Here is a 60,948-nt window from a genome sequence, read left to right on the forward strand (position 1 = left end):
TCCGCAGTGTTACCCAAATTAGTCTGGGAGGCTTTCGAGCGTGACGTAGGTCAAGGTTTATTAATGGCTACGGTTATGTATAAAACTATTATTGCCTCGCAGTTTTTGTGTCAGTTGGTTGTCTCGATGGGACGGCTTTAAGCTCTCCCATACTAGAGTACCTATAGTACTCCAAATCGTTACCCACTTTTTCAATGCCATCCCTGTAAGTCTTTGAGCAGCCGTTCTGGTGGTGAAACATATAACTATTAAATTATTACAGCGACGTGATTGGGTTGGGGCCTTATTGGCTTCCTTCTCTCACAGCACTAGGTGGAACCCCTATTCCGGAGCTCCATTGGCAAGCAAGGCCAGCCGCGCCCGTTGAACCTGGGCCTTTTGGGCCTTCAGGTCCTGACAGCCGAGATCTGCAGGGTCGCCTCCCAGTTCTTTCTCGTGGGGTTGGAAGAGACAGATGAATTTCACTGGCACGCCCAGACTATGTGGAAGGTGTCACCCACCTCTCCACAGAACTGGCACGCATCATAAGCACTGTGTGTCGTTTGTAGGCCATGTACTCCTTCACCGCGAAATTTTAAATGCGAAGCATTTCTTAGCGAACTTCGGGGACTTTGAGCGTATCAATCAATCAATCAATCAATCTATCTATCTATCTATCTATCTATCTATCTATCTATCTATCTATCTATCTATCAATCAAGCCACCTACGACTTTTAGCTCTCCGGGCCGTTTCGATAATGGTATCAATACCAACCTTGGTATGACATAACATGACTGTATGAAAAACATATTTAACAAGTCATAACATGAAAATCTTGACATGAATGTTGATTTGTGGTGTTTAACGTCCCAAAACCACCATATGATTATGAGAGATGCCGTAGTGGAGGGCTCCGGAAATTTCGACCACCTGGGGTTCTTTAACGTGCACCCAAATCTGAGCACACGGGCCTACAACATTTCCGCCTCCATCGAAAATGCAGCCGCCGCAGCCGGGGACATGAATGTCATGAATGTCGTGATTTACATTTCATAGTCCTGCAGCTCCTGTGGTGGTTTCGTTCCCATGGCATGTTGCAAAACTGGTATGGTATGGCATGATTTCGTGGAAAACACAAGCGAAAGACTCTATCATGAAAATCATGACATGTGTGTCATGTAACAACATGACTACATGCCACGCTGAGGATGCGCTCGCGGCCATTTCTCAACCGCCAGATATACCAAATTTGGCATTAAAGTACGTGAATGGGTGACGAAGGTATGTGATTGGTACAAACATGATAATCACGAGATGCGTGTCATGTAACAACATGACTACATGCTACACTCATGATGCGCTCGCTGCCGTTTCGCTAGTTTCACATGTACCAAACTCGACATTACGCGAAGTGCACAGACTACATAGGTAAATGACACATCTAAACATGATAATCGTGACATGCGTGTCCTGAAACATGATTACATGCCCCACTGATGATACAATCGCGGCCATTTCGCTAGCCTCAGATATGCAAATATTGGTATGACGTGGCGCCAATGGGTGACGAAGGTATGTGACTGGTGCAGACATGATGATCATGATATGCGTGTCATGTGAGAACATGACTCCATGCCAAAGTCAAGGCACTAATACATTTCGACGTGATGTGGTGCGCGTGCTCACCGGCGTTCATTGGTCGCGTCCCGCCGGCGTTGCCCCGCCAGGCGCCTGTCCTGCCATATACTCGCAGGCGCACAGCGTTGCATTGAGGCATGTGCGTTTCAGCGCATCCAGCGTCCCTTCGTCACCAAAAGAGGGAGACGCAGCGCTGTGTGGGTAACGCATCGGCGCGAAATGCTGAAATGCAGCATGTCGCATTTGACGCCGGTTGCCGTCGGGCCGCGCCGACGGACGCTGGTCGCACCTTGCGTAAAAGAGTGCTGGCGTTTTGCTAACGTAGCGTCGCTGTGCCCAGCGTGCGCGCGCATCAACGCTACATTCGAGTATATTGGGCTCTTCATGATGCGCTCGCGGCCGTTTCGCGGGCTCCATATACGCCAAATTTGGTGTTACGTGACGTCAATAGATGACGAAGTATATGATTTTAGACTACAGAGTGCCGGCATTTTGCTAACGTAGCGTCGCTGTGCCCAGCGTGCGCGCGCGTCAACGCTACATTCGAGTATATTGGGCTCTTTCTTCATGATGCGCTCGCGGCCGTTTCGCGGGCTCCACATACGCCAAATTTGGTGTTACGTGACGTCAATGGATGTCGAAGTATATGAATGATGCAAACATGATAATCCTGACACGCGTGTCATGTAAGAACATGACAACATACCGCGCTCATAGCGGGCTCGTGGCCGTTTCGCTAGCTCCATATGTGCTGTGGATGGTATCATGTGACGTGAATAGATGACGAAGGTAAATGGCACATCCAAACATGATAATCAAGACACGGATGTCATGTACGGCATCACTTACCTCCACCTCGTAACGTTGTGTTGATTTTAAAGTGACATATCAACATCTCTCATTCGTTGCTTCGCATATCATCGATTCCCACTATACGTTGGATCTGCCTTTTTTTTTGTGTCGTCGAGGCTTCATAAAATGTGAGGCCTACGGGACGCCTTTTTGTTCTCTTATAGTAGAGCACCTAGTACTCTAAATCATGAACAACTTTTTTCCGAACACACGCTTCAGATTATAGGCGGTCGCGGCGTGTGCGATGTTTACCGCACGTCACCTGCCTACTGTTGCACGGCGCGCACCGTGGTCAGGGTCTCCGTTACGCTTGCTTCACAATTCAAGTTACAACAGTTGTCCGTCAAGGCAACTGAAAACAATAACACGAGACCTACATTATCACATTTTCTCACGTGACCGGCTACACAGAACGCGAGTAATAGTTGGCTTACCCAACACGATCGCAACGGCCCATATACAGCGCTCTCGCCGTTCTGCTTCGCGGAAGCTACGGAAATCAGTAAAATTGAAGTCCTTTACGCTGGTGGCCATTCACAACGCAAGAGTATTGGGTCGAGTGGGGTCTTTTTTTTTTTTTCTAGAGCACGGAGCTGTTGCATCTGCTCTTGATTTCGCCGTAGTTCCAGCGAGTGAACCAGCAAACACTTCATGGCGGTTCAGTAACGCTTCCGACTAGTGGAAGAGAGAAAGAAAGAAACAACTTTCGTATTTTTTTTTTTCGAGTAATGAATGCGTAAACACACCTAATATTTCGCTCAACTGTTGCTTCGCACGCACTAGTGGCACCTGGTTGCAAAGCATAATGTGCAAGAGAGTCGGGCTTTGCACCACTCAAAACTGCAGCGTCGACAGGTGGCGCTGCTTGTCTGCAAAACTCCTTTTTTTGTTGTTGTTGTTTTCTTTTTCTTTTGCAACCCCGTGGGGGAGGTGCACTTACAATGAACACGCAAATTTTCGTAGTAGAGCTTAGACATTCTCTTTTTCGTAGGACAGGGCTCGAGTTTTGTAATTATTGCGTGAGACAATTCATAGGGACAATTGGTGTCGGAAAGACATGGTTAAAAAGACTGTAAAGAGTTCATGATGTGGGGTTGGTATGAAAGTGGACCCAAGTGTAGGAGCAGAAAGAGAAGATGTTGACGCGAAGTGTAGGCAATATGAGGCCGAGGAAAAAATGGAGAAAATGATGGTTACCCAGAGTGACTTGCTGATGAGAATCACCTAGCTCGCGACTGCGTTGGAGACAGATCAAAAGAAATGAGGGCTATGTGAGAAAAGCTGAAGTCCGCCGAGGAAGCACTAGCCAAGGTAAACAGAGGAGCGGCCTACGGAGAGAACAGTAGGGAACCGGAAACCAGAATTGCGGAGAAGAAAGAGCAAGCAAGTTTGGAAAAAACAGGTTCAGCCTGTTCATTTGTCGCAAGGCCCAGCTTCAGCGAAGTAGTGGTGGGGCTGGGAGTAAAAAGCAGCTGGCGTCACAGGTGCAAGTAACCTCCAGGTGCAGAACGCTCCAGCTGAAAAGTCACCGCATGTGATAATCGCCGGGGACTCAAATTTAAATCGATGCACAGAAGCCATCAAAGAGAGGGTAAGAAGTGACAGGAGGGTTGCCGTAGGGGCGTTCCCAGGACGCAAGCCGGAAGCAGTCACGAGGCAAGCGAGCGGAAAACTCAAAACTACAGCTGATAGGCGAAACCTCGTGATAATACCAGGCGGTTTAAACGATGTCTTAAATGAAGATACAGCAGGACTAGCAACCACACTGGCGAAAGGCGTCGACGACATGCGCGCCACTTCTCCTCAGGTACAGGTAGCGATATTCATGATACCTAAGGTGCCGGTGCGTGATAGCAACCTGTAAAGAGCGGTTGTCAACGCAAACCAGGAGATATGGCGGATGAGTAGAGAGAAAGGCTTTGAGGTGGTGGAAATAAACAGAGAGGTGCATGGGTGGGGTATTTTTCAACGAGACAGCATTCACTTCGATGTGCGGCTAGGTCATGAGGTGGGGTGGCGACTTGCAAGACGCGCAGTAGCTTCTTTGGGGGGAAAGCAGGCCCTTCAGGGTGCAGGATAGCTAGTAACGAGGAAAACAACCAGGGAGACTCTTTGACAGGTGGTATGGACAGATACGATTCCAAAGTGGCACCAGTATTTAAGATAGGTAGAGTCGGGGGCAGAAATAGACGTAGCCACGAGCACCGAGCCAATTCAGACATAGGGTATATTAACATGCAGGGTGGTAGGAACAGGCTGAAGTGGGAAAAGATTGAAGAACAGCTAAGGGAGGAGAGGCCGATGGTATACGGTTTTGTAGAAACACATCTCAGGGACATGGAACAACCTCCTAACAATGCAGACTACACGTGGGAATATTGTAGTAGAACAGAAGGCAGCAGAAAGGGGAGGGGGGGGGGTATTGGGGCATTCATTCATAAAAGTACAGACTGGCAAAGGGTCAAGCAGGAGTGCAAGGAAAATTTACGGCTAAAAGGGAAAGTGGCAGGGCAAATGACACACCTTGGATTTGTGTACTTGTGGACGGGAACAAAGACCAGAGAGGAAAACCAGACAATGGTAGAGTGTATATCAAAGGACATTCAGGAGTTAGAATGAGAGTGCGAGATAATTATACAAGGAGATATTAATGCACATATAGAAGATATAGATGGGTATACCGACCCGACAGGCGAAATAATCATGGATATGTGTGAAAGGCTTGATTTGATCATTTTCAACAGTACCGAGAAGTGTGAAGGGCAAATAACATGGGAGGTAGGAAGGCTGCAGTCGACGATAGATTACGCACTGATGTCACATAGGATATATGATAAGCTCAGACGAATGCACATAGATGAAGGTGGCTCCAGAAGTCTGGGTAGTGATCACAAACGTATCAAGCTAAGTTTTGAAAGAACAGTGAAAGTGGGAAGGAGACAAGATGAGGAACTAGTGGAAAATTTTTATTCACAAAGGCAAATTGAAAAAGCCACTAAACAAATTGAGAAAGTAATCACTGAGGATAATAAAACAGTGTGGACATACACGAATCTAATTAGACTGTTTGGGCTAGAGCTTGCCACGGCGCGTAACAAGTCGCCCCAAAAAAGAACACACAAACCCAAAAGTTGGTGCGATGGGGAAGTCAAGAGAGCCACAGCAAAACATCAGGAAGCTTCTAGGGAACACAGGCATGCTAAGCGGCGGGGTGAACCGACAGATGATGTTGAAAGGAAATGGGAAATCTTTCTAAGCTGTTGAAGGGACGCATCCCTTCTGATCAATGAAAAGATTAGAAGAAAGGGAGCCCAGTGGCTGGCAGAAGTACATAAAAAAGATAGAAAGGCAGCTGCGAAATTTCGGAACCATCTAAACTCCCTAAGAAATCAGACGAGCCTAGAGCAGAGGTTTATAACTGCAGCTCAAGGTGCTAGGCTAGAAGGGAACGAAGCTATTGAATATATAAGAACAAAAGTGACAGAAAAATTTCAACAAATGAGTGCTTTAAGCACCACAAATGACAAGGATGAATCAAGTGGCGCAATGGCTCCATTTTCACAACAAGAGTGGGAAAGGGATGACAAAAGAGTTCCAAGTAGTACATCAACAGGCCCAGATGGCATTCCAATTATGCTGATAAAAATATTAGGTCCGAAGTCTAAGCAGGCTTTGAGAGAGGCAGTGAGCAAAATAATAATCGATGGAGAAGTTCCCGATGGATGGAAACTTAGCAGGATGAGCATGATCTATAAAGGAAAGGAGGACAAAGCTTACATAAACAACTACCGTCCTATAACAGTGACATCAGTGGTCTACAGGCTGTCGATGCAGATTATAAAGGAAAGACTGCAGGCATGGATAGAGGATGAGGGTTTGCTGGGGGAACTGCAGAACTGATTTCGGAAACACAGGAGGTTGGAAGACAATCTGTTCTCACTGACGCAGTGCATCGCAATAGCAGAAAAGGAAAACAGGCCCCTGTGGCTAGCATTTTTGGATATCAAGAGAGCGTACGATAGCGAGGTTCAAGAAGAATTGTGGGGAATACTGGACACACTAGGCGTGGAAGATGTAGTCACTAATCTTTTAAAGGATATCTATAAAGGTAAGAAGGTAATTATAAAGTGGGAACTACAGGTATCCAAGCACGCAGAGGTAAAACGGGGGCTTAGGCAGGAGTGTCCCCTGTCACCCTTATTATTCATGATGTACCTACAAGGATTAGAGGCCAAATTAGAGGGAAGTGGACTGGGTTTCAACCTCTCTTTCGTCAAACAAGGAAAACTCATTGAACAGGCACTACCAGCATTTATGTACGCAGATGATATAGTGCTAATGGCCGTCAACAAGGAAGATTTGCAGAGATTGGTGGACTACTGCGGTAATGAGGAAGATAGGTTAGATTTCAGATTCAGTAAGAAAAAATCAGCAGTCATGATTTTTAATGACAATGAAGGTAGTGAGCTTAGAATACAGGAGGTCATGCTAGAGATAACAGATAGATACAAAAATCTGGGCGTATGGATAAGCAATGGGGCCGAGTACCTAAGGGAACACGAAATATACGTGTCGATTAAAGGTAATAGGAATGCAGCGGTAATGAAAAACAGGGCACTGTGGAATTACAATAGATATGATGTACTGAGAGGAATATGGAAAGGGGTCATGGCTCCTGGTCTGACGTTTGGCAATGCGGCCTTGTGCATGAGATCAGAAGTTCAAGCAAGATTAGAATTTAAGCAACGTGGAATAGGTAGGCTTGCCTTAGGAGCTCACGGGAATACACCAAATCAGGGAGTACAAGGTGATATGGGATAGGCATCATTTGAGGACAGGGAATCTAGCAGCAAGATAAAATTTGAGAAGCGATTGAGAGAAATGGGGGAAGAGCGTTGGGCTAGGAAGGTATTCAGCGACTTGTACATGAATAATGTCGATACAAAATGGCGGAAGCGAACCAGAAAATTGACTGGTAAATACTTGGAAAACAGCAGGTGGCCAAACCAAAAAGAATTATCGGTTAAGAAGAAGGTGAAGGAAGCTGAGACCGATATGTGGAGAATTGCCATGATTAAGAAGTCCGCACTAGAGATCTATCGAACTTTTAAGCAGGAAATTGTCAAGGAAAGGATCTATGAAACTGTTTGATGCCAAGACGGGAGTATTGCGAACCAAGACATATCGGGCCAAATACGAAGGGGTACACACGGTATGCAGTGCGTGTGGAGAGGAAGAAGAAACTGCCAAACACTTGATAATATTCTGTAAAGCGCCTGACCCTATAGTTCAGGATGATGGCGCAGAGTTTTTCAAAGCACTGGGGTTTAGGGACAGTGAGGGCAAAATAGACTTTAAGCGGGTAGAATTAACTAGAAGGAGGTTATTTGATTGGTAGCTAAAGTCCAAGCACGAGTGAAAATTAAACCGTTCACTGCAAAGTACGAATCTTCAACCTCACTATTTGAGGGAAAGAAAAATCTAGTTTTTGGTTCATTAAGTATTACGGCATGGTGGCGCTAGCCACCGCCCAATCTAAAGGGTACAGCCATATCGATCCATCCATTCACTCCATAGTCAGACGTCTATACCACATATACTCGCATATTTTGTGCAACTTTTTTCGTGATTTTGAGGCCCCGAGAAGGGGGTGCGCAGATGAAGCGGGGATATCGCGATCGCATACGAAATATTGTGTCAGTCCTAACGCCCGCAGTATATAGATTTCAAAAAGAAAACACGAAGAAATAAACTGTTGCACAAACGAAGTGTACTTGTTAATTTTGAAATAATTAGAGCGTATTTTAACCAGTCAGATCCGGCCACGCGTTCTCTAGCGGGAATCATTGATCGCGAAGTCCGATTGGGAATCATTGTCGTGGCCGCTGCCACCGTGCTCCCGAAGCGCATCGCCCTCGGATTCATCGAGCGCGTTCGTTTTCTTGAAGCTCTTTCTATAATCCTGGATCAGAAACTATGTCCCACGACATGGCGATACCAAAAGAACTAAGCATCCGCTTATAATTAAAAAGGCATCCTTCAATGGCACGAAACTTGCCTTAGCAAGCACGCACTCTTCTGCTTTCTCGCTTACCGATTGTGCCGGTCGTCACGTTGAAGTACGTCGCCTTGAAGTGCTTTGTAGCGGCACGCTTCTCGTGTTTTTGGGGAAATTTACAACAGCTTCAATTTAGCGTATATATAATTACTGTAGCACATCGCAAGGAAACCGTCAAAACACGTCGGCCGGATCGAGAAAAAACTAAACTTCCGAAATTGGCCAAACGTGTGTTGCAGTGCGGATGCAGAGAACGAGGACATTTTGCGCGACAGGCCTTCACACACCTCCAATGCAGAAATTCGTCTGAGCCTTGCCGCGAGCGTGCATTCTCGCCATTATCGCGGTGGCAGAGATTGGGAAATAGGGTAAGGCAAACGTTCGAGCAGTTCCGGCGTCCCGTTAACAGGTTTGTGTTCGTTTGCGGTATTCTAGGGACCCTAGTTCGGAGGAAGTCCTCGGAAGACGGGACTTCGCACTGGCAGCCTGTTTGACTGCGCTCATCTGCTCGACGCGAAGCGCACCCGACCGAAGCATCGAAATGTCCAAAGGTGCGCGTGACGGCGAGCTGGCTAGGACGAATCAAGGAGCGCGAAATATGCGAGTAAATATTTTTTTTTTCGAAAAGCTAGCAAAATATTAAGGGTGCGCAAATTATGCGCTTAAATACGGGTAAATGGTTACCGAGAGGTGATTGGGTTGGGGCCTTATTGGCCTCTTTCCCTCACAGAACTAAGTCACCCGCGTCCGTTTGGGCCTTTTGGATGTGCAGGTCATGCTTCAGGTTCTAACAGCTATGTTCTGGGGCGTTCAACACTCGGATCATTAGGCTCGTTAATTCTACCGCGTCCGAGTAAACGTTAATGCCTCAATGACTCTTGGTACCGAAACTCTCGTGCCAGTGAAATGTCGCCGTTTTCGTGCTCGGTAATAGCTTGCAAGCCCGATGATCGGCGAGGTAGTGGATCACAAAATACCGCTGGTCAGCAAAACAACGCCGCCCGCTTGCTTGAAGTTTCTACTCGAGGGCTTACAGTGGCCTGGGCTTGCTCGGGCCCGTCACGATGAGGTTTCTCTCGCTCGGATGCCGGTTGGCGAAGGCAATGCGCGCGTGCCGAGCAGCAAGGCGAGCTTGTCTCCTCGCTTAATTGTTTCAAGCCGCTTCAAAATGCTGGTGTTCTCTGTTCGTACTGAACCGATTGAAAGAATCCTTGCATAATGTTCTTCAGTGGACACGCAACTGCCGCGGTCCGATTAGAATTTTTATGCCCCTCTTTTTTTCGAGATTTCCTGTATGCGCCAGTGATAGAGCAAGCGCCCCCTCACCTACCACCACTTTCCTTGTTTAATTCACTATTCCGCAAACAGAGAATGCATACGTACTCATTAAAACATTTCATTACCAGCACAAGTGTGTTTTTTAATTATCAGTGGCTCTTCCTCCGCCGCCTTGAATTTTGCTCCATGACCAAGCAATTGATCAAGCCCCCATATTTCAAATCTTTTCAGTTACCTTTCACCATAGAAGGTGGGAGGCACTTCCTCGAGATCTTGCGGTGATATATGGTTTGCACCGATTCTATCAGAGATATCTGCAGGAAACGTCCTCACGAAGAGCGTTCTCACCAATGCTGATTGTGCGACATAATAGCGTACCCGGTGCCGCTGCAGAAAGAGAATGCACTTTACTTCGACGGTTTGTCACTGGGTCTGGAGAAAATAGTCGTAGCATCGCTTTAACACGCCCACCATGCACTCACCACAGCATCATAGTTGCGGCCTTTCCTCATAATTAACGCAAGACTTCGCAATCTTCGTTACTGTAATTGGGTTAATGGGGAAAAGTCGGATTTAGTAAAGATGCACATTGGTGATGAGTCATTGCCCAGCGGGACGACTTTCATTAATTAATCGAAAACCTGGGATCCTCGTGCATTTTCCTCAAACTATTTCAAGGGCTGTTTACTTCTTATTCTTTTCAGTCAATGTAGAGGTCTTCCCACGGCCCCTTACAAATAGCTTTCTGTACTCGACGTGGTGTCGCAGTCGCCCCCAGAATTAAGTGCGGAGAGCTGCACTTGTTGGTTGCGCATGCTTAGAAATCAGCACGAAAAATGCAAAGAAAAAGAGAAAGCACAGAACACTGGATGAACAATTTTTTTAAAGACGATAGTTTTTTTTGGGGACCTTCGACGGAAAAATTGTTGTCTGTCTGTCTATGCATTTGTCTGTTTGTCCGCTTTTGACGATACCTCAAACGGCCAACCCTGTCCGCAGCGCCCACCAATAATCCTCAAGATTTAGTGTGCATACTTGTGTGATTGTCCAATAAAAAGCAATCGTTGCACATATCCGAGGTACGCATTCTGATGTACGTTGCGCATTCTAAGGATCGTATAGCATTAAACACACTACGCTGGCAGTGCGACGTGATGCTCAAAAAGGCAAGTGTTACCAACGCATACCTTTTTGTTACCAATGCTTGCCAACGCAAAACGAGACGGTGGTGGCACCTGTCCGTCGCTTTGCGTCGTACACCTTATCGCCTCCAAGAATGGCACGCATCTTTCTCCACAGGCGCGCATGCCCACGGCCGGACTCGACGCTCCTTCCGCACGCTCCTTACGGCCTTCTCAATACCGGCGCCGCGCATATATTTTTTTCTGACGCGTAGTGCGGCAGCTAACCGCGCGAGGGCAGCACCACCTCACTGTAAGCTCCGCCGGCTCCCCGCGCGTCCCCGCGCTTCGTTCTCCACGGTGTCACCAATTCCTACAAGGTTCCTTCTGCCTACTACTTCACGAAGCACTTAAGCGGTAGGGACTTATTTGCATGGACCAAAGAGGTAATCGCTGCAGTGGAATCGTGTGGATTCCTTATTGTCAGAATCGTGACGGACAACTACTCTGCAAACGTAACTATGTTTATGCACATGGGTAATGGAAATTTGTCAACTGTTGTCACTCACCCACACGATCCAAATAGAGTCATATTTCTGAGTTTTGACCCTTGTCATGTGCTCAAGAACGTGCGCAGCCAATTCTTGGAACGTGAGCTGCATGATTGCATTGGGGTCATCTCTGGTACGTTTGTCCAAAAGCTGTACGACTTTCAGAAGGACAAAACTGTAAAACTGGCTCGAAACTTGACCAGAAAACACGTTTTTCCATCAAACTTGGAAAAGATGAACGTGCTTCGGGCAGTTCAAGTATTTTCTCCGCAGGTAACTGCTGCGTTGTGTCATCTCAAAGAGAACCGTGGTGGGGACCCCAGTCTCTACGGTTACAGGGAAGCCAGCCAAACCATTTTCTCCATGAACATGACGAGGCAGTGGTTTGACGTTCATGACACAACGTACAAAGGGAGTGACCACAAGAGGCCAATATCTAACGAGGATGACCATAGACTCGCGTGGCTTGAGAAGGAGTTCACCGACTACATAAAAGAGGTACAAGAGGCTTCACTTGCATCGGGAGAAGGTTCATTCACAAAGCAAACGTTTCATGCTTTGTTGTTCACGTCGAGGGCCACAGTGGACGCAACACGCTTTCTTTTAAGAAGGGGTGTCAAGTACGTCTCTACCAAGAACTTTAACAGTGATCCTGTGGAGGCACTCTTTGGCCGGCTAAGGTCCATGTGTGGGGGCAACGTTTGAGTGTGATGCTTGTGTTACGATGCTGACGACTACGAACAAAGCTGATCCTTTGTATGTTCTGTTGCACAGCCAGGACAAAAGTGCACTCCACTACCCAAACCGTATGTTTTTGACACTGTTGGACAACATTGTTACTTTATTTGAAAAAGCTGCTAGCAAACTTCCGCGTACAAAAGTGCGTGAAGTGCTGCAACTTCTGGTTACCCCACACCTCGAACAATCACCCGTCCTCCTCTGCCCAGAGGGTGTAGACAGCAGCCACGCAAGGCGCACAGCTCGTTTAATTGCGGACAAAGTAATCAGACTTCTTCTCGTTAACTACACCAAGATGTCGAGCGATAGAAATGAAAAAACCACTTGCGTATGTGCACAAGCCGTCTAGAAAATATTTCAGACTGTGATGAGTATGTCATGGAGGTTCGCTTTATTTGTACCATGCATTTGTCTTTGTGTTAATTTGTATTGCTAGCGTGGGTTTGAAAGAAAAAGGTATTTGTGCTCACCTCGCACAAAAATTGTTTTTTTATTTAAGTTCTAGTCCACCTTACGACAAAATAAATATTGCTTTTTCTCTCTGAATTTTGTGCGCTGAAATGGATTACTGTTGCTTGTGACAACACGCGTGTGCGAAAATCCGGGAAAGCTGCCGGAATGGTTGCGACTGGGTAAGCGGTGCTCTCAGAGGTCGACTATACCATTTTAACCTTATCACAAGCAACGACCGAGCTGTATTGTCTGGATAAAACGTTCATCTTCAAGAATTCAGGTGCCGCAGTTGGTTCTGTTCCTCGTACTCAGCGCTGTTATGATGGCCATAGCCCTGTGGCGCGCACACTGCGCCCGTGAACGCACTTGGAGGCGGTGGAGCAACAGTAGTCTAGCAGCGCCACCCCGAACTTGCGGCGGCAGGCAGCAAAACGCCCCAATGCGAAGGCCGTAAGGGGAGCGCCGGAGAAGGAGTCGAGTCCAGCCGTGGAATGCCTTCCTTCATTTTAGATGAATTTCAGATGGCGCTCGTATATAACGTGCTTTAGAGTTACTGTGTATGCTACCTTTATATACAGTAACCCTAACGTGCCTCGATGCGCCCGTTAGCCTCTGCTGCATGCTCGAGGCACTCCAACGCAGCGCCTCCAGAATACCAACCACCGATTTTTTTGCGCAGAACATCAAATAAATGTTTTGTTCACTCTCTCCGTACGCAAGACTATTGTATTTAGACGACATTTGCAGTGTAACACGCAGATCCGAGGCCAATTTTTTTATTGTGAAAACAATGGAAGTACAGAAGTTATTATCCAAGACTATATACGCCTTTGGGTGACAAAGCGTGTAAATAGCTGATACACAATTGCCAAAGCAAGAGAATTAACTATATTGTTCAAGGAACTGGGATATCTATGCAAGGGGTTTTTGTAATCTGTCTTAGTTTTGCAGTAGGCGGCCGATCTGTGCTATTTCCTGTCACGTGATATAGGCGGTTCATTGTTTTCGCAATAAAAACTTGTTCAGAGTAAGCTCTGTGTGCATTACCTTACTCTGCGCCTTTTTTCGCCTTGCGTTCTAAGCATGCCTCAGTGCTCGTCTCGCCTGAAACCAAGTGACAGTGATGACAAAATAATTTGTTGTCATCGCATTGCCACCATGGTGAAGTCAAGATGACGTCACAAATTTTGGCGCTGGACATCACGTGACAATGATTTTCGGCATTACTCCTGTCAAAACCGACGCAGTAAAAGCTAGGTAATTCGAACTCAAAGGGGAGTATAAAATTGTTCTAATTAGGAGGAGTTTGAATTACAGTGGGTGCACGCTGGAATGAACGACCGAACGCAGGCAGAACACGAAGTAATATACCTCACCCTTCGTTATCACGAACTACCTATAGGCGCTATTACACGTGTGTTACAGGTGCTTTATTTAGTACATCAAGTTCAAGCAGCTCTAACAGCGAACAGAATTGATTGATGAGTTAAGCAGTGTGCCTCAGTGTGAGAAAAATGCCACTACTCGTGCTCTAAAACAAATTTATATACATACATGGCAGGGATAACGCAATAAAAATACATTTAATCAGTTTTTTGGATTAGTGTGCGTTTTTTCTGTGGCGACTCTATGAGCCTCGTTTGCAGATTGTTCAAGAGCTCCAACGCAGCGTCCAAATTCTCACCACCTAAGAAAAGCTGCTGTTTCATTATTTTGCATCTGTAGCAAATTTGGTTCTCTTTGGTTGTGCAACCCATTGGTCTCACCATGGGCCAACTTCTGCAGGGAGTAATGAAGGCCTGAGGTTCCAACTTCGAATTAACCGTCACGGATACTGACGCGTTTGAATTATTTGGAGTGCTCACTCGCAGATGTAGACTGGGCTGTGGCGGTACCAGGGAGTCGGTTCGCATTAACTGTATGTACAAATTGGTTAGTTGGGTTAACAAGCTTTTAATGCAGTCAATTTTCTGTTTTACGAAATACCGAAGGCTTTGAACTCAATACTTGATTGATATCGCCGTCCCTAGGCCCTAAATATGCCATGCCAGTTCGTAGCTCTCAATATTTTGCCGACCTCATCTATCCCAGAACGAGACTCGACATCGGCGTGCTGCCCTATCTACGACGTCTTACAAGTCGTTACTTCTCAGGTCACATAACTCTTCTTGTTGTGATGCCGACCGATACTGTTATGCCCTCCAGGATATGAAAACATGCTGCATTGTTAGCTGAGTGAATTTTTCTCGACAGCATAAGATTGCATCTTCCAGTTTTTAAACAATTTAACTAAAGGCCCCTTTCCTGCAAGTCTTGATCGTGAACTTTCAGTTTGATTACACTTCCTGAGAACAAATCTGGCTGCAATAGACTGAATCTGCTCAATTGCACCAATACATAAACAGTGAAATATATTACACACAAGTATGGCATTCTATTCTAGTATTGCTCCAGGATAGCTTGAGTCACGTTCACTCTACAAGGGTTACAGGAACACAGAGCATTTGTATTATTCTTTTATTTCATTCACAAAATCAGTGCACACCAAGGCCACCACAACATTCAGCTACTCATCAAGGGGTGCTGAAACATGCGCCGAACAAAGTAAGGCATCACCTTGAGAACATTCTGCTGGCTCAAACAAAGCACTTATAATGTCGTATAGCAGATCAGTAGCTACGAACTTTTAGCAAACTTCGAAGCTTCTCAAATAGTACTTCACCACATGCTATGTCAGCACATGTCACAGCCTACCGATTCGAGCAATTATGAAATCAGAAACTTACACGCACAAACTCTTCTACGAGTCAAAAAGGAGCAAGCACCGATTTACAATTGTCTTGCTCATTTTTTCACCATTCCTTATGCTATTTGTGGACACTTTCCTCTTGCGCAAAGCTCAATATACAACCGCCAGTGAACCATACAATTTATTCAGAATACGCTCATAGAAATCACTGCATTCGTTCCAGCGTGCCACAAAAACTTAAGCAAAACATGTTTCAGGACCCCTTAAAACCAATCAAAGCCACTTTCACAATCTACAATGAAGTAGCAATCCTAGCATAAAAAAAATGGCACAGATAAAACTGCTTCATGAACTACTATTTTGCTTTATGGCACTGCAAACGTTTGGCCTGCCCGAGCAGCCTGCCCGAGCTCGTCTGACTTTGTCACATAACCAGTCTTAAGTGGGTTTCTTACTGCAGAATACATTAAAAAGCAGGTACTGGACGTGAAGTTCTTATAAAAGGAATTTAAGCTCACCGAGGCTGAAAAGTGTGGCAGATCAATGCAAGACACGAAAGGAAAAAAATTCTCTCTAGTCACTGACAACAGTTTGATGCATTCTTTACTGAAAGTAGCCAATGTCTTTCTGGGAGTGCGGATGCCTTCGTTGGGGCTAAAAAAGTTATTATATTGCCGCTAGAGCGAATATTCTGACAGCCAACTAGTGTTCTTCAGGCCAGAAGATAGACACAACGTTAATGTTCATACACAACCGTATTAAGCCAACAGATAATGCAGCTAAGGAAAACGTAGTGGTTGTAATTTGTAGCTTTCAACTGAAATGTACTAGTAGTCATAAGATACAACTATGACTAGTAAAAACTTGAAGAACCTATCATTTATCAAGAGGATGTAGCTCAGTTACGTTACTGCAGCGGCGCATGAATCTACAACAAGCGCGTAGCCGTAGGAATTTTTTTTATTGGTGCCACAATGGCCACATTATATGCATTTCATTATTTAAATTTGGCCCTTGCTTGTTCAGCTCTTTTCTTTGCCATGATTCATTTGTCGTCTAGTGTCTACTCCCGGCCGAGTGTGAATAGCAAATGCAGAAAGCTTGCATACTTACAGGAAGACCAACAGGTTCTTTCTGCTACTGACATGACCAGATTATTCTGGTGACATCATGAACAATGGTGGTGATACTGAAAGGACAGCGCATGCAGGTTTTTTTTTTTTTTTTGTCATGAGGTGTGCCCGCAGCACACGTGCTGCTGCATTTGCCACTCTTGGTTGTGACAGCACTCTGAACTCAAAGTGAGTGTTTTCTTAAAATCTTGAAATAAATAGGTATACCCGAGGTAGTTCAGGGCCCTTTAAACGACGTAATGATGTCAAAAGTGCTCAGAAAACAGGTGCTTTTCGGTATGACATCCATTTTTCATAGTTTAGAATCATGGAGTACTAAACAGTCTCAAACACAATGCTTATAAGTAACAATTCATATAAAAAAATTATGAACCATCTCCTTGAAAGGAACCATAATTTGATGCGAAGGAGTAGCTATGCGCACGCTGTTGACCTGGATCAAACAGGCGTCGATTTAGGTTTGAACGGTTTGGAAGAACGGTTACGAAGAACTGTTTGAAGCGAAAGACGGTGTAGCTTTTACTTGAGTAAACGCTTCTTTGAAACGAAAAGACATGAAAGGCAGGTTGGGTTTCATGTAAGTTTTACGACAGATAGACGAGCAGAAAGAGTGTTTCTGCTCAATGTGCAGCCAAGCCTTGCGGGCCATGGAGAGAGTGAAGCGAGAGAGAAGTGTGTTGTGCGCGGGTGTAGAAGTAACAGCACCTAGGTGTGTTAGGGGGAGCCGCAAGCGGCTGTGGGTGAGGGAGAGAGTGACGTCAGCCTGCAGCTGCGACTTGACCTACTTGGCATCCTTCCAACAACTGCGACGGAAAAAACGCGGTGCAGAACGTTGGCACGAAGACATAGATGGACAGCATTACGCAGGCTACTAAAGGAGCTACTTCGCATCTAAAAACCTTTCACGGCTGGCTTACCGCACGGTCACTTATTGCACGTGTGAACCAAGCATGTGAAACAAAACTAGGGAGGCATAACGCATGTAGAAGAAGGTGTTAGAGCTCCACTAACAGGAACCTGGGAAGGGGTGAAGGATGCAGTCTGGTTTTGGTTAACATGCACACTGCAAATTTATATTTCTCAACTACACGCAAAGCGAACCTCCCACTGGCACCACCTTTGTAGGTCAATCAATTTCTAGTGCATGCGCATATATATATATATATATATATATATATATATATATATATATATATATATATATATATATATGGTGGGGTGATATTCCATGAATCCGGTGGAAAATGCAGTATAAAAAGAGGTCGACAAACGTGCGAAAAAACTCGAAAAATAATCTTGTTTCCTATACTACTGATAATGACTTAGCCGTTTGATACGCAAAGAAGCGGCTTATATATGTGCCCTGTGTGCCATGTGTAACCATTCATTCCGACGAAGGCAGGCCCACCTGCCGAAACGTTAGTAAAACTAGTGTTTTTTCGCACGTTTGTCGACCTCTTTTTATACTATATATATATATATATATATGTATATATATATATAAATGGCGTGGCTGGTGAACGTTTGTGCAAAGTGTTGTCTCTCGTGGGCGAGGAAGCATTTCCACAATCAATGAGCACCGCTCTCTCTCTCTCTTGCGACGCAGTGGGTGCGAGGTGATGGTGAAAGAAGACAACTTTTTCTTGCACTAAAGCAAATCGGCCGTCACGACAACGAACAATGTCCGACATGCTGGTACACTAAAGGTATTCCAGAGCCCTTGTCCTATTGTGAAAATGCTGACACACTGATAGGTACTACTTTCCTTCTGATGCAATACGCAATGCTTCCAGTTTCCTGCTGGGGATTGGACACCCGTCTGCAAGCTTAGCAGCACACTTCAGCTGCTACAAGCAATAAAGACAGTCACGTGTTGACATCCAGTAAACATTGAAATGTGGCAACATAGATTGGCAAGTCACCTCAATGTAACCTCAGTAAAAATTCATCCTGCCATATCAGAAATAGCTGACAGAAGACAAGCCTACCATTGTGACTGCATCTATTAGTGAAAGACGGTGCTTGACAAATACGAACATGCCTTGTTCTCCTTCGAGGGCCACATTTCGATGTGCCGTTCGATCCTGATCACGGTAGTTGCATTGGATGGCAAGACCCGTGCACGGCATGATATCAGTGCATGTTAAAGAACACTAGACGATCAAATATTTCTACAGCCTTCCACTACGATGACCCTCATAATCATATCGTGGTTTCAGCAAGTACCGTATTTACTCGCACCTGGCACAATCCTCGCAGTATTTTCGACGGAAAACCAATGCGACGTAGGGGGGTACGAGAATTACGCGGAAAAAACTTTCCACGAAAACATACAGGGCGAAAACGAAAACGAAGTGGCCACAAATCGGGATTCTCACACCAGCAACTAACAGCAAGCTTTGAAAAACATTAATTAAATTTTTCTCCACAATAGAAGCAGAGGTTCAAAGAAAAGGCAAGATTTATTGAGGCTCTAAAAGTGCAAGCAAACAGACGAGAATTAGAATACCATACGCAAACCTTGTGAACCTTGCGGGCCTAGCGGTAGTGTTTGTCACTCAACGAGATACCTCAAAAGGTAAGCGTAGGATGTCAGTACTGAGCTGATGGCTATTTAACAGAATCATCGGCAGTTTCCTTCTCGTCGACTCCAAAGGGCCTACTGGGGGCCCTGTTGCCGTTATTTAGTGCATGATTCATCACTTCCAACTTGAAAACAGCCATGTGGATTCAGTATCGCCCCATAACGTGACAAGATTACCGACACAACATACAACACACGTCGCAACGCCCACTTGCCGCTTCGGCTTGGCCTGGATTGGATTGGATCTTCGTGCAATAATAGTACGCTTGATGCTTAAGAGATGCCATCAGATGGCACGCGCTATCATCATCAATGGTTGGAACAAGCAAACAACATTATTACGGCAATTATCAGGGGTGCAATAATTACTCGCAGAAAAAAAATCGTATTTTTGTTGGGCCATGTGGGGGGTGCGGGAATTATGCGAGTGCGAGGATTACGCGAGTGCATACGGTAATACCCCAGATACTCTCATTGTTAATTATACGTGCTTGCGGATGCGATTAATTATTTATTATTTTTAGCAGTCACATGCATACTGCCAATGGTCATGCCAATGCCACATGTACTATGCCACTGACACTTGTGAAGCCATACAAGTTTCACTTGAATACGAATGACTTGCCTCCACCCTTTCCTAGGCTTTGTTATCTGTTGACTTGACATGATAACACAGCAACTAGAAGAATTCCCTCGTTTTGTTGTCCCGTCACAAAGTTGTGGCAATGAGTGCAGTTGGTGCTTCAAAACTTTGACACTCCAGTCAAAAGGATCGGTGAGATGAGGCATTGCTCAGCAAAACTTTGACACTCCAGTCAAAAGGATCGGTAAGATGAGGCATTGCTCGGCTAAACTTTGACACTCTAGTCGAAAGAATCAGTGAGACGAGGCACTGCTCAGCCCGTGCCGTGCCAGAGGGTCTCGACGATGCCGGAAGAAATGTGGCGACGCTTTTCCTCCTCCGACTGCGTCACCTTTGTCAGCTTCATGAAATCACCTGAACAGAAAAACAAACACACAAGAAAAAGACCTCTCACACTGCTAAACGGTTCATTAAACAAATGAGCTTGAAGTGTCTATAGTACAGAATAACTATGCACCATGTAGCAGTCGTGGTGTGCTGTACTGTCTTCCAGTAAGCAGTCGTTTAATTTTGCACTAAGATGACCTCTCCAAGTATTGAAAACCAACTAATTCAGGGACGACTTATCGTAAATAGTAAGCCTATAAATGAAACTGGTTTATTTAAAGTCATTTTAAAGTGAAGCTCTCGAATCAGGCAGGTCTGATTTGTCATAACTTCTCCTTGGCCCTTCCACCGAGGAAGGTATTGTACCTTACAAACACGAGATATCCCATAACTCGAAGAAGATTGCCCAGACGGCAAACATAAAGGTTGTGTTCTCAGCTCCCAACAAGCTCGGGAAGCCATGCAAGTAGATTGATACAAATGCCATCCAACCAGAGAAGTTAAGTAAGTAAGCGGCACAGAAACAGTGTGTGTTGAAACATGTGGGATACAATCGCCCACTTTTATATGGGACCCTATACATAAGACAAAGCAGGTGGTGTGTGCCTCAATGATAGGCTATGCGAGCACCACAACAATCTAAAAAATGGCACCAGTGCTTTTTTTTTTTGGCCATTCATTGTCGATGCTTTTTACCTTCATTTAACCTTTGCACATCTGTATTGCACGGCACAACGCAGCTCATTCGCAAGGTCACTTGGGGCTGAGGCAGTTATGAAGCTGGGCAATAAGCATGCAAGTCCACCGCTGCTTCAGCACCTGTTCGTGCTCCTCCTTTTTTATGTCCTCGTTCCATGCAACCTGCTTCAAGGTGAACACCTACCAACTCACTCAAATTTCTAATCTTTTGCCTTCACTGGCCCACAACAGCCAACAACTTGTCTTTTTGGCAGCGGTATCTTCAACTCGCGACTGTTGTTTCATTCAATTTAGACACTCGTTAAATCAACTTAATTTTTTTTTTGTAGTTGTGAACTGCGACAAAAAGTCAGCCATGTTGTCGTTACCCTAGTGATAATCGTAACTGCCACCAGTTCTTTGTGCTTAATAAATATGCAAATTTTAGTATCAGGTGCACATACCGTCTGTCTTGTGTATCGAACATACAAAACTGAAGTTAAACGATGCATTTGTAAGTCGACTAGTCATTCGACAGACAACAAAGCGTATCGCAGCAAGGTACAGTGGCTACAGTGTTAGGTTGGAGATCCAAAAGCAGCACCTTCGAATTCTGGTTGGCGCATGTTCTTTTTTTTACGGATGCTTTTTTCATCGCCTTATATGCAATTATTTTCTATAGTAGCTTGCCACAGTGTAGAGCCATTTGGCTGCAGAGCCATTTTGCGCTCGAGCATTGCCAGCATCACCAGAATCCGCCATAAGCTAGCATGCACCGTGTGCCACCAATATTCCATCGCCATAATACACCATAGTGGTGGATAGATGAATTCACCATTCACATGGTCAGAGGTGCAACAGCCAAGAAAATATTTGCAGCAATTTTGGGAGCGGCAAAACGTTACTTTTGGAGCACTAAAATCCATATTTAGAGCAGCTTACAAAAAAAAAGTTTTTTTTATTATGAAAGATCGAGTTTGAAGCAGTAAAAAAAATAGGCTTAAATTCGGAATAACAATATATACACAAAATATTCAACTCACCTAAATTGTGCAGAGTGAACATGAGCACTGCTATCTCAATAAATAGTAGTATTCTGAATTACCCCACTGAGCAAACAATGAAGTTCACATTAGCATTTGCCATGCCTGTCGAGTTAATTGACAGACTGCGAATTCAAATGTGGCTCTGCCTTGCTGGGAGTCTTAAAACCCAAGAGTAAAGGTGGCAAAAAAAAGTGGCACACAAGATTTCTAAAATTTTTTCAGGGCAACAGAAATGTCATTCGCTGCTCCAAATGAGCAGCAATAACTTTTTGAGATGTCAGCGATCATACTTGTACTCAAAATTACGCAGCCCATACACACATGAGCAATTGAACAAAATGTGCTCTCCCTTGACTAGCACTAACAGCCCCCTCCCAAATAATATTACACTTTTCTGCGGGACATTAGTGTACTGCGGCGAAGATGGCTTAGGCAGCGATCTGCTTGCATCAGAACAAGGCCAAGCAATTTTCAAACCCCTACACCTGCTTCCACTCTTTCTTTTTTCCTTTCACAATGGGGTTAGGTTTAGGGCACAACTTTTCGGATCACTTGCAAGGCGTGTTCAAGCAGATAAAGTAACGGCGCAGGCCGTTGACCCAGCGACGCTGTCGGGTCGGCGCAACTTGAAGATAGAAAAATGATTAATGTGTCATTGCTATGGCAACCAACGTGGTGGCTGGCAACAATAGCATTAGCAGCATGTCGACCTTGTTCGTGCGCGGGAAATGCCGCATACGTTCTTAGCATGCCGTAATCGCGTTTGCCGACTCGAAAATTCATATTTCCTGCGAAGCGTTGATGGCTACGGCCACGCATTTGTTTTTGGCTTGAAGTTCCACCGTCCAGCCAACAGGTATCCGCTGTGGTCAACGGATCAATAAGCGTGTGGCATTGTTTCTTCATCTTATATTTTATCTGGTCGATCAAGTCTCGCAAGGGTCCTCACATAACGAGTATATAGATTGCACCATGGTTTAGGGTTATGGTCTGCCAGCTTGGTTTCATTGGTGTCACAAAGTGCAGGTGGCTAATGTGGTGTCCTTTTCTCGCTCACATTAGCAAAACTCAGAAAATTTTGAAGCTGGTCGGGCATTGGCTGCAGCGCGACGCGATTCGAGCAAATTTCATGGTTTTTGCGCAGCTCGGCACAAAAATGGGGAATTGTATCAATTTAATGCAATCGGCACAGCTGTTGCACCCCTACAAGTATCTAAACTGCCTTAATGAGCAGGAACTCCAAATGCATCAAAATGCAGTGCAGTCATTCCACACCGAGTTCACGAACTCCCCCAACAAGATTGAACTTCTGCTGAAGAAACTACATGCTTACTCCAAACATTAACACCACCTCCAGTTTAGTAAATGCAGCAGTGGGAACCCCACATATAGGAATAAATGTGCAACCGTGCTATAGGCACTTCCTTGGATTTCACAGTAGTAAAGCATCATTTTTTTCAAATGTAAGCACAGAAGTAAAACTCTGTGCCATTAAATACTTGTTTTCGATTTCTCTGTTTCTCAACTGTTGCATTTCTTGCCTGCTACGTTTATTTCCTACGGTCGCTTCGAAAAAGACTAGGCCTGCACCAACAGTGCAGCGCAATCACTGGAAAAGCTGAAAGAGCAGCATTTCTACAAGTCTTTATTTATTTATTTATTATTGCCAGCTTGCTTTGCAAGCCATAAGCAGGAATGGGTTTTACAAAAGGTACATGTTGCACAAAATAGACAAAAGAGACGAACTGTGAATACACCTTGAGAAGAAAAAAATTATGGGATCTGTTTTTAATAGTGTGTCACAGCATGTGAAACATCAGGAACAATTGAATGAACAGACACACGAAATATTGCAGGTGAAAATGCCGGCAAAAAAAAGGGTATGGGTCACAAAAAAAAAGGTGTCGCTTTAGAAGTAGAAGTAGTGACGACAAAGAAATAATAAAAATGAAAAAAAATAAAAAGGAAGAATTAGCATATTCTGACAATGAGCTAATACATGTCTTGTATGCCAACCACCTTGAAAACGCTTTTGTGGTTACTAGGACAAGTACAGTATACTGCAGGGCGCCCAATACATCATAAATCACAAACTTTTGTCACATTCAGAAGCACCCACTAGGCCCGGTGAAGAATTATGGCTGTGCCTTTTGTAATGAGTTGGAACTATCCAATGACTCACAAGTTGAGCAATTTACAGTGTGCGACGCTTGTAGCACTACATGCATTGCGTGACCCCTCATTGTTATTTCACTCTTCTACCGCACTATACTACATACATTGACATTGTTCGTTCCTGACATGAAGCCTGTGTTGGGCCTTTTTAAGAGGGAGTTTCAGGCACTGATACGGCTCTGTTGTAGAATACTGGGCTGTGTTGTGGCCAGGGCCCAGGTTCAAACAGCTCTCCACACTGAATATCTTTTCTCACTCAGTTCTTTTTTTGTTTCGCGTGATAGCCGTTATGGTCACCAGCAGCAGCAGACAACTACGGTACAAAGAGCAGCTGTACTTGTGATCTTATAACAGCTTTCAAAAAACGTATCAGCAGAGTATTAGTGCACTTTTTTGTGAAGACTATGTTTTTCATAGATGGAAATAAAGCGCTGTACGAGGCTGATGTCTTTCGACATAAGATGAGTACTGTGCACACATTGGATGTTAGAAAAACCATCAGACAGCAGGGTACACTTCTAAGGCAAGCAATGAAATGTTGACTTACCAAACAGCTTCATGACCTCGTCATCTGGCACGCTGCGAGGAAAACCTGTACAACAAACACACATTCACATGAGTCCAAACTGCAATTTAAATTAGCTTTCTACTAAGCTCATCGCAAGTAGTACAACACATTTCGTGGCGAAAAAACATGCGACTTTATTGTATACTGTATTATTTATTTATTCATTCATTTATGATAAGCAGCTATTTGGGCGAAGACAGTGTAGGTGTCCTCACTCATCATTGTTGCATGTGTTTTCGCGCTTATGAGGTTTAGCTTTCCTTCATTATTCATGCCAGGAAATGAAAATGTATTTAAATACTTTGCAGCGCATCACCTCAGTTGCTACCAGCACCAATACAGTCATCCAGGCATTATGAAATTTAAAGATCATATTGCTAAATCAAAAGCAGCTGATCACCGATGAACCTACAATCGTGATCACTACAATAGTGATCAATTGTGATGACTGCTTAAATGCCACTTCCAAAAATAAAGGCAGGTTTCCAGAAAGTGCAGAGTGGGGTCCTTGTATTTAATTTTTTTCATTCAATTTCTTTTTTTTTCCAATCTTCCTTTTTTCTTATTTCTAGGCTTGTGTAAATAGTGAATTTCAGGTTAGAAGCGAATTCAAAACGAACACTGATTCCGGTCGAATAATTTCGAAATTCGAATAGTATGTGTCAAATAGTATATGAAAAAATTGACAGATCCAACGTACAGTGGGAATTGATGATATGTGAAGCACACATGAGAAATAATGATATGTAACTTTAAAGTAAGCAAAACGTTGCGAGGTGGAGGTAAATGATGCCGAACATGACTTCCGTGTTGTGATTATCACATTTGGATGTGTCGTTTACTTTCGTCATCTATTCGCGCCACGTGATACCAAATTTAGTATCTGTGGAGCTAGCAAAATGGCCCCGAGCACGCTATCAGCATGGTATGTTGTCATGCTCTTACATGACACGCATGTCAGGATTATCAACTTTGGACCAGTAATATACTTCGTCATCTCTTGGTGTCACGTAACACCAAATTTGGTATATGTGGAGCTAGCAGAACGGCCGCGAACACATCATGAAGGGCCCAATATACTTCAATGTAGCGTCGAAGTGAGCGCACACTGGGCATAGTGATGCTACGTTACCAAAACGCGAGCAATCCATAGCATGACACCAGGCGCGACCTGCGTCCGTCAACGCGGCTCGATGGCAACCAGTGCAAAATGCAACATGCTGCATTTCACGCCGATGCGTTGCCCAGGCATCACCGCGTCTCCCTCTTTTCGAGATGGAGTGACGCCAGATGCACTGAAACGCGCATGTGTCAAAGCAACGCAGCGCGGCGCGCGCCTGTGAGTATATAGAAGGACCGGCACCTGGCGTGTCAACACCGGCGGGCACGGACACCGTGTCATATCGCAATGTATTAGCGTCTTGACTGTGGCATGTAGTCAAGTTGTCACATGACAGGCATCTCATGATTATCATGTTTGCACCGGTCACATACCTTCGTCATTCATTGGCGTCACGTAATACCAAATTTGGCATATGTGAAGCTAGCGAAACGGCCGCGAATGCCTCATGAGTGTGGCATGTAGTCATGTTGTTAAATGACACGCATGTCGTGATTATCATGTTTGGATGTGTCTTTACCTATGTCGTCCATTTGCGTCGTGTAATACTACCAAATTTGGTACATGTAGAGTTATGAAAACTGCTGCGAGCGCATCATGAGCGTAGCATGTAGTCATGTTGTTATATGACAAGCATGTCATTTATTTTCATACTAGGGTCTGTCACTTGTGTTCCCCCATGCAATCATGTCATACCATACCAGTTTTGCATTATGTCATGTGAATGAAACCACCGCAAGAGTGGCAGAACCATAAAATGTAGATCACGACATTCATGACATACATGTCATGATTTCCATGACTAGTCAAATGTGTTTTTCATACAGTCATGTTATCGATATCATTATCGAAACGGCCAGGAGAGTTAAAAGTCGTAGGCGGCTAGATAGATAGATACGCTCAAAGTCGCCGAAGTTCGATAACAAATCCTTCGCATTTAAAAAGGGGGCACATTTCTCATGTTCAAGCTAACCTGCACAATATTTTTATTGAATTGAAACAATCCAGTGGATATATCATTTTTTCAGTTCAAAGGAAGTGGAAACAACTTTTAATAGCAGCAGGACGTCACTTTTGGTAGAACCCAAGTGAAAGCCTGTAATTTCAGTTACACTTCAAAATTTACTATACTTAGAGCGCATAAGGCATTGTAAGAAGTTTTTAAATTTAAAGAATGATGAATCAATGAGAGGATATTATATCAATTTAATCCTGAAGTGAGGTCTCACAGCAGTGCGTATTTGTCCAGAATAGGTGTTTTAACAGCTTAACACCCCCTTGTTGAAGTGAAACCACCTTTACACAAGGTTTGATGCACACTAATACCGTATTTTTCGGTGTATAAGACGCGGTTTTTTTCCAAAATTTTCGGAGGTGCGTCTTATACAACGGTGCGTCTTATACGCACTTTTTTTGGTAGTTTTTTGGGAGAAACTCGTGTTGATGCTCATCAGTCTTTTTTTTTAAACCACTAGAGCAGTCCAATGCGAATTATGCATCATAATTATAATAACGAACACTCAACGTGCCGGTACTACAGTTTTAAAACAAAACCAAAGTACATAAAACGGAAAAATTTAAAAAAGTATGTCGTCGTGCGAGTTCTCAGCTCACTGAAGCTGCGCAAGTTTCGGAGGCTGTACCATAGAGAGCTGTACTCAGTGAGTGAAATCGGCGTAAGATGGCGATAGGTGCGCGACGGGTTCGGCGGTTTGGTTCGGATTCGGCCGCTACTGCGGCTACCACCGCTACGCTGTCGTTCAGCGAGTTGGACTAGTCGCCATTTGCAACTTCATTCGTTCGGTTGGTCCGCGCCTTTGTTACCTTCACCTGCAGTATGCCGGCTAAACGGAAAAGTTACACGGCGAAGTTTAAGCTTGCTGCTGTGAAGTATGCAGAGGACTACGGAAACCGGGCAGCGGGCCGTCATTTCGACGTCACGGAGAAGATGGTCCGCACATGCCGACAGTCGACTGATAAGCTTCAGGCCATGAAGAGTGACAAGAAAGCTAACCGCGGCAAGAAAGCACGATGGCCAGACCTTGAGGGACGTCTGCACTCATGGATACTGGAGCAGCGTGCCCAAGGTAGGGCGATGTCAACGGTGCAGCTGCGTCTCAAAGCGCAGGCGCTAGCTAAGGAGGTGGGCGCCGTTGATTTTGTTGGCGGGCCGTCCTGGTGCTCCAGATTTATGCGCCGCAAAGCGCTGGCGATGAGGGCCCGCACAAGCATGTGCCAGAATCTGCCAGCAGATTTCAAGGACAAGCTTGAAAGATTCCAGGCTTTCGTTAAGAAAGCCATTGAAGACGATGGCATCGGCAACAGCCATATAATAAACATGGACGAGGTGCCACTTACGTTTGACATTCCAATGGAAAGGAGTGTGGCACCGAAAGGTGACAAGTCTGTCACCATCAAAACTACCAGCCACGAAAAAGCGCACTTCACGGTTGTGCTGGCATGTTGCGCCGACGGGCAAAAACTTCCGCCAATGATTATATTCAAGCGGAAGACGATGCCGAAAGAGTCTTTCCCGCCTGGTGTCGTCATAGAAACGAACGTGAAAGGCTGGATGAACGAAGAGATGATGGGCAAGTGGCTTGAAAAATGCTTTTCTAAGCGACCGGACGGTTTCTTTCATGCGAAGAAGGGCCTCCTGGTATTGGATAGCATGCGGGCGCATATAACGGAGCTCACTTTGAAGCGCATCAAGGCAGAAAACTGCACCGCTGCGGTTATCCCAGGCTGGATGACAAAACTGCTTCAGCCGTTGGACATCTCGGTGAACCGCAGTTTCAAGGCTATTCTGCGGCGCCTGTGGGAGTCATGGATGTCCGACGGCGAGCATAGCTATACCGCAACTGGACGCATGAGGCGTGCTTCGTTTTGCGAGGTCGCAAAGTGGGTGCGCGAAGCCTGGTGGTGTCACAGGCCACCGTAACTGCGGGGTTCCGCAAGGCAGGCCTGCTAGCATCCTCAGCCCCTGGCCTCGACGACGACGACAGCAGCAGCAGCAGAGATTCCGAAGAGGAAACAGAAGAAGTCCCAGCGTCACTGCCGCCAGAGCTCGCTGAACTATTCCAAAGCGCGTCGGAGGACGAGGACTTTGAGGGCTTTGAGGAATAAAATGTTTTCCTGCAGTCGTGCGGAACGTTTCAGTGGGTGCGCATTATTTTTTTCTCACAAATTCGGTGTAGTATAAGTTTTCTTACGGACTGGCGCTCAGAAACGTAAGTACGGCATTTTACAATGCTCGCTCAACTGCACGTTATGAAGTTTCCTTGCGGAAAGTGAGTGAATGTAGGTGCGTCTTATACACCGGTGCGTCTTATATATTAATTTTTGCATGAAAACTTGCGAAAACTGGGGGGTGCGTCTTATACAAAGGTGCGCCTTATACACCGGAAAATACGGTATACACTTGAGTGCTTTCGCAGTTTAGCACAACTGCACTGCAGAGAAAGCACCTTTGCAAAAAAAAATACATGCGGACTAATGTACTCGTTCCTCTCAAATACTTCTAAAATGTTCAAACCCTTAAATTCACATAGAAGCGAATTTGAATACTGCATTATTCATTCGAATATTCTAAGCATTCAAACATTTGCACAAGCCTTTTCTATTGATTCCTTCCTCTATCTATTTGTTTCTCTTTTCCATTTTCCTTCATACTTTTTTTCCATTGCTTTCTCTGTCTCGCCATTTGTCACTTGCTTAGTCTTTTTTTTTCTGTGCAAGAATTTTTATATGGTGTTTTGCCTATGTTATGTTAAGTGACAGCAGCAGACTGCCCAGACCCCTAAAGTGCTCGGCACTCAATATAAGGTGCTTGAATAACGAAAGACAAACGACGTCCCCAAGGTACGTGTGTACGTGTGCTCAATATACTAAAGATGGCTGTACTAATCGTCATTTTGTCTGTGTTGCACCCCGCCACAACAGAATGCGATGACGACACACAACAGCCCGGGTCCCTAAAGCGCTCTGCACTTGAAAACACTATTATATGAGATGAAGACAGCCCTTGCAATCAACAACAGCTTGACGCAGCTTGGATGATGCGAAACAGTGGTGGCAAGATGACTGGCACAATATCGCGATTACAGTCGAGCCCAACAATGACGAAATTGATGAGAAAACTTAAAATTTCTCGCTGCTAGAATTTCATAATCGCGAAATTTTACAGTGCAGATGGGAAAGTGACCAGCCTTTTTTGTTGACCATTTCTACATAGTGGACGCACAGCTCTTCCTTAGCAACGCAGAAAACTGTATAATGCTGCACTGTCGTAGTGCATTCTGATGAAATATCACATTGAAACCAACATTCTCAATTCATACGCATCAATTATGGTCATAGCACTTACTCTTGTGCCGCTAATTGGCCGCATCTCTGTGCAGTTGCCACAAAACATCACTAAGACATAGGTATGTGCAAATATTTGACCACTGTGAATATTGGAATGAAGTGAAATCACTTCAACACGAATTGACAGTGTTCTAAACTTCAAAGTATTCAAAATGAAAAAAAAAATGCATATAAGCTGCATGTTAGCTTTATAAAGGTGGTGTCACTCCAGTGGAGAGCTGCTATAACAAGAATTGGAGCGCTGCTAGGGCCCAGGTCTGGCGCAGCCCGCGGGCACAGCAGGGCCAGGTAAGCGATTGTTGGATTGGGCTCGGGCTGGGCTCAGGCCTGATTCAGGCCCGTATCAGGCCTGGGTCTCATACATATCTGCATAATGGCATATGTACACTGTTTGACTTTATTTTTTAAACTTATTAATTATCTTATTTTGTCGACCAAAAAGCTGAGGCCATCTGTATTGAAGCCTACTTAAGCAATAGAATATGCCTGATGCACGTGAAGCGACTTTCCACAAAGGCACTAGCCCTGTGGGAAGTTGGCTTCTTTACCATCCACCTTCTCTTCCCCACCACAGTCGCCACTTTTCCCTTTCTGCCACACATCTATTTCTCCTCCATTGTCGCTAGCGTGAGCTGCAAGCATGCAACCACAACAGCGAGCCATAGACAGCCAGAATTTCGCTCCCGTGTTCACACAGAGGGCTTTGGCAATCGGTGACCAGGCAACCTGTCTTCCGCTTTTGGTCTCTGAGGCAGAACGCGCATCAGACACCCGACACGCCTACAGCTTTCAGGCCCGGAGGGGCCATATTTAAGATCCCCGGACTAGGCTTGGGTGGGCTCGAGCACGACATTTTTGGGTTGGGCGGGACCTGAAAATGCCATGTGCACTGCTCTACCATGAATATCGCTACTTAAGAAAAAAAAAAACTCGCACTGCCGCGAAGCCCTATTTCCAGGTTAGATGAAGATATGATTCACCGTTTTTTAGGTGAAAAGCCTGTAGTACCGACTTATGCAGTCTAATGAATTTTAAACAGTAGTATATTTTACTAGATATCACTTGCATCCGACAGAAATTCAATTCCTACTACTATTCAAAAATGCTTCCACTTTCTTTGAACCAAAAGCAATATTATTTGCACATGTCCTCTCTCAGTTATAAAAAATATTGTGCAGGCTAGTGGAGTAAAGACAAATATGCAATTTTTTTTTTCAGAATATGTTTTCTATGCAATCTGAATTCAATTTGTAATTATTTGACCAAATGACATTCACTTCAAACTCACTTCGCACCTAAAATTGACTATTTGCAAATTCCTACTTAGATGAGTCCCCGACCCATCCTTCGAATGGCGAGAGAAACTCTGTGCATACAAACGAAACATCTTTCACACGGCAGCCCCATAATGGTAAACAGGGAGGCGCCATGCCAGTAGCTTCAACGGCCATGCAGGTACACTCTAATGCGGCTGTGCATATACACACACAAAATCTATATAAACTAGCAACTAGGTGCTAAAAACAATGTCGGTTGCATGAGACTGCTTTTTGGCACTGCACCGATTTCCTAAGGAAAGGTGATAGTGCCCATTCAAGTTCAATATGTTGGTACCTAATGCAGTTGAAGCGATTTTAAGTACCGTAAAAACCGGAATATAGGTCGAATTTTTTTTCAAAGAGACGCGATGAAAAGTCGACCCCCGTCTTATATACCGGTCATTGGCAGAAAACTTATGGAAGTCTTGCAACAATGGGTTGACAAAAGTCGGTAGGCTCCATTGCCATCGTGAGCATCAGCAACAGCATCGTTGGGCGGCCGCGACGCCCATTTTGCGTTTTGTTTGTCCCGATTGCGAAGCAAGGGTGGCTGCGGTGGTTTTGCGCTGTTTCATTATCCCCATCTGAGGCTATCTCCTTCAATATGATTGGCAGCCGACGTCAGTTCACGATGTGCTTCAAGAAAAAAGTCATCGAATATGCGGAAGCCCACGGCAACCTGGCGGCACAACGAGAATTCGGCCCGACGGAGAAGAGCATCCGATACTGGAGGAGCCAGAAACAGCGCATCATAAGTTGCAGCAACCAGAAGAAAACGTCGTTTCGTGGACGGACTGCAGTTCACCCCGAACTGGAAACGGCACTCGTCGAGTTCGTACGGGAGCTGCGCGCAAGGTCGCTACCCGTGACAACGGAGTGCATCCGCGTGAAAGCGCTCGAGATTGCGCGCGACTCGGGGCTCACGAGGGCGCAATTCAAGGGCTCGCCATCGTGGGTGCGCCGATTCATGAAGCGGAAGGGCCTTGTTCTGCGGCGGCGTACTTCAGTGTGCCAAAAACTACCCGCAGAGTTCGAGCACAAGCTTGTGGAGTATCAGCGCTTCGTCATCGAGCTTCGTCGACAGCGTTGCTACATGATGGGCCACATGGGCAACGCTGACGAAACTCCGGTCTGGTTCGATATGCCATCGAACACGACTGTGACCGAGAAAGCAGCGAAGCAAGTGAAGCTATTGACAACGGGCAACGAGCATTCGCGGTTTACCGTGATGCTCGCGTGTACAGCAGACGGAAAGAAGCTGCCTCCTTATATTATTTTTAAAAGGAAAACGCTACCGAAGGAGGACTTCCCTCGGGATGTGATCGTGAGGGCAAGCGAGAAGGGGTTCATGAACGAATCCCTCATGCTTGAATGGATCCGGCTCGTGTGGAACCGGCGACCCGGTGCCCTTTTTCAACGACCGAGCATGCTGGTGCTCGACTCTTATCGCGGTCACCTCACGGCCGATGTGAAGCGATCGCTGTCCGATGGCAAGACGGATCTTGTTGTCATCCCCGGGGGACTGACATCTATACTCCAGCCACTGGACGTTGTGCTGAACAAGCCGTTTAAAGGTCGCGTGCGCGAGCTCTACAGTGAGTGGATGCTGGGAGACAATCCCAAGACCCCCGCTGGCCGCCTACGGCGTCCACCGCTCGCAACCGTTTGTGGCTGGGTGTCGTCAGCCTGGAAATCCCTCCCGGAAGAGATGGTTCGCAAATCCTTCCGCAAATGCTGCATCAGCAACGCGTTAGACGGCACAGAGGACGATGCACTCTGGGACATCGCTAGTGAAAAACAAACATCATCCGACTCGAGTTCGGATGAGTCCGAGTAACTTCGTGACCTCCTAGCATTGAACAGTGTCTAAATAAAAATGAATGTTACCACAGTGCAGCTAGTTGCGTTGCGTTTTTATCAAGGTAAGGGTGTGCCGCGATACTTTGCGATTTTTTTAAATTTCTTTTTTTACGATTCGAAGTTTTGGGGGGTCGTCCTATATTGCGGTCCGACCTATAGTCCGGTTTTTACGGTACGTTGACCTTGGACGAGCACAGAATGCACAGGTAAACGTCCTGTCAATTTTTATTGCTGCGGTACTGCAGGCTAGCATAATTTTGGAGTCAAGTAATACCATATTTTCTCACATATAACCTGCACCCCTAACTTTGAACTCCCTAACTTTGAAGACACCCCTAACTTTGAAAAAAAAAAAATTGCTTGCTAGTAAACCGCATGCTTAGCTTAAAAAACTGTTTTCGGAAGTCACCACTGCACAGCACATCACAATCTCTTTTACAGGAGAACTTTATTTCGAGGGGATCGCCACAACGGCGACGGCGCCAATTCCCGTTCCTTCAATCATCGTCTGACTCGCCGCTGTCGCTGCTGCCATCCGAGGCTCCGTCACCGCTCTCGAAGACACAATAGTCTTCAGTGCCATACAAGCAATTGCTGATGGCGCACTTTTTGAAGCCTTTGCGCACCATGTCGACCGGAATCGCCCCCACCACATCCACAATCCACTGGCACAGCAGCACAATGTCTGGCCTCCGCACGCACCTAGTCAGTGTAAAAGCGTAACGGCAGTCATCCATCTACTCGGCATACAGTCGCTTGATTGATATGTGGGGTTTAACGTCCCAAAACCACTTCATGATTATGAGAGACGCCGTAGTGGAGGGCTCCGGAAATTTAGACCACCTGGGGTTCTTTAACGTGCACCCAAATCTGAGCACACGGGCCTACAACATTTCCGCCTCCATCGGAAATGCAGCCGCCGCAGCCGGGATTCGAACCCGCGCCATGCGGGTCAGCAGCCGAGTGCCTTAGCCACTAGACCACCGCGGCGGGGCCATACAGTCGCTTCATGTGCACCTTGAATGACTTATTGAGGCACACGTTCAGTGGCTGTAGCATGGAAGTCATGCCACTGGGTATGATCACAAGGTTGGTGCGATGGTCAGCAGGGCGCACTTTCCTTGTGTCAGTGCAGTAGCCTCGAAACGAGTCCAACACTAGCATCGACCGCCATGCCAACATGGCGCCCGGCCTCTTTTCCCAAATCATGCGAAGCCAGTCACAGAGGAGGTCACCATTCATCCTTGCGTTATCTTCCATTCGCACAAAAATTCCTGGTGGTGGTAGAGTGCTGGGTAGCGTTTTGCACTTGAAGATTACATACGGGCGCAGCTTGGTACCGTCCGCCAAAGCGCAAAACGTTACTGTGCAGTGTATTTTGGAGTTTCTGCCCGTCAGTACACTTACAGATTTCGAGCCCTTTTTCTGCAGAGTGGTGTCCATGGGCATCTCGAAGTACACGGGCGTTTGATCAGCATTTCGCACCTGAGAGAGCAAGTAGTTGTGCTCTTTCCGCAGCCCGATGACGTAATGTTAATGGCTCAGCAGCTTATCCTCCTAGGTGTTGGGAAGCTGCTAGCACATAGTCATTCATTGCCGCATCGAAAATCCGTGCCTGGCCATGAATCGCTGAAGCCATCCACGGCTCGCACGAAACTTGCGTGAGAATTAACATTGCGGGTCAACCTCAGCCCTTCCATTTGCGCCACCTTCGTCGACACATCGTGGTCGCGACTCCTCCACTCCTCAATAAATTGACAAGCTGCACCTCAAGAAGGGGGTACACCCCAGTCTTCGGGCCGCGAAATGCTCGCTTCTTTCGAGAGAGGCCTTTTTTTTTCGCCAGTCACAAATGCAGTACTCGTCGACTTCATGCCTCTTCGTAGCAGCTCTGTTGCCAATTTCTTCCGCAGCAACAATAATCTTGAGTTTTTGTTTCCCGGTTAAATATTGCCGCATAGGCCCACTCGCGGTACCTCACCAGACAAGGCTGACCAACGGTGCAAACTGGCCAAACCTGACTCGGAGAAAGACGCTATCAAATTGCTGCTGTGACACTGTTGACCAAATCAAACAAAGCACGCAAAAAGTGAATAAGCACGCCACGAACAGGAGCTGTCTTTGGCCTGTGTTGGCTTTTATTGGTTTTGTGTGAGACGATGCGGATGCAGACGCGGATTGCACGGGAAGCCATGCATTGCCGTCAAGCCGTCCTCTGCTTTCAGATTATTCGCACATAACCCGCACCCCCTCTTTTCAGGCGATTTTTTTAAATTTTCGGTGCGAGTTATATGTGAGAAAATACAATACAACAAGCATTAAATGCTACGGTCGTTCACTGAATATAAAAATTTTTTGTTTAGAGAATTTCATTGCTACACTATTTTGTTATTGCGGGTTCGGACTGCACAGTACTGCAGTAAATACCGATGATTTGCACCTAACTATAGCACAAAACCTTTGCTTCCACTATCTGAGGTTTGAGTTATATGAGAGTAATTCGAACTCGAATGCTTAGATCAGAGCCAACGTTATCTTTAGATGCCTCATTTATAGGGATATGATGTAGTTGACTGGGAAAATGGTAATTACTGGTAGTAATACTGAACTTTCATGTCACGTTTCAAATCGTGAGTACTGTGCATGATAACATAGTATGTAGTACTAGGCGAAAAAAACTGACCTTTGAAAGATGGGTCGTTGTATACAACAGTGCAGAGTGCATAGGAAAAGCCAGGTGACAGAAGTGACTTCATAATACTTGCATACCTGCAAAATTTGACATGAAGAATCATAAATCTTTCATTTTAAAGCCCTGTCCCGACATCGCTAGTACGCACATTTCAAGGTAACAACTTAAAAATAAGCATCATCATACATATGAACAATATTGATGAAAAAAAAAATCTCTTGACAGAAATAAAATTTGTCGATGCCCCCTGATTTGCACTTGTTACTGTTAGCTTGTGAACAGGACTGATGAAAGAGGACCCCATCCATTCACAATAGAGATATAAACTTTCAAGGTGCAAGTACAACACTCGACCATTCGAGCTGCCCTCCCATCTACCTTTTTTGTCAGGTATTTATGTGTGCTGAAATCTGCTAGGTGTTAGCCAGCACCCTTCCTAAACCAGCACTCTTCTTTCTTGCCAGAAGGTGTCACGGGGAACGTGAGAGCTTCGGACGTATTACGTGAAAATTGTGGGTTTGAATTCCAACGGCGGGAAGGGTGGTTCGTCATCCGCTACAATTTCTTTCAATTGAAGTGGAATTCACCACATCACAGTTGAGAAACTAGAAATAATGGCCCCTGTGCTTTTCCTTGCCTAAAATGTGTGCCAGTTTCATCAGTTGTGCATTTTCCCACAATGCCGTACACGAATAACTGCACAAGTTACAGATTACGGTGTGACATCAGAATAAAATAAAGCCTTGCTTTTTTCTGCCCTACTGCTCAGCCAACAGAAATCTTGGGCTCAATAAAACTTGCTGCTGGGTGAGTTCGTTCGTGCTCGTCCATGCCTCTCCTGTCCTCGTTTTTCTTGCGAGCAACTGTAGTTATATCTGGGGCTCACCTTGGGCGCTCGTCATCGTTTACGGCTACCAGGGCACCCCGGTCCCAGACAATGTCCATCGTTCCAGCGCAGTTCCTGCAGCAAGGCACGATGTTTCAAAAGCATTCCAGCATTACCAGTAATTGACAGTCGGTACGGTTTGAAGCTTGGAAAGCAAATGTAATATTACACACACATCCGACAGCTGGCCATAACAATGATGAAAGAAAGCTACCGGGGACAGTTCGAAGGGAGTTTCATTTTTGTTTGTTGGAGTGCCAATCAACTTTATCCACCGATAGACCATGCGCAAGACAAGCCCGCAAGCCAGACATTAGTCCTGCGAGTGGTAAATTTGAATAGCAATAAGAGTTGCTACTTCTCTTGACAAAAAAAAAAAGTTGCTTGAAGCCCGGCACAAGAAAACGACCACAGTGCAACAATGTGCGAGTGGTACTTTCCACGTGTGTTATCTTGAAGCGCCGCATTTTTCTATTATGCTGAACCGAGTAACCCGTCAGTCAATCCTTTACTGAATAAGACACGGGAAAGTTGGTTCATGCTTGACGAAAAACAAACGAGTGCTAAAAAATGTGAACACACAGAACAGGCACACGGGACGGGCACTCTAGAGCACCTGTCCTGCGTGCCTCTGGTTAATGCCTGCATTCCTTAGTGCTCATTCATTTCTTTCACCTTACTGAAGTTCCAGAAATCCTCCCTTCCATTTATCCCTTTATGACCTGACCCGCACAGACATGTCTGAACATAGTTTGAGGTCCCCATTTATTGCCTGTTGCACTCACGAAATGCATCTACATGCAATTTTAAGAGGGGCTCCAGCGCGCATGTTCACACAAGTGGTGAATGCAAGTGATGGAATGCAGAACGCTGCCCTGGCTCTACTGCAGACCCAAGTCCAATACGATGGTTCCATTATTAGTGCTGCTGGATGCACTGTGGGTTGCTTGCACTCCTGTCTAACTCTTGATCCTCGGAGCAAAATCTGTTTATGTGACACTGGTAAATCACTGCCCTGTAAATTCACATTCATGGTGTGTACAGTAGACTCCCTCTAAGACGAAATCAAAGAGACCACAATCATTTGTCTTATCAGAAGCTTGTCTTATCAGAAGTGCCCCCAAAAATCAAATGCTAACATGCTAAGTGCACCCAAATACCTTCTTAAAAACGCTGAATGAAGTATACTTACAATGGGGAGGAAAAACAAAGAGAAAGCAGTTATTTGGCTCAGCTTTACCCGAACCACGCTTTCTAGTATAGAGTACTTACACTAATTTAATGAGTACTAGATTTTGTGAGTTTATAATAAATATGCTCATGTATAAACTCCTACCACATTTTAACAATAAATCTGTAGCATGGCCCTATTCACAATTAGAAAAAAGATTAAAAAAAGAGAGACAAGCACAATCTTCCTTCAATGAAAAATTTACTCTTCTGGCCGCTCACCTCCAGAGAGGCCGTTTTACCTCCTTTGCTATCACTTTTCGATACACCTTCGTTGCATACTGCAACTTTGACAAAGCCAATATATGCCAAGTTGCTTATGAGAGTCTGCAAGCTTTTCTTTGAGGTCATTTTTTTTCTTATTTTCAGCCCGCAGTAACTTTTCCTGAACGACGTATAGCTGAAGATCTTCGTTCACGCCACTCATGATATCAAGCCTCGAGCACACAGAGAAGACACGATGCAGCTATATTTAGTGTGCAAAATTAGCTTCCTTTTTTGTGCACCTTTATAACGAAACTGTGTGGTGCATCACAATTTGCTGCATTTCACTGGGGACATATACAATGCACGCAGACCCTATGCAAAACAACACACTATAACCACAACATGTGCTCTGGCACCATTGTGTGACAACGATGACAATACATCTGACTCCTCCGATGGGAGTGCTAGTGGTTCCAGTTTCATGCGATTTTAATGTACAGACAATCTTTGTTCGCATTTTCGCTTCCCCTTGACTTTTTTTTTTGCCCCCCTTCTTTTGTGTTTTTATCTTTAGCCAAGCTCTTGTGTTCTTTCATTCTCCACGGTACTCCTGTTGAGGAACTGAAGACCACAAGAAAAATACAAAAATATGCACGCTTTTTGTTGCTTTCTTGGCTGACCTTTCTTTTCTAGTTATCTTGCTTCAGACTTGCTTTGAGTCTTTGCACCAGAATTTTTTTCTTCATATTTTGTTTTCTCTTGTTCACCTAAATGCTCCCATGAAGACTATAATGTTCGTTGCCCCGAATCCCTGTCATTGTCGGTCGCTGCCAGAGTTCCTCTTTACAGAAGAGCCCTGTTACACGGTTTGTCTTAGTAACCAGATTTTTTTTTTGCATTGATTCTATGGGAAACCAAACAAACATTCCCAAGTTGTTCGTCTTAAGCAAGAATTCCTCTTAACAAAGTTCATCTTAACAAGAGTTTACAGTACATGGACACTCTGTAGTGTCTGTATTCTCAATGCAATATAACCTGAAGGCAAATAAGATCACACGGGATACTGACCTGTTGAATTCAAATATGCTGCAGACAAATATCTGCAAACGATGGTCGAGAGTCTGCAACAATCAGAAGAACAGACGTAGAGAATTACTTCCCCACAATTAAGAAGTCAGCATAAGTTTGAATCACAGTGATAGCACTGCTTGCCACTTGCTCGGCGAAATTCTAAAATTCACTATTAACAACAGAGATTAAATCGAACGCTTGCCAAAAGAGATTCCGCAAAAAAGTGCTGTAGGTATCCGAATAAACAAATCAATGGTCAAGGCACATATACAGATATACAATGATGGTGTTGCACTCTATGGTGTTGCAACGGCAACACCATAGAGTGCAAGTTGTCGGAAGCAAGAAAAAAAATTCACCTGCACATTACAACATGGAGTGCAAGTTGTCGGAAGCAAGAAAAAAGATTCACCTGCACACTTTCGTCACCGTCGCTTCAGTCACAAACATCACCTTGGCATTAACTTAATAACGTATGCAATTACCGTCACTGTTAGATGCAATGTGCGCTGCACCCTTTTATTTCGATGAAACAAAAGGCCGACTGAAACACTAGCGTTTACTTCAAACACGATGGAAAGCACGGCGATGCGGGATGCATATTCGGTATTTACGGCAGCAGAAGAATAAAAATTCATGAAGTCAATTTCAGATCACTTTTTTATTGTTCGCTTTCAGTCATATTTGCCATAGTTACAGAAGACAGCCAAAAGATCTGGCAGTGAAAGTTTTGTAAAACAACAAAAAAATTGCAAACTACTTAAGAAATGAGATTAATGCCCTTGTTTCATTCTGTGAAACTGCAAAAGAAATTTTTCTTAATATTAGACATTATGGAAATTGTGGTACTGACAAACTTGGGTACCGTGCAGAAACGTCACCTTCGAAAGATATACATTGCTTATTCCTGGCCTCTGAGATGAGCGTGGTGCGGGTTTCGATTTAAACAACAGATACATCGCTAAGCTGGTGCTGAACTTCGTGCCTTTTCAAGTTGCTTATGCAAGCTTTGGTTTTTCTATTTCAACATCATTGAAGTATTGGAAGATAACGGTTATATGGATGAAAATTATTGGCATTGCTTGAGAACTACTTCCTTTGTTGCGCAGAGGCATGGTAAATAAGGGCAATGCAAGCTCGTGGGTGAAGCTTATCTTTATTCTTAGGTTGTCACGGACTATAGTCTTCGTACTAGCGAGCTTCAAACGCACTTGTGGCTTTCTTTATTATTGTGTTTTGGTTTTCTTTCAAATAAAAGAGCAAACCATTTTAAACTTTGTTACCCAGTTTGAATCGGTGAGCCTAAATGGTTAAGGTAGTGAAGTGCAATCGCCGAACATTTGCTGTTTCTCATTTTGTAATAAAGCAGCTTCAAGCCACCCAAAGCCAAACAGACCCGAAAGTACGAAGATTAGGCAAATCCATGTACTACTACCCAACATTCAATGCTCACTGAAGTGAGATTGCATTGCAGCTCCCGTAGACACTAGCGGCAGAGTTTTCTAATGTGTTTATAGGAAACTCTATGAGTTTACTCAACACTACTGAAGCATGGCCTTCTCAATCAGCTACAACAACGGCACATTATGAGTTATTCTCACAGGGGAACCACCCCAGAAGATGGGAGAGACACTTGTTCACGTTGTGCTCGGCAGTTTGGCGTAATTCCAGATGAAGCAATTCACAGCTCTCAAGGTTCGAATCAGCGATTAGCATGAACCTCCCATCAGAGTGCAGCACGGCTTCACTAAAAGAACTGAATCAGATGTAGGTTTCTACACTCGCACTTTTGGACCACTCGCATCGGAAAAGCTAGACAAACTTTTCTTTCGCACATTATAAAACTTCTGCTACAACTGCAAAAAAAAATAGATCGTAGACAGCAGTGACGGCCCTTGTAAACCACGAAGTTTTATCGAACTCTAAGACATCTACAGCTTCCCTTTAAGCCTCGATGGAAGACATATTCCCATTGTGGGAGCACTGGCTTCAATGATTCAAGTGCATTCTATGAGGAGCGAGACATGGTCCACTCACACGGAAGACTTTACACTTCAAGACATGGCAGGTAGTTTCCTCAAAAGGAAGGCCACTCTCCGTGAAGAACTCACTCGCCGACTTCTCGATGTACTCCACGCCAATCACATTGTGAGCGTGCCTGTAGAACCTGCAAGAGAACAAATCATGAGACAAGTCATGAGTTCCCTCACCTCAGTAATTGCAAATTTTGAATTAAGCCAGCTGGCTCGAGATGACAGCTGATGGATGACGATGCACAATAAACACTGAAGAAGCAACTCCACTTCAGTGCTTTGCAGACTCTGGCCATCTAATAATGTGACATTTAGCTGTATAACAAATTTTCATTGTGTGGCAGATATATTCATTCATAATACTGAAGCACAGTCATCAAGTAGCCTATATATATATATATATATATATATATAAATAAATTCAGATTTCACATAGCAGAACTACAATATAATTACACTGATGCCTCGTTATAACAAAGCTGCATTTCATAGAAAGATAAGTTTGTTATATCTGAAAATTTGTAATAAAGGTTTATTCCTAACATTATATTTATTGCAAGACTATTTTCCGATATTTAATTGTATCTGGGTTCATTATATCGTGGTTCAAGTGTATGAGAGGTACCATAAAGGAGGGCTTCAGAATATTCATCCATCTGGTGTTCTTTAAAGTGCACTAACATCGCCCCTCTACCAAAATGTGACTGCATATAACAGAGCGGAGTATTGCTCACCTGTAAGAAATTGTTTTTAGATTGCATTGTAAATATGTCCCAACTAAGAGGTCCAAAACAGCTTTTATGATCTCGTAATGCATGAATGCACATACAAAATGTCATGACAAATTAGGGACCACCCAGTAAATGCATCAGAAAAAATATTTTGGGCGATTTCTTTCGGACCCTGACTGATGAAAATACAGGGGACTACCAATAAACACAACTCCCTTATATGAAAATGCCTCATTAACGAAACTAAACGGGCTCATATGGCTGGATTTCTATGTGTTGTTGGCTGGATTTCTATGTGTTGTGCAATAAAGTTCATCGGTTAATCGAAACAGTGCTTATTGGTCACCTATGGTTAAACGGCACAAACTCTAAAACACAGCGTGGACTCGCTCATGCCTAAGGTAGTCTCACAACCATGGCAACACCTTGAGATCGAAACGAGCCAATACAGTAGCTATTCTGGCTTGTGGCTGTGGGAGCCAAGTCGGGGAGTCAATTGTGTGTTAGGCCTAATTGTGCGGCGAAGTTCGGGTAGATCACGGTGTAATTTCAGCCTGATGGAAAGGAAGCGACCGTACCATACACTCTACATTGAAAAAAAAAAAACTGCAAATTCTTCAGAAGCTCGATCGAAGCGGCCCAAGATGGAGGTGGCGAAAAAATACATCCCGAAATCGACGCTGTCGTGGATTTGGAAAGACGGAAAAAAGATTGAAGGCACTGTTAAGAACAAGACTTTTACATCTTAACGGATGTGGATGACGCCTTATGAACTACTAGAAAAGTTCTTTTTCTGTGGTTCAAGCATGCACGGAGTTCCAATTTGCCCATAAGCGGATCGATTCTCGAGCAGAAAGCTCGAGAAATTGCCATGCAAATGGGTGTGAAGAACGTTGTCCTAAGCAACGGATGGCTCAGCCGTTTCAAAACACGCCATGGCCTAGTCTTCAAAGCAATCTCAGGTGAGAGTGGTGCAGTCAACAGGGACATTTGCACCGACTGGCAACAGGGGTGGTTTAAGGAAATTTTGATGAGCTTTGAGCCACGAGACGTCTTCTCCGTCGAAGAGATGGGTCTTTTTTATAAGGCGCTTCTATTAAAAACTCTCATCTCCAAAGGCGAAGCCTATAGGGAAGGAAAATGCAGTAAAGATTGCATCACTGTGTTGGTGGGTGCAAACATGGCAGGAGATGAAAAATTGAAGCTCTTGGTAACAGGAAAATCAAGGCATCCACATTGTTTTAAAGGCGTTCAACACCTTCCCGTTGCGTACCATGGGAACAAAAAGCCTGGATGACCATGGCCATCTTCGAAAACTGGTTTCGGGAGGAAGACGCAAGATTTACGAGGCAAGGCAGGAAGGTTGTCTTCGTGGATAATTGCCCAGCCCACGGTCAGGTTCAAGTACTCCAAGCCATCACTCTGGAGTTCTTGCCAGCCAATTCAACGGCAGTGATCTAGCCTATGAATCAAGGGATTATTCAGAACATTAAAGTTAATTACCGCAGACAATTGCTCCATTAAATGCTGCGTAGAGCAGGCAGCGGGAAATGCTACAGCATAGTTTTATAGGCAGCCATCCACATTTTGGCATGCCTGGGAGCAAGTGAAGGCAACAACAATACACAGATGCTTTCACCATGCTGGCTTTCAAGTGCAAGAAAGCAGTACCTGATGCAGAAGAAAGCCCTGCTGATGCCGACATTGAGACAGTATTCAGTCAGGTCGTACCCTCTGCCCCTTTCACGCTGCAGGACTACAAATCAATTGATGTATATGTTCGTACCTGTCGTAAAGAGACTGCCAAGGAAATGTTTGCGGAAGTGCACAATGAGGATCAATCCTTCAGCGATGAATGTGATGACAATACTGCCAGTGCAGTGGTGCCACCAGACTGATCAGCTAAAGAGGCTGTTGAACTTTTGCAGCGCTATTTTGAGCTTGAGGCTTGTCCAGAATTTCTAGCTAGTTTGTCAGGCATGGGTGGGTACCTTGTGAAAAATCAACTCAAGCTTGCCAAACAAGCCACTCTTCACTCCTTTTTTTCTCCTACTCATCCTCATGAGTAAGGTGAGGTTTGTGCAATTTGAATAAAGGTCTTGGTTCACTAAATAAGTGTACTTTGCTTAAATAAAACTTCTGATGAATGGAACAATTTTATGGATCCCCTTTGAGTTCTGTTTAGGAGGAGTCGACGTATATACAGTTTCAGCCTCCACATGAGAGCTTTGTTTGCAACGAATAGGGTTAGATTTCTACCATTGCGGTTCGAATTGGGTGGCGTTGTCTGGATTTTTTTATGAAAGGAGGCACAGTTTACAAAATATTTATCATTTCTTTTTTGCCCAAAATGGCTAATTTTTGTTTTTGGCGAGTTAGCTGTGAAAATTCTGCTCATTTTTCTGGTTAACTACTGCCTCGTTTACATTGAAGTGATGTTCTGTCATTGAATGAGAGAAACCACATTTTATTTGCTTCTGACCGTAGATCAGCGAAATGAGAGAAGCTCACTCATGCTCACTCGGGCTCACCAAAATTTTTTCTGAAGCGGACTTGCTCGTACTCAACCTCGCTAAAACATTACTCACCTGGACTCACTCAGACGCAGACTCACAGATCGATTTAAGTCTGAGTAAGCCAACTACTAAGTCAGATTGCTGAACCACGTCGAAGACCCCCTAATAACATCAAGCAGCACTAACAGCTCATTCGAATTCACACATCGACAGGTTTATTATCGATGTTATTCAAAGGAACATCAACCTTACTTCGCCAAAATGAATCACTTTTGTCAGCTGTGCATAAAATTGTGAGTTGTGAACATTTATACAAAGGTGAACTTCCCAAGGAAATGCACCTACCCATGCGAGAAAACCCTCACTATTTTCAAGTAATCTGCAATTAGCTGGTAACACTGAGCCAGCCCTCTTCGCCTCCCTTTTGATTAAATGTATACTACTATTTAGTAGTGTTAAACATTTACTACAGTGAGTCAGAAAACTGCCACCCACCAACACCCCTGCCCGTGATGCTATCGCGGACTGTGACAATGTATTTCTGGAGGTTATAGGCCAGCACCTAGCAAGTCAACACAAAACTACCATTTACACAATTGCTTTAAAGAAAGCCATGACAGATGAAACAATCACTCTTGCCGACCAAGCTTAAGGGACTGCACACGGTTAGAGCCAAAATGAAACTACCATACGAAGCAAATGTGGTTTTGTGCTCACAGCGAAGCCACTTCAGGATGAATGACTTTTAGCCTCACTTTGTAAAGAGCTAAGCTGTTTGGTCTAGCCATTATTTTTATGTGCAGATTATTGGGAAAATATCCCAAACGAATATGTGTCACCGAAATTGGGTAAATCCTACTAGTACTCACCACTGATTTACTAAAAATGAACACGGCAACACTTATGCCAACGAATGGCTGCAAAGTGATAGCGGCTGGCTGGAGGCCCTGCGTAAATAACACAACCAGAGAATGCTAGGAAATGGGAAAGGCAACGCCGCTGCGAGAAGACGCTGAAGTGATAGAAGGTCACACTAACAGCGATGAGCTGTAGATCTAAGAGAGGCGCGAACGTTTTGCATCAGCATGAATTTCTCTCTCGGAAGCTTGGACATCCACGTCGTGTCTGTGACTGCCTGCGGTTTAGCTCGAAGACGTCTGCGCTGAGAATCAACGTAAAAAAAACCTAGCTAAAGCTTAAAAGCAACGAGATTAGTCTTCAGAATCATTGAATTTCTCTTTTTGAGAAGCCTTGTGCCAATTTCGCAACTTCTTTTTAAGCCTTTGAAAAGGTAAAACCTGCTCATTTGTAAATTCAAACACTGTGAAGCATCAGAAGTTTCATTGGCATGAAGCACCGCCCATACGATAACAGGCCTGTCTCTTTAGTGTCATGCCACAGAAGTAAAAATTACAAACAAAGCTTTGCAGTGGTACTTACCAGGTGTGAACGTGTCATGCAAGAAAACACCTGCACATGACCGCAGCAAGAAAGAAATATAATAGCACTGCTGCACACTGTGCTACTGTATTTACATGATCATGCATAGCAAACCACACATGTGTCTGATGCCCATAGAGGTACAAACTTCTTGAAACAGGATGGTCGTTGAAACCAATATTTCAACAAGTTTTGATATGAAACACTGACTAAGCTGTTTTACACCCTTCCACCTCCCCCGCCCCCCCAAAAAAAGAATGCTTTTTTGAATTGTCTTAGATCCTACAGTTAGTTAAGTATTTTGGAATATGGGCAACCATGCAACCAGCAACAAAACAGAGAATTACACACATAAAGCTAAGGTCTTGAAATATGAGCCTATAAATTGAACAGCACTTAAGCAAAGAAGTGGAAATTTAACGGCTATTTTCTTTGTCAGACACGGTATTAATGGACCAACAGAAAATGATGCCAATGAAAGTATAGGGGATATTAGTAGTGTAGGCATTCATTAAGCACATCTACTTTCTTCACACATGTTCATCATCATGAGTGGTCGTCATCTTCATCTGCTGTGGGCACTTGGCTTGCCTGGGTTCTTTTGCCTTGGGTGTGGTCGCTTTATCATGTCTTCTGGGCCTAGTAAAGATTGCCTTCACCGTTGCATCACAAAAGGTGGAGTGTGCTATGCGATTTTCCGTCCTCTCCCAGCCCGCTCTACCTCCTGGAGCTCCTCTCAGGTCATCGTCTGAGCCAAGTGTCCAGTAACATGCATCAGAACGAGCAGCAACAGGCGCTTCTGCATCTAACACCACGGCCCCTACTACCGCAGCCTATCCATCGTGGATTATCACCGCGTACCAGCGTGAGCCCCCCACATTCGCCGTACTTCGAGGTGAAGATGTGGAGGATTGGCTGGATCAGTTCAATCGAGCGAGTTCCACTAACAACTGGGATGATCCTACCAAACTTCGCCGTGTTTCTTTTTATCTGACAGGCATAGCGAAAACATGGTTTTTCAATCATAAAACGGACATCACAGACTGGACACATTTCAAGCAACAGCTTTGCCAAATTTTCGGCACCCCGGCGGTTCGTTCAGCTCTCGCGAAGAAGACACTGGCTGCTCGCAAGCAACAATGCGGTTAGTTTTACACCTCATACATAGAGGATGTGCTTGCTCTCTGTCACCGTCTCGGCACGTCCATGTCTGAATCGGAGAGAGTTCGTCATCTATTGAAAGGGATCAGCACGGTCGCGTTCACTGCCTTGGTTATTGCCTTGTGCCAACGCCTAGAGGAACTTGAATTCCAACGGTTACCGCAGGACAGCGCTGAAAGCACCACCACGACTGATGCCTCATTGCGTGCCATGATTCGGGCGATTATACGGGAAGAGCTGCAATCTTTCGGCCTCTCAATGATACTGAGTCCACCTCCCTCCTCCAACACTGCTTCGCCAATGTTATCAAAGAGGAGTTGGCGTCCATGACCAGGCCAGCGTATGTAGACTCTCCAGTACCTCGACTCCAGCCGACGTACGCACAAGTCCTCGCTGGCTCACCACCCGTCGTACAACCGATGCCCGCACACTTGATGCCTGTCCCGCTGGCTTTGTTGACTCCGAGTGCGCCTAGCCAGCCCTTTCACCCACCGTGGCGGCCACCTCGTCCGATCTGTTATTAGCGCGGCTATCGAGGCCACATTGCACGCGTCTGTCGAAGCGTCAGCAGGACGAGCGTCGTGGATTCGATACCTACGGACGGGATGATGGGACAAGCTGGTACGCTTTCCAACGTCGTCCTTATGATTCGCCGCTACATCGCTCACCGTCTCCAACTGCGACATCTGAGCCAACCCCTTCTTATCGCTCTACTAGACGCCGTTCACCATCACCCCTCGGCCGCTACACGTCTCTATTACGACCCGTCTCGCAATTCACCAACCAACGCCTAGAAAGCTAACCTCTGCAGCTTTTGAAAGAAAAGCTGCATCGAACGAAAAGACAGAAATTCTTCTAGTGCGTCCATATAATACAATATCTGTTTTAATAGAAGGTGTGTACCTGGACGCTTTAATAGACACTGGTGCTTGTTTGTCTGTGATTGATCGTTCCTCGTGCTCACGTCTGCGAAAAGTCACTACCCCTTATGATGGACCTACACTGCTCGCTGCTGAAGGGGACGTCATTAGACCAGCCGCTATGTGCACCGCTTGTGTTTTCACAGCTGGCCTTCTCCTTTTTGTGCAATATGCCGTGCTGAGTTTGTATGCCCACCTGCTTATATTAGGCTGGGATTTTCTGTCTACTGCGAACGCTTCCATCTGCTGTCGAGAAAATGTTGTTGATATGATGGAAACTGACTATGCCCTTTATGCAGATGACAAGCTTGTTCGCTTGCTCGCTGTGGAAGATACCGAGCTACCACCTGGTCATCAGCGAATAGTCACCATCACTTCTAATGTGATAGACTCTGGTGACGTGTTTGTCCAACCATCTGCACGCTGTCTCACAAGAGGTATAGCCCTTGCTTCAGGTCTAATGTGGTTCCACAATGGCTACGGACTTCTCTATGCTACAAACCAGACATCTGAGAAAATTCTCATTTCTAAAGGCACCACAATGGCTTGCGTTATCGAATCCCAACCTGTCTCTGTTGTCTCACTTATGCCAGCGTGTTCTGACCTTCCTTCTATTGGACGTTCATCATACATTTCTGTTCTTGCTGCGACTATTAGTCCACAGCTGACCTCTTCACAGACAGATGAGTTGCTTGCCTTGCTACGAAAGCATAGGAGATTGTTTGATGCCCATTCCTCATCTCTGGGACAGACGTCCATTATCACGCATCGTATCCAGACCGATGGAACTTCCATCGTACGCTGTCGACTATATCGAGTCTCTTCGTCCGAGCGTGAGGTCATTGAAGAAAATGTAGCCGACATGTTGCAACGGAACATTATATGTCCCTCGCAAGTCCTTGGTTATCCCCTGTTGTTTTAGTAAGAAAAAAAGATGGCTCCGTGCAATTTTGCATGGACTACAGAGCACTTATTAAGATTACCCACAAGGTTGTTTACCCCATACCACGCATAGACGATGCTTTGGATTCACTGCAGGGTGCCGAGTACTTCTCAAGCCTAGACCTGCGTTCGGGTTACTGGCAAATACCCATGCATGACGATGACAAAGAAAAGACAGCGTTTTCGACACCAGATGGGCTGTACGAATGCTATGTCATGCCATTCGGCCTTTGCAATGCTCCAGCAACAATCGAGCGGATGATCGACACAGTTTTACGAGGCTTCAAATGGAAAACTTGCTTGTGCTATCTAGACGATATCGTTATTTTCTCGTCAACCTTCCCTCAGCACTTGCAACGAATGGATGAAGTTCTCACGTGCCTTGCAAACGCAGGCCTTCAGCTGAACACCAAGAAGCACCGTTTTGTGAGCAAGACAATTAAAGTGTTAGGCCACATCGTAAGCAAGGACGGTGTTCGTCCTGATCCAGACAAGATTTCTGCTGTCCAACACTTCCCGTGTTCTGAAAAAGCCAAAGACTTGCGCAGCTTCCTCGGCCTCGCTTCTTATTTTCGCCGATTCATTCGAGACTTCGCCTCAATAGCTTCACCATTGCACAAGTTGCTCAGATCAAGCGTCGCCTTTGTGTGGTCTCCTGAATGTTAAGCGGCGTTTGCCCAACTGAAGTGCACTCACATCTGAACCAGTCCTCTGTCATTTTGACGAAACAGTGCCTATGCTCCTGCATACAGACACTAGTGGTCAATGCATTCGTGGAATTCTCCTACAGCGAGACAAATCTTCACGTGAGAAGGTCGTCGCATACGCGAGCCGTGCACTGACCCCTGCCGAAAAGAATTATACCATCACCAAACAGGAGTGCCTAGCGGTCGTATGGTCAATGCAAAAGTTTCGACCTTATCTCCACAACCGCCACTTTACTGTGGTTACGGACCATCAAGCCTTGTGCTGGCTCTCGACAATCAAGAACTTGTCCGGCCGCCTTGGTCACTGGATTCTTCGCTTACAAGAATACGACTTCACGTTTACATACAAGTCGGAAGAAGTTAGTGTAGGCATTCATTAAGCACATCTACTTTCTTCACACATGTTCATCATCATGAGTGGTCGTCATCTTCATCTGCTGTGGGCACTTGGCTTGCCTGGGTTCTTTTGCCTTGGGTGTGGTCGTTTCATCGTGTCTTCTAGGCCTAGTAAAGGTTGCCTTCACCGTTGCATCACAGTAGTAATAGTAAGGTAGATGCGAAGAAAGGAAAGTGGAAGAAAAGATGACTTACCACAGGCTGGGACTTAGCCTTTGACCAACGTTATTCGAAGGTCACAGGTACGGTGCCTACCGGTGGAAAGTTATCCTTTTGTCCACTTCTCTTCCTTCACATTTACATTACAATAACCTCTAGTAGCATCCCCCATACCTATACATTCCGTGGTGTCATAGTCTGTTAGTTCTCATTAGAACTTAAGAAGGCAAGGACAGAAGAAGCACCAACTTGCCCAATGAGCCATTTCGATAAGCTAAAAAGAGAAGGGTGTGGTTTAGAAAGTGAAGGCTTATACATTTCAAATCGCATGAAAGAAATAAAAATAAGCTATTCTTGTAATGGGTGCCAAAAGAGACATAGCCAAGGATAACGAGCATAGTGATGCCAAGATAAGTTAAGAAATCTACTGGATTAAACTGGGATCAGCTAGCGAAAGGCAGGCGGGATTTAACATCACTAAGATAGGCTTTTGTTGAGCCCAGGACAAAACAAAGATCGGTGATGGTGTTAAACAAATCGAGAGAAAATAATTATTCTTGGAGTCTAATGCCCCGAAACCAAGACAGGATTATGAGACATGCTGTAGGGGAGGGCTCCAAAAATTAAACCACCTGAAGTTTTTTAATGTGCATTGACATTGCACAGTGCGCGAGGCCTCAATTATGTTTCCCCCATGGAAATGCAGCTGCCATGGCTGGGATTCAATGCCACAATCCTGGGCCAAGTCAGCAGCTGAGCACCATAACCGTTAAACCACCTTAACAAGTACCAACCAAGATGTGCCACCTTAAAGTATTGCAGCGTTTGCGGTGTTGGCAAAGAGAAATTTACTGTGCAGATGGATGAGCAAAAGCAAGGCTTCAACATTTAAGGAAGAAAGTGCACTGAGCTTACCACAAGAGTTCATGGGCATTTCCGCAGAGCGGAATGAACACGCGTGCATTCTGCTTTCCCGCCAAGACTAGCTCCTGGTGCTGCTCCAGTAGCCTGTAAAAAGTGGCATGAAAGAGCGTTAAAAAAGCTACACCATATAAAAAGTGAATGAATTAAAGAACAGGAATTTTTCAGCTGTTTTTTTTGTTCGACCCAACATTAATTAGAACTAGCCAACAAGAAAGCCAAGAAAACTGTAGAGGGCATTATTTGTAGCAATTATGATATAACCCTGAAAATAGAAAAGTGGACAAAAATACTACTTGCCGCCGACAGGGACCGAACCTGCGACCTTTGAATGGCACGCCTGCTCTTTTTGTGGTAAACTAGCAGTCATATGCCACTCCACTTTATGGCATTTATATGTGCATTTAAACCTGGAAGTGTTAGTGAGCACCGCTAGCAGCCGTGACAGTGAGTGTGACACATTCTTTTTCTGCCTGCTGGAGTTGCATAGCATGTGATCTTTTTGCAAGCTGGCAGCTGACCAACAAGCCTTAGCCTACTACCTGAAGGCATTAAGCCAACCAGAACGGGACCTTCACTATCAATGAACTTTACCATGGTTTTGTTCTCTGTTAGTTCTAATTAATATACGAAAGTGAGTCTCAACTTCTTTGCTCGGGGAGTGGGAGTCACTCCTATCATTGACAGATTACAATGTTCAGGCAGAAGCAGTTTCCTTGGGGAAAACTGTCGTGGCAAGCTACTGGCCACCACCCTCCACACCACAGGCACGCAAGTCAACAGCCTCATTGTGCCTTTCAATTAAGTTGTTTATCTCTCTTTCATTGAAGTGCTGAAGGTCATTTGCTCCACCACACAACAAGTTGTCTAGACCTCAAGCCATCACGTTTAGAATGCTCCAGACCAGGTCCTATCCAAGCCTATTTTTCCTCAGCATAGTCTCTTCAGAGGCTTTTGACTCTGCCTGTCCTGATTGTGGTAAGGTTAGTGATTTAGCACATATGCTCTGGCAGTGCCCCTCGTTACGGGGCCCAAGTCGGCTCACAGAAAAAGATTGGGACTCTGCCTTACGAAGGTCAGAGTTGCTACCACAACTACGGGCTGTCCAGAGAGCCCACGACGCGGCGGTGAGGCTAGGCCTCCCCGTTCCTACGTGGGAGCGGCCCGCGAGGTTGCTCTAAAGGAGCAGCGTTTCTCAGGACCCAATAAAGTTCTTTGTCTGTCTGTCTGTCTATCTGTCTGAAGTGCTAACAGCCCTAACAATGCACTTGACTCTCTTATATGAGTACATGCAAAAAGGAAGCCATATTTTTCAAGGCACACTAATCTTTCAAGCCCGCAAGCCATGCCATTTTGTGTTCCATGAAGTGTGGAGTGCCAGTGTATGACCAAATAGGCATTACAGCTGAAGACTTATTAAAGTTGAAGTACAACTACAAACAGTTACATGGGCAAGTTTGCTCATACTTAGGAAAAAAAAGCAACAATGCAAGAAAGACTGAGCACACAGAGTTACAAACACATACAGCCCTGTACCTGTGTATTCAATAATTTTTAAGAGGATGGTCTTTTTTTGGATACTTCGACACAAAACTTGCAGTCTGTTGGTCGACTTCTCTGTATGTCACCCAAAAACGCTAAATTCCAGCCATATCCGCAGCGCCCACCAGTCTATTGTTTCGGCGGGAATACTTGTGCATATTGTCGATTAAAAAAATACTGCACATATCTGAGGCACAATCTCAACACTTCCATATCTGTGACATGTTTCTTTACACTATAAAAGGCATGCATGAGTAAATCTAAAAAATGCAGCACTTATTACAGAGCGCTGACAGTGTAATACTACCCACGAAAAAGTGGGGTGTTTCTAGTTCAACACTGTCGAAATTTGGGCTTGTTGGTGCATTGTGACGACAGAAAATAGCGCGAAGAAACGGGGACACAAGACACTTCCAACATAATGTTTATTACCACCGCACACTCGCCTATATCACCAAGAAAAATAACATCACATGACATGAATGATGCGCACAAAAAATTATTTTTTTGAAGATACAATTCTTTATCACTGAGCGTAAGAGAGGGAGTGCTGACACACCTAGACCCCAGTGAAGCGATAGACTCAGCCTCAATAATCTCTCTAGTAAGCTTGTCAAACATTCTCTTGATAACTATGCATGCATTGAATATCGGCGTGCAGCCGCAGGATTTACAATGTATGGCCAACCAACTTCCCTGGCCGTTTTTCACATTATTACAATGTTCTCTTAATCGATCATTGAGACAACGGCCCGTCTGTCCAATATACTCTTTACCACAAGAAAGCGGGATACGATAAACAACGCATATGATACAGGGAACATAAACAGTTCGATGCTTCTTACTACAACCTTTGGGTTTTCCGTCACGGTCATGAAGGCCACACAGGCTGACCAACTTCTTGGGAGCCGAAAAGACAACCCTAACTTCAGAGCGCTTAGCTAATTTCTTTAGGTTGTGCGATATCTTGTGATAGTATGGTATGACGACTAGGTGCTTCGGTTTCTCGGAATCACGACTCGCTGTACATCCTGGATTGCGAAGCGTAGGAAGCTTTGCTAAGACGGAAACGAAGCTTTGCTAAGACGGAAACGTTGATGGCGCGCACCAGTCACCTTACATTGTGCAAATTGTGGCCTCCGAGACTGCGCGCACATGCCGCGTGCTCACCATGTCGGAGGCCATCCTTTTGTTCTACAAGATTACTGCCAGATGGCGGTAATGTCTAGCGCAGTGCCTCCAGAATCCCATTCACCGATTTGATTTTCTCGCACAGAAAATCAAATAAACGCTTTATTCAGTCTTTCCAGATGCAACACTATCGTCTTTCGATGACACTTGCAGTGAAACATGCAGGTACGGGGCCAATTGTTTTGCACCGTTCTATTTTACTGAAGTACCATTGTTCTTTAAGATAACCTGGACTTCCAACTGTGGCCTCCCTAATACCGCGTAATTATCCTGTGAAAGGCTGGGCTCTTCGCAACTTCCCTGAACAGGTAGCTTGCCTGACATGACCAAAACCAGAGAGCTTCAAAAGAACATGCAGGGTTGACTTTTTTATGCGCGGTATATTTGTTAGTTTGGCACTCCATGTGCTTCTCAAGACTTGGCCAGCACCACAGCTCGAAAACAATCTTGCCGATATCTTCCATATTGTTGCGTGGCACTTGCCCATGGGTATGACAAGACACAGTCAAGTTGCGTGTTTGAAAGCTGTGCATTCCTTAATATTCGAGTCACCTGATTGCGCTCTTTCCTAATGCTATTGTACTGCATATCGCTAGTAAAGCTAGTATCTGCGTCTATTCTGTACCCTGCAAAAATGTAATAAACTTCGCCGTTGCACAGGTGTGTATTGCAGTGAAACATAGAACAATTGACATATAAATAACAAAAGTAAATTGAAGCACGCGAGCAGCTGTTCGCGGTTGTAGAACAATACCCAGGAAGCCAAGAGCCAGCACGCATTTTGTGACGTTGCGCTGTCCGTTTTGTGACAATATAGTATGTTCTTTACTATTAGTCGCGCGCGGTTGGGCACCATTAACAGAAACAAACAAATATGACCACTCTGTAAAGATGTCCTGAGGCTCGACTGTCCACTCACCGATGTATTCCTTGCGTTTGCCACGGAGTGTCTCCGGTTTTCCAGCGGTTGAACCAGAACTCTCTCTGATCCCTGCCCACGAACACGGGTCTCTTGCAACTGAACAAATATCGACACCATTAAATGTATCAAGATGCAGAAACTCCAATACTCGAGGCATGTTGAGCTAAATTTACAACCAAACACTGTTTGGGAAGCAGGATAAACAAGGTTGAGAGCGATCACTGGGCTCGCGCAAGCTGTCAAAAGCACCTTCGAAGCAATCCCAATCGCGAACGGAATTTCCACTCACCTCGAGCTCCAACAGTTGCCCATGACGAAATCGGACTCTGCGGCTCGACGAGATCAAGTAGTCTTTGTACGTGCTGTGAGCGACCTCGTTCACGGTTACCTCATGTTATAAAAAGCAGGCGAAACCAGCGAGAGAGCTGATACTGCAGCTCCAGGAGATAGCAGAAGGCCGCCATTTCTTTGGGAACGTTCTAAGGTTTGATGATGATGGTGACTGAAAACACTGGTTTCGGTTTCGAGCGTAGGCTGTAGACCACCTAATCGAGATCTTGTGTTCACACCTTCTAGATTTATTCTTATTATTAAAACAAGGGCTTTGTTGAATATGTTCTTCTTATCTCAGTTTATTTTAGAAAGTCCCTCCTCACCGTTTTATAGCAAATCAACCATTTTTTGTTGTTGTTTCTAAGAGACACGAGCAATACCTTGCTATTCATCAGGGGAGGACGTACTCTGAAACATTGAACTAAAGTGCAAAAAGAAAATAAAATAGACAAGAAAATGACAAATACAGGTGCGAGGTCAAGAAACTCTTCGAAACCCGTCGTACAATGCTTTAAAATATTATGGCTGCAGATGTGTACCAAATAATTCACAGTGCATCCACGGTGATTGATAATGAGTGGGACGAAGCTTCGGAGGGTTTCATCGGTAAACCATGTATCCTCCGTCCAGCCAGATGGATGGATGACCATACTATTAGCGTCCCTTTTATAACGGGGTGGTCAACGTTTTTAGAAGAATTCAGTTTCACAGCTCCGCTCCCGAGGCGGCCGTGGTGGCGGTCACGCGAACTAGTGGCGCTGCAGTCACGCTTTTCTTCACTTGCTCCTGATCGGGCGCGCGGACAGGCGGGTGCTTTGGCGGGCGCGCGTCGTTTGAAGCGATTTCGTTCCCCACACGTGCGCCTGAATCTTCCGGTTTCCGAATGTTCGCTTTTTTTGTTGTTAAAATGGCTTCGTGTTTTGCGCCGGGATGTACGAGTGGCTACAGAAATGACGCCGCAAACCATCATTTTTTTACCCCACCACGTAAGGCCGCGGAGTTTAAACAATGGGAACACATGCTGCACCGCAAGGACAGGCGCCAGGAGAAGTGCTGGTGTGGCTTACGGTTAGAGAAAGGTGCCCCTCTTTTGCAATATACACGGGCCAATTCCCTTGTTTATACTGGGCATACGGAAATGTGCTTGATGCGAAGTTTTTTGTGTGTGCAGATTCTTTTAGGAATCGTCTAATGGCATTTTAAATGCAGGGCATTTCAGTAACTCACCATGTGACCCGCGTTGAGTAGCGTAGTCGGCAGCCAGGCCACTACACTATAAAAAAAATAACAGTTACCGGCGCCCGGTTTCGATCACATGACCCTGCGGGCGGAACGCAAGGTGCATGGTGCTCTACTCACTGAGCCACAAAACCGACACAAAATCCAATGCTACGAACGAGCCTTATATCCTTGACTCATTCAAACTACGTCAAGAAGCTACTGATACAACGCATTCACTACCTGTGGGCGGAACGCGAGGTACATGGTGCTCTTCCCACTGCGCCACAAAACGTCAACGCAATACACCCACCCCTTGAGTAAATGCGACGCATTTACTCAAGTCCCCCTCGCGGGGAGATGGGTGCATGCCCACTTAGGGGGATTGGCTAAGAAGAGCTGTGGTAGAAAAGAAAATGATGGTTAGGAATATAAAGCGGGTATCGGCGCTCTCTCATCAGCAGTGTGGTTAGGGCTTCCTAAGGTTAAATGGTGATTGAGTGGGGAGAGATAGCAATGATATAACAACCAACAGAAACAAGTGCAACAACATTAACGTTACGCAAACTACTTAACGTCGTGCACCCCCGGAAATGCTCTGCATTTGATCGTGCCCCTCGCGAGGGGGATGTCTCTTTACATTTACACTGTGCTTACGTGGTCTTTAATTTCTTTTCTTGTCTGTAAACGATGCCCTTCAAAACAGTTTTGCGCGGTCGCGTTCTCTCTTACGCAAACATTGCTGCCGTTCCTTTGTCTTCTTTTTTATCCCTCAGCGATGTTTAAACGTTTTTCTTTTGCAGAGATTTTTCGGAATAGTCCGGTCATTCCACGGTGACGACGACCACCCCACGATTATTCAATTCAGACAGATTTATCGCCTGCTGTCCCTTTTTACACCTGTGAGAAACGCCGTAAAGGGGAACTGCTCTGGACCGGCTGAGGGCGTCCTCGTTTCAATTCATGAAAGTCTTGTTGAAAAGGCGAAAGCGGCAGCTGAGCTAAAACTTGCCGTTGAAGCAAAGCTGGATAAGAACCTTCTGGGGATGGTTTGTACCGAGGACGTTTGCTGTGATGAACGGGATCATGGGTACCAAAAAGCTGGAGCACATGAGATGGTGGTGTACTATCTAGCCGGTTATGTGCACAAGAAAATCACGAAAACAATAACGTGCGAAGAATGCTGTGCGTTGCTCACAGCTTCCCCCGATCAGTTCAACTCCGAGTAAACACAGCTCAACCAGAGGCACCTGACAGAGTTGATGTCATTCAAGCCAGGATGCCTTCGAGAGGCCTCATTTAGGCTGTACGCATTACTTAAGGAAGTAGAAGAGGTTGTGCACGATACGCTTGAAACGTCGGCAGTGTTCGGGGATATTTTCTGGATGGTATTGGACAGGCTTCATGCGACTGCACTGCCTGCAATTGGTTGTAATGAGCACCATGAATTCCTCACCGCAAAGATAATCAAATGCTATTGTTTGATGCGCATGCACTTCTCTCGAAAGAAGAACCGTAAACTGCTTGTCACAGAAAAAATTCAAAATGCAAGAAAAAAAGCTAAGCTGCTTTGAGCTGCCTTCCTTGCTCAGTGATCGATGCAATACTATTCTGTATGTGCAAGAAAATATATGTTCTTTCTGAATTTGCCATTTTTATTTTCTCAGTATTATTATTCTCACCATGTTATCTTCAAATAAGATTCACGGAAATAGGAAAGGAAAAAAACACCGAAATCAGATTGACGAGTCTGTTCGGTAAACGGCGCATGACTATGTGGCATCAGAAACGAGCACTATGCTTTTAAAAAGTTTTACTGCATCTACGTTTTCTTTGAAGGGTGTCTTTTTTTTTTACAGTTATGCTCGCGCGAGGCCGCCTATGCCCACATAAGAATGTACTGGCGACGGTAGCTATAGATGGAGCCCAGACACGTAATTCCACCAGATGAAAATGGGCGCAGCAACAATGAAATGCATGTATACGAAGAAACTGCTGCTTTGGCACGAACTGTTCCGCCAGCAAAGCGAAACGCTTTGAAATGCGAGCGGTAACACGGCCGCGCCGCACCGCGTTTCCTCCGGTGTAGCAGACGACGCGCAGAGTGCGGAGCAAAGCATGCCTACAGCGCCCGTAGCGGCCGCGACACGCTATGCGGCCACGCCGGATAGTGGGCGCCTATGGGAAGCTGTGAAACTGAATTGTTCTAAAAACGTTGGGGGTGGTGACATGTGTGCTGCTTGGCTCGCAAGAAAAAAGAAACGAAAATAAATGTTTCTTTTAGGTTGACCAATGCCTTATCTACTCCTAATAATTGATCTTAGTATAACGAAAAATATGATTTTGTGTTCCATCGCTCAGCCTCTTTACGCAGATTGACCTCATTTTTCCACTATTTTGTCCTTTATCTTTACTTTTTTGCCACCAATACCCTAACCCTCTAATTGCTTCTATCGCGGACGCATTTAGCTTTCGATGTTTGTGCCTGAAACCCAAAGCCTCATAGGCTTTTGCCCACACGTAGCCCTGGATGGATACCACCGCATTCAATCAGAACATATGTTCCATCGTTTTCTTAACACCCCCACAGCGTGTACATTGTCTTTTTTTTATTGAACCTCACTTTATGACTATGCGTTCTGGCAGCCAGACCTCACTTCGAACAGTAAAGCGCGCCCTATCGGAAAAATTGCCATGGTGGATACTGGAAAACATGGTGGGCGTATTTGAAATAATAGTGGGCTTGGTGGAAATTATGATGGATATGGTGGGACATCGTAGAAAATATGGTGGATATGCCGGGACATACTGGGTGGTATGGTGTACAGATGATGGGCAAAGTGGAAATGATGGTGGAAAGCAGAGGCTAGATAGTGGGCAATAATGGGACACTCTGCCTACCATTGCGATAATGCTGGGAAGCCCTAAGCGTATGGTGGGTGGTGCTTATTATGGTGGGCTACATTGTGTACCAAGCTGAGAAACTCTTCCCGCCATTGCGATAATGCTGGGAAGCACTAAGCAGATGATGGGTGCCGCTTGTTATGGTGGGCCACATGGTGTACCAAGCTCTGCCCACCATCGCTATAATGCTGGGAAGCAGTGAGCAGATGATGGGTGGGTTTATAATGGCAGCCAATTTATATAAAGTACCAAGCTGGGATCTGTACACTACATGTTCTACCACCATGATTTCCACCAAAGGTTAGGCCTACCGACCGAGCCCGTACAATTGTGTTATCCGTGCTTCCGGTTTTCAGAATACATGATTTCGAGGATTAAGTATGACAATACAGCGCAGCTATGGCATCAATTAACCAAAATGAAGCATTTTTTATTGTGTATGGTGTGCGCTCAAGAAGCAACAAATATCGATGCGATGCGAATAAAGCACTCCCAGAGAACGTAAGTGTCTTCTCACCGACAGCCGCCGGTCGCACTCGCCGGCATTTTTCTAGCCTTCGTACAAGAACTCAGACGTGGCAATTCGTATGCTTGGTGAACCAATATGATAGAGTAATGTTTCCGGAACACTGCATTCGTTTTGGCCAAGCCGTTATGTAGTTGTTGCTTTAGCGAAAGAGCTACAGCATTGCGCTGGCACGACCGCCCTCTACATTGCGCGAAAAGCATCCCAATACTCAATCAAATAAGTTAGGCGGGCGTATCTATGGAATGAGCCTAGAGGCGTCATAAAGCGTGAGCAGATGTCGCCCTTTAAAACGAGCGCGAAACGGATATTAAACTTGGCAGACCCCGCCGGTAAACTGTTGCTGCTCCCCAGTCCACTTGATTTTTTTTTTCTTGAAGTTGTGAATTGTAAAAAAATAGCACTAGTGCCATTAGCACAGTGGCAATCGTTACAGGCCGCAGTTGCTTGTGTTTAATAAATGTGCAATCTTTAGTAGCAGGTGTAGATCTTGTCTATCTTGTGTACACGACAAACATAACTCAAGTTGAACCGTAAGTTTGTATGCCAACTAAGTATTTAGCACACTATCAAAGCCGTGCTGGTATGGCGCAGTGGTTAGTGTCTTCGAATGGGAATCCGCAGGCTGCACGTTCAATTCTACGTGGCGCCTTGCTTTTTTTTTACGGAACGGGTGTTTTTTATACCGTTTTTATAGAATTCTTTTTTATTTTTTGTGGCAGCTCGTCATGGTGATTCTGACGTCATTTCGCGCTCAAGCGTTGCCGGCACTGCAGCACCCACCATTCCCACCATGCGCTATGGTGGGCGTTTCCCACCATTCACCCACTACATTAATCCACTATATTGGTGGGTGGTGGTTTACACTAGGCCCACCATTCGTTTTTTTCCCGATAGGGCGAGCTTCCCCCTTCAACATCTTCCTCCCTATTTTGTTTTTCCCGTTTCTGTACTTAGAAAGCTGGCTTTTTCATCGCTGTCATTCAATAAATCCTTTCCGCCTCTCTGACTTTTCGCTTAATTATAGCTCATTGTTACCATGCCGCCCACACTGCCAGCC

At 45.1% G+C, this 60,948-nt stretch overlaps 1 protein-coding gene across 1 annotated transcript; it reads right to left on the bottom strand.

The window, feature by feature from the left end:
• Positions 1 to 19,865: 19,865 nt before the first annotated feature.
• Positions 19,866 to 55,368, bottom strand: LOC119163124 (thiopurine S-methyltransferase). The gene is made up of 9 exons (XM_037415066.2): positions 55,197 to 55,368; positions 54,905 to 55,003; positions 51,247 to 51,339; positions 41,364 to 41,493; positions 39,324 to 39,376; positions 36,819 to 36,893; positions 35,924 to 36,009; positions 24,553 to 24,597; positions 19,866 to 20,133 (listed from the first exon to the last, which is right to left on the bottom strand). The coding sequence occupies exons 1-9, from the start codon at positions 55,217 to 55,219 to the stop codon at positions 20,033 to 20,035; spliced, it is 705 nt and encodes a 234-aa protein (XP_037270963.1). The 5' UTR covers positions 55,220 to 55,368; the 3' UTR covers positions 19,866 to 20,032.
• Positions 55,369 to 60,948: the final 5,580 nt, after the last annotated feature.

The sequence above is a fragment of the Rhipicephalus microplus genome, chromosome 9, assembly GCF_043290135.1.
Source record: "Rhipicephalus microplus isolate Deutch F79 chromosome 9, USDA_Rmic, whole genome shotgun sequence".
Lineage (NCBI taxonomy): Eukaryota > Metazoa > Arthropoda > Arachnida > Ixodida > Ixodidae > Rhipicephalus > Rhipicephalus microplus.

What these genes read in the sequence shown, in the direction of transcription:
- LOC119163124 (XM_037415066.2), bottom strand. Translation starts at nt 55,219, where the DNA reads ATGGGCAACTGTTGGAGCTCGAG. An exon ending in GGCAACTGTTGGAGCTCGAG is followed by an intron (nt 55,004 to 55,196) that starts GTGAGTGGAAAT and finishes ATATTTGTTCAG; the next exon opens with TTGCAAGAGACCCGTGTTCG. An exon ending in CAACGACCCATCTTTCAAAG is followed by an intron (nt 24,598 to 35,923) that starts GTCAGTTTTTTT and finishes TTTGTTGTACAG; the next exon opens with GTTTTCCTCGCAGCGTGCCA.